The 72,089-nt window shown below is 35.6% G+C and overlaps 1 protein-coding gene across 2 annotated transcripts; it reads right to left on the reverse strand.

Moving 5' to 3' along the window:
- Positions 1 to 33,624: 33,624 nt before the first annotated feature.
- On the reverse strand, positions 33,625 to 58,640 carry LOC150097165 (techylectin-5A-like). 2 transcript variants are annotated; one of them, XM_090407205.1, is made up of 6 exons: positions 58,495 to 58,640; positions 56,237 to 56,397; positions 54,592 to 54,761; positions 49,141 to 49,246; positions 44,282 to 44,446; positions 33,625 to 34,339 (listed from the first exon to the last, which is right to left on the reverse strand). In XM_090407205.1, exons 2-6 carry the CDS (start codon positions 56,385 to 56,387, stop codon positions 34,053 to 34,055), a joined length of 879 nt encoding a protein of 292 aa, XP_090263331.1. In that variant the 5' UTR covers positions 56,388 to 56,397; positions 58,495 to 58,640; the 3' UTR covers positions 33,625 to 34,052. The 2 variants fall into 2 exon arrangements, with proteins under 2 accessions (XP_090263331.1, XP_090263330.1); XM_090407204.1 differs by having other exon boundaries at positions 56,237 to 56,433; positions 58,495 to 58,629.
- Between the last annotated feature and the right edge of the window lie 13,449 nt (positions 58,641 to 72,089).

Genomic DNA, 72,089 nt, shown 5'->3' on the forward strand with positions numbered 1-72,089 from the left:
GAAATAAAACAGATCTACTCCAAAAATTGAAAGTGCTCTATTTTCATCAGGCATTTCATAAAATGCCTGATGAAATACACAAAAAATGCTTCCACAACCACATCAGTTTTCATAACGTAATATACTATACCAGGCAGCTGGCGGACTCATCAGCTGTTCTCCATGTCAACCAGTTGAACTATACTCTTCCTGATCCACTTCAACCATAGTACGTGTATATCTTCCAAGATCTGATATCTTGTCTCAGAGAACGCAATAATGAATTCTTTTTGACCTGGTATAGCTCGAATTTTCCTTGTCGCACTGCATAACATTGATTTTCCTTTATTCTTTTGCCAAATTCTTTTAATCACTCTTATATCTGATTATTTATCTTTGAATCTTTGATTTTCTAATCAGAATAATACTTAACAGTATGGTTAACAGTACTTAACATCTTCCTTCATGGTCATGATTCGTTCATTGTGACACACATATCCTAAGTCGTGTGTTTTTCATGAGTAATATCCGGCAGTGAGCGGTAACTTCAAATCGCGGTATGACCTTTTTCATAACTCATATTCTCTCTTTGATATTTTGCGCGGTTTTATCAGTTTGGAGTGTATAACTGTTTTTCTAGTGTAAAATTCTTATGACACATATCCCAAAATTATTCATTTCTGATTAAGGATTTTATACAGTTATTGTTTTCAAGTAGATGACTTGTTTGTTTGATTATATTTTGTGTAGCTAGGAAACTGGAATTTATTTCAAATGAATATTAGCTCTGTAATCTCTCTTATCCAGTCGCCAATTTTGTTGGACGTAGGTGAGAAATCGTGTGTTTAGGTTGGAACTCTTCATTCCCATGGGATTTTATTGCTGTAATAAATTAATGTTTACATTTAATTTTATAAAACCAATATTGACTATTAATATTACTGCGATTCCTTGTGCTCTTAACCCATTTCTGTAACTTAAATTTATTTATTTTATTACTTTTTTCTTTGGCATTAGCAATTTTAATTGGACAAACAAGGTTTTGAACTTGCCGTTGCATTTTCTTTTAGAAATTTCTTTTGCCAGCAAAAATAAATAGTTATTTCTTATTATTTAAAATGAATATTAGCCCTGTAATATATACTTTGTTAATTTCTATGTTACCTTTTATTTGACTGTAATATTATTAACAAATTGTATTTACTGTATCTAACATACAAAAATTAAATAAAGCGAAAAAGACAATATTTTTTTTCTTATTCTTCTCATTTCATATTTGCACTGATGAATATAGTGTATGGTTTGCCACTGGTGCTTACGTGTAATTCATGTGATTTTTCTCCACGTGACATTTCAAACCAAGTTGAACTATGGTTTTTACATAGTTCAAATATGTAAAACACATATCTGTTAGTCAAGGGTCTGGCTATTAAGTTCGTTAATGTTTTTGATTTTTCTCTTCCAAAGGTGAGCATTTTTTGATATTTTCCTTTTGCTTCCAAGAGTTGACACGGTTTCATTGAGTGGATTTAAAAAAAATTGAAAGAAAGTCTCTGGTTAGTTTGTGTCATGAAATTTTACAAGGAGAAAAAAATGTTATGGTCTTACTTAAATTTGCATAACACATCAACGACACCCAATTTGTTCATTTATATTTACACATTTTATTTGAATGAAATATTATTTACAAATTGTATTTACTGAATCTACCATACAGAAAATAAATAAAGTGAAAAATACAATCTGTTTGTTTGTTCCTTAATTTTCCTATTGTTAAATTTGCAGTGTTGTTCAAAGTTTCCATGTTGTTCATGTTGTTTCCATGTTGTTCAAAGTTTCTTCCCATGCTTGTGGAATTGTCACCATGTGGTTTTTGACAATGTGACTGTCATCTGAAAGTTAATTTTCATCTGGTGATAGTTGGGGATTTATTACTGTAGTAAATTTAAGGGTTGCATATTTATTTTTTTTGAAACCAGTACACATACTTCTGAGAATTATTAAAAGCACAGAATCTTTCATTATATTTTCAAAAGCATTTAAAAGTACACGTTTTCACCTTTTGGGCATCCAATTTCATTTAAATCAAGAACAGCCCTCCCTATTACCCTCATTAATGTTTTTGATTTTTCTCTTCCTTTGGTGAGGAATATTTGATATAAGCATGTTGATTCTATCATCCAATTTCTTAGTTTGTCCAGAGATAGTGAACCAATTTACCACTTCAGCTGATAGCTATACTTTTATTAACCAAGAATTCTGTTTTTTAACTCTTTCAAGTAATTCTTTCCAGCTACAAGGTGATTTTGTCAATGCATATCTTACAATAATTCCATCAGAAATACAAATTTCTTTAGGAAATAAATTTGAACTCTTCTTGAAAAGTTATTGATAATCAATTATTATTATTATTATTATTATTATTATTATTATTATTATTATTATTATTATTATCATCATCATCACAGGTATCTCCATAGAGTCAGTAGACTCATTGCAGGAAACCCAAACTAGCAAAACAATATCTGTCATATCTCTTCTTGAATTCATTTACAGACGAAGAGCTCACAACTAAGTCACGCAATGAATTCCACTCATTCACCACCCTCCAGGCAAAAACCTTGTTCTGACACCTTTGTTAACCACACTCTTCTTTAATTTCCAAAGATGACTTCTTGTTCTTCCATCACTATCACACAGCTTAAACATTTCCCCTGCATCAATCCTATAAAAATCTTTCAGTAATTTGAATGTTTCTATCATATCCCCTCTTCTTCGCCTATCAACCAATCTCTGCAATCCACAACTTCTCAATCTATCAATGTAGGGATCATGTTTTATATCACTCACCAACTTGGTCACTCTTCTCTGAACCCTATCCACAGCCTCCTCATGTCCAAGGAATCCAGGTGACCAGACCTGAGCACAGTAATCCAAATGTGGAAGTACCAATGCTTTATAAAGGGGAATAATAACCTCTTTATCTCTGGATGTCAGTGTGTTCCTCAACAACCAAGTAATCCTATGTGCAATCTTGGACACCTTAGCAATGTGTCCTCTGAACTTCATCTCCCTATCTACCAATACCCCTAAGTCCCTAGCCTTATCAATCTCTTGGAGTACTTTTCCATCGATGTAGTACACAGCTGGTAATCTTTTAATCCCAAAATGCATGACTTTACACTTTTCCACATTGAACTGACATCCATTTTCGTTTTCCCATTTTACCAGCTTTTTTAAATCCTCCTGCAAACTTTCAACATCAGCTTGATTTTTTTATTGCGCTACACAACTTTGCATCATCAGCAAACAAGTGAATACCTCCATTTAAGCCATTTCCTATATCATTTATATACAAATTAAACAACATTGGCCAAAGCACAGAGCCCTGACGCACACCACTGGTCACCTGCCTCATTCTGGACTCAGCTCCTCCATACACCACCTTATGGTATCCCTCCCTGAGCCATTCTCCTATCCATATCACCAATTTAATATTCATTCCCATCTGCTCCAATTTGCGTAACAGTGTTCTATGGGGTATCATGTCAAAAGCCTTAGCTTATGACAGGATTGTAGCAGTGATAACCGAAAATTCGTATTTTTCACACACTGTCGATTTTTCATAATCGTTCTCATTCATTCGTCTTCTTAGATTAATTCATATGGCACCACAAATAAATAGTTATTTATTATTATTATTATTATTATTATTATTATTATTATTATTATTATTATTATTATTATTATTATTATTATTATTATTATTATTATTTCACTGATTATTAGCTCTGATCTTATATTTTATGTTAACTTTCTGTTACAAAATTCTAAACAATTAGAACTTTTCACAAAGAAACTTGCAAAGAATTTTGTGGCTCACCCATTATTTTTTAAATTATCAAACACCAAACACCACAACACTAAACATCAGCTGCAGTGGATGAACGATTACCTTAGGTCAATAGTCACTGAACTCAATAGTTTTTTGTTATAGTACCTTTCCATCAAAAATGAACCTTTTGTGCAGATGATTCAACGAATGCTTTCACATACTGTTGGATATACTGTTGGTGTGTACTTATCTTACTTTGTGTGGGAAAAGGTAAAATTTGTATATGTGTTATCTGGAGAGTACAAACATTTTTTCTATACCAAACTTTAAGAGTTAAAGTCATATTTTGAGTTAATTATCTGGTATGTCTGTGTAAAACAACCAAATTCTAAAAGTTCGGATTGTCGATTATGTGAACGAATTGTTTTCAGATAACTCAAATAATGTTAATATATAGCATTAGACAATTTCTAAAATAATCAATACATGGATATCAGTTTTCAACACTTTTTTCACCATTCCTGGCATTAATTTTACAGTTGTGATTTTTTAAAAATAATTAAACAGAATTGCATTAAGATATAAAGTTGTGGATTTAAATATCAAGTTCTAATCAGAATAACTGAGTAAAAATTTCACTGTGGAAAAACACAACAAGAAAAGCACATATCTTTGTTCATTTAAGTTTACAAATGCACATTTTATTTTGCTGAAATACTATTTACAAGTATATTCCTTCTGAGAAAAATTCGAAACATATAATTACCTAAAAAAATATTTCACAATATTTAGTTTAGACTCTTAACATTTATCAAAGAGTTCAATGAATAAAATTTTTGTTACTCACTGTTTCTTGGTTACATTACATCAAAATAGTTGGTCATGCAAAAGAGTTTTTAAATTGGATACCATGGTAACCACACTTCCATACATTTGAAATTGTGTCAGTCTGGAAATGACACCATGCCTCCCTAAACATTCTTTTGTATTCTTTTGTCACCAAATATACACAAACAGTTTTTGTAAAATATTCATAAATCTCCCAAAATAAAGAATCTTTATCGAATTGGATAAAATCTTGAAAGTCTAATTTTACCATTGATGAATTTAAATGATTAGCGATAATTTTCCCTAAGACACGAATAGCTGGTAATTCAGGTTCCAAAAATAGTAAATGGTTATCAATGTCATACATTTTTGGTGAAAATCTCTCAGCTTCTTCACAACTATTAGAAAAAAAATACTTCCATCAGCTCCTGTATCATCAGGTATTAGTTCCCCATCTTGGCATTTCAGAATATGACACTCACTGAGGTCCATTTCGTAGTCAACTCTTCTTTGCAAGTAGCCGAGGATATCAGACCACTTCCTGCATAACTTTTCCCAAGTGGTCCTGGATAAATACATCACAATGTACATGTCTTCTAAAATTATAATCGGTTTTCATCCTTTTAGAGCTGTTGAAGAGTTTTGTCTCGTGCTATTTTTATGAAGAAAGAAAATTTCAATGACTTTTGTTGCTCAACCATTATTTTACTTTACTTTCCTGGATACCAAACACCATGACACAATACGATACCTGCATGGATGAACGAAATGCCATAACTGCAAAGACACTTGACTCGTTTGTTTTTCCTTATAGTACTGTTTACCTGACCCTTAACCCTGACCGTTCCTTCCAAAATGAAACTTTCATGCAGATGATTCACGGACATGTTTCTACATGCTGTTGGATATGATGTTGATGTGAGATTATCTTACTTTGAGACATTGGTGGAAGTGAAAAGGTGATCAAAAGAGTGACAGAGGTCTTCCCTGCAATGCTCCTCCACCCATCCCTAACCCCTATCATCTCCCTAATCTCCCCCCTCTCTTCCAGATGTCTGCTCAGCCTAGTGGAGATGAGCGAGCTCATGTTTTGCAGATATCTTTTAGTGATGTCACCTCCAACTGATACTGATAACTTTGAAGGAAAAGCAATAGCATTAGGTGGTGGAAATGAAAGGGTAGTCAAGAGGGTGACAGAGGTCTTCCCTGCAATTCCCCCCTCTTCTCCTCCTCTCCTCCGGAAGATGTCTGCTCAGGCTAGTGGAGATGAGTGAACTCATCATTTGCGGATATCTTTTAGTGATGTCACCTCCAACTGATACTAATAAGTTTGGAAGAAAAAAATAAAAAACGCTTTTTTTTTAATTTTTTTTTAGTGACGCTTATGACTAGTGACTATTATTTTTACTAGTGACACCCATACTACTTGCCCATCTATCTACCAAAATAACAGATAATCCACCTCAACATCCTGCCAGCATATGAAACCTGTTTTTCCGGTTATTTCTAAAAGTGCTGTAGATATCAGTTCTCCGTTTTGTAACCAAGATACCAGCAACCACCCTTAAACAGATTCAGATTTCTTTCTATGGAACATCCTTCAGCAAGTCGGCTCTCCATCCGCGTCGAGCCCTTCGGTAGTACAACAGCGTCGGATGAGATGTCCCTGTAATTTCTACTCTTTTCTCGTGGGCAGATTACTCTTTCTCTTTCTACGTTTATCAACAATTTCGATTATAACGAGCATCGAAATTTACTATGAGAGTACCACGTGATTAAGTGTAGATTATTACTAATCTCCTAACGATGTGCCTTCATATTTTCATATCTAACATTTCGTGCTTCTAAGTCACTTCTAACTGAATCAATCCACCTTGACCTTGGTCTTCTTCTGAGTCTCTTTCCTGCCATCTTGGCATCAAACATCTGCTTTGCTAGCCTTTCATCTTCCATTATGTTTAAGTGACCATAACACCTTAGATTAGCCCTGCTCACACATTCTTGAATGCTAACAATATCAAGCCACTTCCTAATGTTTTCATGTTTATCATGATTCTGTCCTTGATGTCATCGATTCAGGTCCGTAATTTTTCTCAGAACTCCCATATCCGTGGTCTCTGACATTTCCTCCTCATCTGTTATCTATCTTACATCAAAGAAGCAAACCTGTATGCAGCAAATTCTGAAAAATGGAGTAAACGTCAGCTACCATGCAACTGATTTTAAAGATAACTGATGTGAAGGCATTCCACTGCCTTCGCATCAGTTGTCTTAAAAGTAATGGAACAGAGAACCCAACCTACCACCAAACGGCCATCAATTAATAGTACTAGCAAGGGAGCTGCCAAACTCACCAGAGAAACATTACTCGATTCCCAAGTCCGGAATCGGACAGTACAGGATATTGTAGGACTGAGACGTTTTAGGTGCTACATGTGGGAATAAAGCACTTCGCTATGACAGAGAAATAAAATACCAGCATTTGGGGTTAAGAAAAAAAAAAGAAATATACTCCTGCGCTATCAAATGGCTTTTGACTCTGATGCCTTGCATTGATTTGTAACTTATGATTTGCAATTTTTCATATTGAAAGCAACTTTAATTTATTTTCAGTATCTCAAAATTACATTAAGTATCGAGGTAAATAATTTATAACTGACAAACTGATTTAATTGTTTTCCAAGTGGGCAATGTACTATGAGAAAACATTAAATGACAAAGGCGAATATGAACTGTCCAGTGGTATGGATTCAATTCTCATGCAGATGTTTGCCAAGTTTATGAAATTCAAGTAAGGCTTTAATCATGAATTTTATATATCTAGTCAATAACAGTTTGATAGGCAATATTTTGTCTCATAGAAAACTTAAGAAAGCGACTCATTTTTTCTTTATTTCTGCTTATTTAATGCTATTGCGATGATAGATATTCAACTGCAAAACTGAAAGCAAAAGTCATGAGAACAATAGTACAGTTTAAATCAACAAAAGCTAATTCAGTGCAATAGTTAGGATTTCCATTTATTCTTAGTTGAAGATTGCGACGGTGGTTATCTTGCCCAAAGAGGGCGCGGTTTCATATTGATGTTTACATTCTGTTAATATTTTGAGGAGTAAAAGGTGTTTAAATATTATGACAAAGAGAGAGGAGTTAAGTGTATTTTAATCCTCAACTCCAGTAAATTAAGAAGTAGATTTTAATAGTTTTATTATGCTTTTTATGGTTCTTTAACTATAATTAATATTACTTTTGATATGAGTTGACAATGTGCGCAATCTTTTCCAGGTATGAAATTATTGAGTCAAAAGACGGAAAATACGTCAAGTTTGAAAACAACACTTTTACAGGAATACTGGATATGATATTCACCCAGGTGAGAATAATGTAACGTAGAGCTTAGTAAAAAAAAAAAAAAAAACAGTTTCAATCCAAATTATACAGTGAATTATTTTTACAGAAAGCTGACATCAACGTATTATCATTCGATTTGCACTACAACACCAGCTTAGCTTCTGAACTAATCTTCCCTCTGTGGATAATTCCAACAACCTTCATGACAAGAGCTCCACGGCCAGTACTAAAGCCAACAGCACTTATCTCTCCGTTCCCTTTCAAGGCGAGTATTTAATTGTGAAGTGGCTAAAGAATTTTGTTTACATAATATTAAGGAAGTTCGTTTTAGTTATACAACAGTAATGTCATGATGTAGTTCAATAAAGACAGTTAAAACAAGCTGCAGTCTAGTGAAGAATATTAGATATGATATTCACCCAGGTGAGAATAACGTGTGTGTGGGGGGGGGGGAATTTTTTAATCGTCATATACCATTCCACTCCCTTTTATCTTGTTTTATAATAAAAAAAAAGCGGCTATATCTGTTTTTCTTATACTGTGTACATTTATATAATTTCGTGTTTGGTTTTTATAACGTGTAACTGTAGCTCAGTTTCCTGCTATTTTAATTATTTTTTCCCTGGGTGTCAAAGCTATTTGCAAAATTCGAATAACGATATTGTCTTTGGTTAGAAAGACCTGGATTCAAATCCCGTTTCAGATTTGCAGAATCTTTATAACGGCTGTTGAAATGAGAGTGAGTTAGCTGATCTCATATCAAAGCGGTAGTTTTTTCCCACAGGAATTTGACATTTTATACTGCAGACCAGACGAATACATTCACAAAAAAATGCGAATTGAACACAGCTAGCATCAGTCCCTCAAAGTAACTCCTAACATGATCGTGCTTATTTTTACGATATCACTCCCCAATTTCCTTGTACGCTACTACTGTAACTCTTACATTCTACCCACTAATTCACCAAAATGTTTAAATCAATGATAATTTTTTCACAATAATCTGTAGTCATTTTTATTTCCTTCTAAATTGTGATGATAAAATGTTTATGATCAAATTTGTAATGAAACTTCAGAATTAATTTAAGCGAAAAAAACCTAATTACCGATAAAGTTCGATAACAATTAATTGAAAAAATAACACAGTTTTGCTAATCAGTCTTACGGTATTCAGATAAACAAAATGAACAGTTAGCTCACAACTCTCTACTTAACTATTTTAACGGAAAAGTCTGGAACGGAGTTTGTCTCACTTCGAATTGCTGCCCTACTTTTTGTTAGACAAAAAGCTGCAGTTAACTATTGAATGCCTCAAACCTTATCATCAGTAGTATACTACTAGACGTAGTTGTCAGATGCTTTGAAAAATATTAATAATTGCATTTATCATCTGTGCATGTGCCATCTTTTTTCTTTCTTTTGCCGTTATGGATAATGCTAATCTCAATGCTGTTATTCTCAAGCGTATTTGCATATTTTCTTGTGTCCAAGTTTAGTTGCATTGCTTACGGTAGAAGAACCACTTTTTCTGATATCATGTGGATATTCTTCAGAACGATAGTCTTCAAAGGTAAATAATTTTTGTCAACCTTCTCTTAGACACACTCTCATATTTAGATCCATAATCATTAACTTCTGTAAATATACAGAGTGGTACAAAAAATTGATGAACTTACATTACAGCAAAGTTTATAAACGATGGTTAGGAATGTTGCCTATTATACCTTACGACACAATTCGAATATAACAAATAACAAAAGTGTTGGGAGGTCTTCGAGGAATGATACCAATCATTCCTCGAAGATCTCCCACCTTTACTAGCGTGGATATGGCGAAATGACCGGGAGATACAGGTGAAAGGTTAGACATTTTAAAATATTCAACATCAGTAAAGCATTAACATCACACACAAATTCCTACACTTGCAAACAACCTTCTTACCACGCAGATTTCTGAGTATTTTCTGTGCTTTTCCAGATATTCCATCTTCACCATTTCGAAATGAAGCACTCCGAGTATTCTCTGCGTTTTGGTTGCTGTTTGTCTTCGTTATTGAATTAGCATATAGCGTCTGCCTGCTCTCATTCTTTACAGTTAACCACAAAGAGAAACCTTTAGAAACAATGGATGATCTTCTGAAGGCTGTAGAAGAGAGAAGATTTTCCTGTGGTTTTGCAGATGACGTTTCAGATTACTTTGCAATCATGGCAAGTATTTCACTACGCTTCACCTAAACAGACATCCTTTATTTCTTACCAGAATATGATTCCTGTGTTGTTGACAAGCGACACTACCAACTCACCATTTTTAAGGCATTTAACAAACAGTTTATATAGAGAATGGCTGAATCAATGTTAGTCATAGAAGTGTTAATTTATATATTCGTGCGAATATTACATGTAGGTATTTGGCTCCGTACCTTACAGTTACTCTTTGAAAGCTGTCTTGTAAAGAGAGAAATTATGATTCTCCAACTATTTTAAATTCTTATTTGATGAACTGCACGGCACAGAGATGCATGTCGTTTTTACAGAATATAATGTTCTTTTTCATTACAGCATTCCACAGATTCTCGATTTGACGCTCTCAAAAAAGCATTTGAATCTGATAAATCGCTATTACCGCCTGCTGGGACAAGTCTTCAAGTAATCATTCCTAAAATTCTGAACGAAAATTTCGCCTTCCTGTTTGATATTATGTCCTTGCAAATGGCCTCCAGTTTAAGTAGTCAAGAGAAGTTCTTCATATCGAGAGACTCATTTCAACTGGGAATGTACACCTATCTCCTTCCTAAAGGCCATCAGTGTAGGGAAGCCTTCGACATCATGTTATTAAGCCCCCCCCCCCCCCAAAAAAAAACGACAAATATAAATTTGTCAATGAAAATGAGACAATAATCATGGAGGCGTCGGTAAAAATTATAAACCCCTCCGATTGTCTAAAATGTCTAGAACATAGGAAACGTTCATTCGTATTAGTTGATTATATTTAACTCATCCGGAATTTTTAATTTTTAATTAAAAATAATAAATGAATTAAAAATTAATCTACCACTAACTAGGTCCGCACACAATGCAATTCATTCACACCTACAATAACAGGGGTTTCGATCTTGATTGCAGTTTCTAGGCTTGTATAGCAGATTAACTTCGTGATGGCAAGTCATCTTTGAATATTTCTCAGATGGCGGGCAGTTAGACGACTTGAAGCCTGGTAGCAGTAGGTGCAAGTGACAGGTTGGCTTAATGTGTCACGAATAGCCTCTAAACACCAGGGACCCAGTTTCTGGAGAAAGGTATCCATTATAAGAAAAGATTGCCAAGGTCACTTGTAAGTCTTCTTCACTTCTCTGATGAGTCCAGTTTTAGCTCTACAATCGGATCCTGGATATTGTCTGATCTGGAGAGTACGAAAAAATTCAGAACCATTTATTCAACATCACAGAAAGGGACACTTGCATAAGAACCCTATGTGCGATTGGCCCAGGATTTACTTTACATAAGAATTCCACTTCCCATTGAGGTCAGGTGATGAAGGACTATCTTGAAATTGAAGATATCCAAACACTGTTATTATCAGACAACTCCAACGGAACATTTGTGAGGATCTCTTGGATGTCACATTGTGTCGACAGCTACTGACTCCGTCCCTTGGTGAGCTAAATCCTGTCTGGTGGAAAAATAGGATTTGGTTTCCATAAAATATTAATGACACCCTTATATCGTGCATGGTCCACCCATGTCAGGCCTCTTTATCCGTTAAAGGGGATCATACATGTGATATTTTCAAGCGTATTGTGCTAACTTCTGTGATGTGATGTTCGGTAATGTAATGTTTCTTTTGCTAATCCGAAGTTTCTGGCTGTCATTTATTGTTATTGTTGTACACCACCATACCAAATTTTGTCCGCCTCTTCGCAAACTATACAAGTTACACCACATTTTCTGAATGTTTCGTTAATTTTGTCGAATAGTGTATATTACGTCTTTTGGTGTCAGAAAATCCAATGTCAGGAAAGAAACTTTACTCTGAGACAGTCCATCTGAGGATTATTTGTCTCTTCTATCCATTTTTTGGAAAGATGGAATATGAATAAGTGATCAATAGTGACGTAGATCAGTAGAGTCTAAGAAGTGGACTGATAAGCATGATTTTGTGTGTGTGTGTGTGTGTGTGTGTGTGTGTGTGTGTGTGTGTGTGTGTGTGTGTGTGTGTGTGTGTGTGTGTGTGTGTGTGTGTGTGTGTGTGTGTGTGTGTGTGTGTGTGTGTGTGTGTGTGTGTGTGTGTGTGTGTCATCCCTCTCTGTCGACTCATCACTATCAATCACGATCTTTATTAGACTGTGTGGGTTGCTGCATATTTAGATGGCAGTCTTCTTAAATCGGGAGGGCCATGTAGCATTTCACATTCATTATTAGTATTAAAAATAGCATTAAATGTATAAATCAATATTGTTTAGATTAGGTGCTGATTTATACCGCATTTGCAACAATATTTTGCTTATTATCGTAGTTAACTCTCTGGTAGACTACTGTTACTTCCAAATCATTAATATTAAATTTAGGCAGTTTGAAAGAATCAAAACAGTCAGTGGTATCGTTTGCTTTAATAGCGCAATAGTTATTAAGGTGTTTTTATTTAAATTGTAATCAATCTAAATTACTAAGTTATGTCTTATATACATAAATACACAGCGTAGGTGATTTTAACCGTTTATTTATTTATTAATAATAGGACGATGAAGATTCTTGAAGCTGGACTGTTAGATAAGACAATAAATAATTACCGCCTTCAAGAAGAAATCAAAGGAATGAAACAAAGCGATGGCCAACTATTTCTACAGGTGAAACACATCCGGATGGCGCTGTTTCTCCTTCTAACTGGCCACTTCTGCAAGCAGAGTAAATATTCTGCAATGTTTACTCTGCTTGCAGAAGTTTTAACTCAGAAGTACACTTCTCGGCGTATGACATTTGCAATCGCTAAGCGAACACGGCCTTCCAGAACTAACTAATCCATCACCAATTCTGCAGACGAGAAAAGAAGAATGGTCACATAAATGACATCCTCTTTAAAGATGAATGTCCAGTCTCGGATAATACGTTATGTGGACAAATGTGGGATTGCGATGAATGTGTCGATAATTCTTAAATGTATTTAATGTAAATAAATGATATCATAATGCTTAAAATCAGTTTATATCTAAATGGCGCAACAATCAATATGAGTAGAAGAAAGCGGATGTACCTCAAGTACCATCATCAAGGATGACTGCATGCATTGTGCGGCATATTGCAAATCATTGAACAATTAAACAATTCTTCACTAAGAATTACAGCAGTGTAATTAGATGAATACTGAGATTTATTAAAAGTACTTTAAATATAGAGAGGCATTACATAACATGAAAAAATTAGTTTTATTTCTTGACAAGAAGCCCGTTCCATATCGGGATGCAAAGGTGCGATGAACCCGGCAGGCACAATTTAGGGGCGGTATAATCGATGTTATTAGGGGCGGTATAAACTGGTCACATATACACTAAGTCGAGAGGAATCTAGAAAAGTGCTTTGTAACTAAACTTGAGTTTGTCCGTTCCAAAGAGACAATAATTTATTTATTTTTATTTTATTTTTTATTTTTCAAGAAACTGGTTCATTCTCCTCCCGCATACAGATGGAACAGACACAATTTCGAAGGTATGCAGAAAGTAAAACGAAAATTGATCAGTAGGTGTACCCGTGGGGAACTGGTAAAACTATCATGAATGAAAACGAAATACGAAAACGAAAGGCTTTTATAGGTTCGATTCTACTTACAGAGTAGACGATTTTTTTTTCCGGTCCACGCGTTAGTCAAGCTTTTCCAGCAGATAAGTTTTTTTTGTGTGTTGAAAACTCAAAACTCGAAAATTCGTAATCAATACAAACCCGTTATGTTTAGAAACACGATATTGAGGCAATTGTCTGCCATACCCTCGTCACCTGTAAACCTACAAACTGTCAGTAGATGTGAACTCAACTACTGGTGATAAGAATAAATACAAAGGTCTACTGATTTCCAAAACATTAGAAAAAATTGTGACTATTCCTTTTGGGGAATAAAACTCATTGGTGGATTTATTTACTTATTATTAATGCTCGACAAGATACTTGCAATTTCAAGAAAAACAAACAAAATAACATATTTTAAAGAATCGATCTAGTTACAAAACTGTATCGATCTGTCTGAGAAGCTTAGAAGAGTAGGGCAAAAATAAAATAGCAAAAAAGTGTGACTTGTTACTCAGATTATGGCATTAGGGAAAGATATCTTGTATTTCTCTAGACAGATTTCTACTCTGAGAAAAATTTTAGACGTAAAAGGAAAATACAGAATAATCAACTGGCTTTCTTTTCCCGATTGCACAGATTGGGAAACCATTCTGTAGAGATGCTGAGATTTTACTTTCACTGCTGATTTTACGCAAACTGCTCATGTGCTTACCAGAATACCAAATAATTCTCAACGCTCTCCAAAAACGCTTGATTTCATTCTCATTAGTGACCCTTGTAAGTATATTTTAGATGTTTTATTCTTCTAGGCACAGACCACAAACTAGGTTATTTATCCTGTGAGTTGTCTTGTATTAAAATAATGACGAGTGAGATGGTCTTCCTGACTTCTCATTTCCCTTATTGGATTATTGCTTTAGGATTCAGATACAAATATTTGCACTGGCCGTATCACCAAGCAATTCTTAACAGTATGAAAACCCTTAATTACCATTCCACTTTAAATTATCGTCTCTTACCTAAGCCTTTGCTTTCCCAAGATGTGCCAAGGCTATCCAGTAAAAGAACTGGACATATCGTAAATAGATTTTATTGAAATTGCTAATTTTCTTTTCTGTTTATACCAAATATAAATAGAATATTGAGATATCGAGAACTTATTTTGAAACAAGTTATTTTGATTAAAACTCTCGGAGCTTTGTTATCAGGACTCCACAAAGTACTTTACAGCAGAGGGCGTGTTATCGGCCTCATACAGAAGTGATGTGGTTATTTTCTACCTGCCGAAAAATATACATAAACCAGCTACTATCTGTAATAACTATTTGTATATAAAAATTATAATAGCGTGGCAATGTATTCTAAGTAAACTATATACAATGTATATTTGTAGAAAGAAATCGAAAGAATTTTTAAAGAATAACTTTGAAATAAAAGCAAATGGGATTCTCATAATAAAATAAGTGTCGAAACGTCAGTTACAGCAATAGCTTTAAAAAAGGTGAAATGCATCAAGGACCATTTTAGATTGAAATTATGCCCTTGAAGCATTTTGAGTGTTACGGCCGAAAACAGCACAAATGCAAAGCTAATAATCAAATGGCATTTGAAGTATTTCTGATACAGTGCCGGCCAGTGAAAATTTTAAGTGGGTGTGCTGTATATGTATTAAAAAAAAATGAAATAAATAAAAAATTAAAAAAAATTTTTTTTTTCCTAATCAGTAACGAATTTATTAATAAATAAATTTACATATTAAAAATATTTCATCCTCACTACAAACAAACACCAATAATAAAAGTTTCGTAACAATAGCAATGACAAGCGCAAACGAATATCGGCGTTAGATCGCAGTGCATTTGTTTCGTGTAACGATAATTTAAAAAATATAATTATTTTCATATTTTCAACGTTGACACTCATCATCATTCAGCCTTGTATCTATAATAAATAAATAATTATATGTTATTTTAACAAAATAAAATAAGATTAACAAAAAATAGTTCACCACGCACAAGCACCAATAATAAACGTTTCATATCTCACAGAAATAACGCGCGGAAGCATACTAAAGATACACTGTCGTTTGGGCAGTGTGGGAATGACGTAACGTGCAATGACAAGCGCAAACGAATATCGGCGTTAGATCGCAGTGCATTTGTGACGTAATCTAAAGCGTTAATCGAACAATCCAATTATTAACTATTCAATCAATGCCAAAACATAAGCAGTAACCTTTAACATGTTGCATTGCATTTATATAATGTTGTAAGCATTGTTATTATTTATAAACACAAGCAAAATTTAATTTTTTTCATTTTTTCCTTGGGGGTGCTGCAGTGTCGCAGTGCTTATGTAAGGGCCGCCACTGGTATTGCATATGTAAATTTCTGGATCTATAAATGATCCAAGAAACGATAAGTGAGACAGCTGAACAAAATTTTGTGTAAACACCTTCCAAAGAACTTCGATAAAATACGATAAGCAAGAGCTCGAGCATACTGAGATTGGATATTTAACGAATACAATATGTGCGAACATTTATCGAGTAACATGCGTAATCCCGTCATAATATATTTCATGTGAAAGATTTGCACGTAATATTCATAACGCGATCTTCTCCTGCTTAATGTTAAGTCCCCTTCTTCCTTGGTTTCCTCCTAATACAGTACTTAGTATAAGAGGTGGTCTGATTAGCTGAACTACCAAAGGTTTGCTCACGAATGTATCTTATCTCCGAAGAAATTTAATTTTTCCATCAATGAGTAGTTCTCATGCCAAACGATTTGCTTTAACAAGTTTCTCTTTCTGCTCAATTGAATTAGGTTTAGCAGATTAAGTGCTTCAAAGGAATATTATTATTATTAGACACTTAAAGGGAGTCCAAAGACTCATCGAGGGAGGGCACCTACTCTACAACTCTGTCTCCAACTACAATCATTATCTACACCAACGCCATCTACCACCCATCATCACTAATATTTTCACAGACAATCATCCATGCCCATGGTGGGATTCGAACCCACAGCCTTTTGGCTGGAGAGCGGATACGCTAACCACTCGACCAACCAGGGCGGCAAAGGTTTTTTAATTCATATTTACGAAAGGTTTGGGAAAGGAAGATTTCTTGCTACATGCATTTACTAGTCAGGTTCTATTTACTTAGTTGTCCGCGTATTAGGTATATTTTTCACTAATAAAAATCTTCAACTCATTTATTATGGAACACTTACTTTTATTATTTCTTATTTATATTTAATGGGTGGGTGGATCAAAATCAGACGTTCTTAAAACAATTTTCGTTTTTTTTTTTTTGAAACCTTTTTTGATTTATTTAAGAAAAAAGATTTATTCAGAAAGATATACCTAATTAGTAATTTTTAATATTTTTACAAATACGTTTACTATACACTAATCCACTCCCCAGATTCTGTTGGCATTTGTCAAGTTTTTAATCCTTTTAAGTCGTCTTTTGAAATGCGTTGTGACTGTGTGTAACCTGGAAAAAATGTTTAATTTTGTAATGAACACATTTTAGTTTTATTAAAAAAAATATTTCGGATGTGTCTCTAGGTTATGGATTTATTAATTTATAATTTACTATTTTAATGTATTTTCTTTTTATTATTTTGTTTATTTTTATTTTTTGGAAAACAATCACAGTTTTAAAACATTTATGTGGCGGTATTATGACTTGGAACGAATTCATTTTATTTTCATATGCACTGACGATTTATGGCTGAGTATGCATTCATCAAGTATCTACAAGAGTCTATCTGTCTTATTTTTAATTCTTATACAAAAATCACTTTTTCTCTTCCCAGTTAACAAGAATTTTTACACTCAAGCAGAAGTAGAACTAAGCTTCCAGCTCAGTCCTGCTTCACAGAGAATGGTTGCATGTACTGTCGAAGCCTGTAGAGCCAACGAAACTGAAGCTAGGAGATAACCAGCACTTTATCTTTCTTTGTTGTGATGTGATGAATAGGATGGCTTATAAGAGAACGAATTTTAGGAAGAGTAGTGAAATACGTCCTGATGTTGTATTTTTTAAGGACTTTAGCCAATTTATTCGAGACCAAACTAATGTATGGGATGGAGATGCTACCTTTAAAATCAGTAGTTTCCTTAGTACACTGCCTAGGAGGATCCAGAGAAAATTTCTTAATAGTTTTTTCAGAATATCCGTTTTGTTTCAAATAAGAGAAGTTGTTCAATTTCTTTTGAAGTTCATCTGGTTCATTTAAAAGAGATCGTGCTCTGTGTCCTAAGGTAGAAATAGTTCCGAGCTTTTGTGGTGGAAAGTGGTAAGATTGACAGTGCAGATATCTGTTAGTATGAGTGGGTTTTCTGAAGATAGACATTTTAAATCTATCAGAGCATCGTGTAAGAATTACATTCAGGAAAGGAAGGCAGATATTTCGTTCTAGTTCGGCAGTGAATTTTATATTAGAATGCTGGTTGTTAAGATGATGAAGAAAATCCATGAAAGATGTGTGCCCGTGACTCCATATAATAAAAATGTCGTCAACATAACGCCTCCAAAGTTTCGGCTTAAGTGAGAAGGACGATATGGCTTTCGTTTCAAAATCTTCTAGGAAAATATTTGCTAGAACCGGGGATAAAGGGTTGCCCATTGCTAGGCCTTGGTTCTGTTTGTAAATGGAGTCCGCATATCTGAAGTAGCCAGATTGAATACAATGCTTTAATAAAGCAAATATCTTTTTAGACAATTTGTCCTTTAGTGATGTTAATATCTCCTCAGTAGGCACGTTAGTAAATAATGAGATAATGTCAAAACTTGCTATGATATCATTTTCGCTGATGGAAATATTTTTGATATGAGAAACGAAATCTGTAGTGTTTTTGATGAACAATGAAGATTTAAGTAGGACCATATAAGTAGGACCATCAATTCCTTCCACAATTGATGGAAGAGGGGTGTTTTCCTTGTGGCTCTTCGGAACTCCATAAATGCGTGGTATAAGAGGGTGTAGAGAGCGTAAAGAAAGGCGAATATTGTAAGGAAGTTCACTTGTAGTCTTTAACAGATTGATCGTGAGGTTATGTAGTTCCCTTGTTGGATCATCCTGAAGAATTTAATATGTAATGTTGTCTTCAAGCAATTGAAGCATTTTATTTTGGTAATCTTCAGAGTTGAGGACGACTGTGGCATTGCCTTTATCTGCAGGTAAAATAATGATACCTTGTTCTTTTTAAGATTCTTTAAGGCCTGTCTTTCAGAAGGAGAAAGATTATCTGTTGGAGGTTTAGCATTATTGATAATGAAGATGGATTTAATACGGAGAAGTTTTGCCAAATGATTAGGAATAAGTGAACTGGCTTTTTCTATTTTAGTAAGTAGAGATTCTTTAGGAATAAACTTTGGTGAGGGAATGAAATTTAGACCATTGCTTAGAATATCTTTTTCTGCAGCTGTTAAAACATGTGACGAATTGTTTACTACAACTTTATCAGGATTAACACGGGTTTTAGTAGGAACAGATGTGTTTTGTACTCTCTTAAGAATCTCAAATTTCTTGATAAGATTAAGCTTATTATTATTATTTTGTATTCATGTTGCTTGGGCTTCACTGTTAAATATAAAATCATGAAAATTATCATTATCCATAACCTCTCCAAGTTTCTGAGTTTAAGATCTTTTTACGTTGAACAAAAAAGCAAGACAGCGTTTTGTATCTGAGATTCTTTCGCTGAGATCTAACTTGGTTTTACGATAAATTCTTTTAGCGCGTTCTGTTGTTATCTTTTCTTGAAACGATATGAAATTAGGAAAAACTTGATTGAATTTACAACGTTTGAGGAAAACTAACCTGTTGAATCTCAGTCCTATTTTCTTCAATGCTTTTTTATAATTTCTTTCGATGTCAGTTAGAGATGCCTCGCCATTTAGGTTATAGATGTATTCCTGATCTTCTACTCGGTTATTATGGTACATTTTTAAAAGTAGATATTTAATGACTTTAAACCGAGATAAAATATTACATTTTAATGAAAATGATACAACTAGTTTCAGCCTTTTACAGCCTTCATCAGGTATCCACTAAAGGTAGAACACAATAATAAAAATTGAAGTTACAAAACACTGAGAACTAGGTTCAAGGTAAAGAGATAAGCAGAATTAAATACCCTTGGAGGGTAATGGAGGGTAATGCTGTAGACAAGGAAGTCCTAACCGAGGCTCGGCTATTGCTGTTACCCTCCTGCCATGATCCGAGCTTTAATAGCTCAATAACACCTTATCCCTACACTGTCCTCTACAAATAACGGGGAAGATGAAAAGCATTCTTGCCTTCGCCCCTTTAAGCCAGTCCTTATAAGGACTGAGAATTACTGGCAAAAATGCACTTCATAATTGACATAAAAAACGTTGTATTTTTTAAGTTGTTCTATCCAACCCGCCATTGTCTGTTGCGTGTGTGCGTGTAAGTTCTCGTGAACGCCAGTATTGAACAACTGCAGCATGGCTATCAGGGATGTTGTAACTTAAATTGCTGTTCAAATGTTCAGGTTAAGCAGGATTTCCCTGGATTCCACGATTTTCCTTTCAAACTCATCACTGCAGCGAAAAATGTTTTCGGATTTATGCCAGCCTATTCATCACAACCTAAAATATCCAGGTGTGTACAAATTATGGTGCGACTGTAATATTCCTTATTTTGGACAGACTAACAAATCTATTCAACTACGTATAGAAGAACATAAGAGAGACATTTCCTATAAAAGATCATATGCATCTGCGCTATCCAGTCATGTTCTTTTCTCAAACAATCCTCATGATGATCTACAAAGTCACTCAGTTTGCTGGGATAATTCCGAAAACATTCCAGAGAAATTCTCCTTAATAAATATTTTGACCCTAGCCTGGCTAACTCACCCTTTGATATAGCATCACATACCGCATATATTGTATGATGAAAAATCGTATAAAATTCCATTTTTTCTGAAACGTTCTACAAATGAGTGTAGTTCGATAAAATCCTAGAAATGGATCTTGCCTAATACGAACCAACTGTTCAGATTTCATCAGAGTGTGATATTGATCATCGGTGTTTATCGATGATCACTACTGGGTTTCTGCAAAAGCTGATGATGAGGATGTGATATGATTAAGAAAATTCTGAAGAAAAAAAAGCGAAGAAGGACAATTGAGTGAAGATAAAAGGATGAAATAGGATCATAAGTCCATGTAGGAAGACGTACGAGCAGGACGACTAAAACTTTCTTTTCATGGCTAGTAAGGAAGATGTGTTGCCCGGATGAGTCAATGGGTACGTAGATACTGAGTTAGTTTAAAGGAGGGTAGATGAGAAATAGTGCGAGTTTTCCGTTTCCGTTTCGCAGATGCTAGAAAAACAATTGAAAGGGTTTCCTCTTGCAAACACGATGTTTTATTTCATGCAGAACAGGCAAACCAGCCAAGGAACACACATACTTTCGCGGATTTTCCTCTTCTATTCAGTTCAGCAGAAAATGGTTTAGGTCAACCATGTGGACTGTGGAGGAACAGCAGAGGAATGTTCACTACAACAGAGTCCTTGGAATTAGCTATAGAAAAGACATAATGCAACAAAAAAGTGCGTATGGGAAGGTAATTGAGAGAAGGAAGCATCTGTTAAATGCTTATAGACGCATTAACGACTATTTTTAAAATATATAATCAATTAATTACTCAAACCCATGTTACTTAACTACATTGCACGCACCTTAGGTAACGTCAGATAATTTTAATAAAAATATTTTGTAAAATATTAAAATATTTTTGAAACCTTTGAGATATTTCAAAAAAAACTCTTTTATACGATACTTATGTTCCAGTACTGGTTTCAGAGAACACTAATTGATTGCTCTGAAATGGTTGTTTAAGTCTTACATAAGTTTCTGTATGATGTGACAATCGTGTCCATTCTCTTTCTAGATTCTGCGACTTGGGAATAAAAAAAAAAAAACCCGATATTCTAGGGTGGAAAATTCCTCCAACTCCTATGATAACAGCATAATTCGTTTAAGTTAAAACATATTACAATACTAGGCTGGATTCGAACCAGTTTCCTAGAAAATCACATCATTAATTACTTTCATTAGATTACTAGAAACTATTACTATGCATTACAAAACATCCTAGACGGTTTGCATTATCTTGATTTTTCCCCCAGTTGAGAACAAAAATGGACATAATTTAAGACATCGCAGAACTGTTAGCAATAAAACTATCAATAGAATATTATTTCTATAATGTTTGTCTTTATACGGTGTACTTGAAAATATGTTAGATCACAACAGGACAAATAAGTGTGAAAGATATTTATTTAATAAATATTTAAGTCAAATAGGAATATCCCACCCACCATCCCGATCATCATTATGCAAGCGGCTTCCGCGTACTTTCATTCCTTCCATCGACTAAGCACCGCAGCTACCACGATCCCCCTCTCCACCTACGGCACGGCATTTTCAGAAACCTCCACCAACCGCTGTTACACGCTGTCGTTGTGAATTGAGTGCTGCTCAGACTCACTGCCCGAGCAAACATCCTTGGCAAGCACTACCAGGAATTCTCAACCTCAACAACAAACGCTCCCAGTATACCCGAGATTGCCCCGTGACAGAAGTTCATCCAGCACTTCACTTGCACCCCCAAGCGTAATCACCAAGGCGTAGCCAAGTGAATTCGCAAGGAGAGACTGACGATGCTCATATTGCCATTAGACTATTTATAGGCGTTACTGTCATTATGACGTCATAGGATTCATTTAAAAGTATGCATTTGTTTTCATTTTCCTCTCACTGTCTGCATGAACAATGTGATATATTGTTCATTCTTAGGAATTACCATTGTCGTTGTTTGTATTTCTTTTTTAAGTGGATTTTTTCGAATGATCTCAAATTGGAATTGAAATTTATTAATAATATGTTCTTCATTTTCGTGAAGAATAAATTAATTTATTTATTAATCAATCAATCCTACATATTAGTGGATATGTTATTCTGTTCACGAAGGGGCGTCAATTCAGTTAGTTATCTTGCCAGAGGAATTGGACACTCAGTTGAAGTATTCACCGCTTAATTTTGCTGGTAAATTGAGATATCATATATATAGTTAAAAATTAAATAGGCATACGAATTTAGAGGCTTAGTTAACTTGAAAAAGAAAAAAAAAACTAAATTTATGGACTCAGCTACCAAATCTGGAGAACATGTGTTTTCTCTTATGTTGCTGATGTAATCCGTTTCCACATTGCTTCAATGAAAATATAAAACTTTCGTTGGATTTTCATTGGAGTTTTCCTGCATCACAGGTCTGTACTAGTACCCCTATTATAAAGAAGAGTGCTCACTAAAATCTCCTTTGGGTCCAGATTCCATCCAATCGCACCACCATCTTGAGCCATACTTTAACTCAGTGTAACTACGTTGTCGAAACAGTTTTCCTCCCATTGTTTTTACACAATTAAACAGTAATCCCTGGATTAATGCGGCTAAAACAGGCGCGTTAATAATCGCAGGTGCATTAATGGAGGGATTGCTGTACAATCCTTCTTGATCACTTGCGACCACAAAGCGTATAATACGTATAAGTTTAGAAAAATGTGGAATTTGCGATTAATATATTTATGTGTGTAAAAATGGTCACCAGCAATTTGCTTTTAACAAGTACTGTTACTGTGTGTGAGAATGGACTTGGCTTTTCTCTCTTACATGGATTTTTCTAGTAGATACATGTGTCTTAAGTAAAAAGCGTTGGGTAACTCATTAACAAATCATTTATATCTTCATTTCTTTCTGTTTTACGCTTGACTGTACACGATGCAGACTTATGTCTTGTCCATAACATAAAAGTTATGGACAAGACATAATTCTAAAACTGTTTCTACTGATATCCATCATAAATGTTCTTCTCTTACAAGAAGGTTTCGAAACCAAGTCTATGTAACCAAACAGCATCGTTGCAAAAAGTAGAAAACCTATTTTTGGAGAAGCATTGCAGTTGGTGCTGATGATATCCTTTCGTTGCATAAACTTGTTTGAATTACGTCTATTCTGCAAGTACTTTAAGGACCTGTTAACAAAAGGTGAATTGAAATTTCTCATATACTGCTGAAGCTTCATTAATCCAAACCGATTGTAAGAGAAGCATTAATCAAAGTGAGATAAAAACAAGATCGAAGGATCATTGGTTAGAACCTTAAATTTAGTAGTGTGTGTGTGTGTGTGCGTGCGTGCGTGCGTGTGCACGCGCTAAAATGTAAGAACAAAGGAAAGTTAGGCTCTGTAAGACTGCCTCCTATTCCGATTGTGGATAAGAAGACCGAAGGATTATTTTATTTTTAATTATCTAGCTAAAATATCCGGAAACAAACACATTCCTTTCCCACTCGACCTAGATTTGGTTACGATCAAAGAACTTATCACGATATGTGAACTCTCCCCCCCCCCCCTCAGATGTTAACTTTTCTTTCAGTTCTTTTTATACAGTGACTTTTGAAAATCAACTTTTAGTCACTGAATAGGAACATGGACAAGTTGTTGATCATCCTGAAACGCAAGCACAGCATAACAACAATATTCCTCACCTACTACATCAGAGTATCGACTGAACATTTGCCAGGTCATCCACTATCAATATGTAATCTTTTCCAACTTTTTTTACTTCAACCATACTCTGTACGGACATAGATCATGTATGGTTTGTTTTAAATACACGTCACACTTCCACTGAGCAAAGTGATGTCATCTACCACCTAACGATATTCACAAACATCCACGTCCAAAGTCGGATTTGAACCCGTTTGTCGGTTGAAGAATGGTCACACTGACTACTTGGAGAACTGCAATACGAGTAAAAAATAGAGAGCAGTTGGTAAGTATATTATTCATTTAAGAATAAGATATGAGTAGCTGAATCTCAATGCTATAAATAAATAAACAACAAAAAAAAGAAAGATGCCTTAAATGAAGATCAATCAATTTACAGGCCACTGAATCCTTAAATCATCTTCAACTTCAACTTTACTGACTCCAAGGATGAAGCAAGATGACATCGCCTTTCACATTAGTGGGATGTTAAAGGCGATGAGCTTGTGGAGCAGACCATAATGCCACACCTTATCGAAGGCCTTGGCCACATTCAGAAAGACAGCTCCAGTAAGTTGTAGCCTGTGGTAATATATTCAGTTAGTCTATGGATCTGTTGTGTGGTGCTATGATGTTGACGGAATCCAAATAGTTCATTTGGGAGGATATTCAGCTTATTTACTGTGGATTGGAGTCTGATGAGGATTACGCTTTCAGCAATCTTTCCCAGATTTGAAATCAGGCTAATGGGACGATAATTTTTTTACGGTAAATGTGGGTCTTTGCCTGGTCTATGAATGGGGGTTATATAAGCAGTTTTCCACAGGGAAGGGTAAATTATGGAATCTAATGATCGCGTTGATTATGTTGGTAAGGTGCACAATGGCTCTGTGGGGTACTAGTGTAATGATTTTATTGATGATGCCATCTAGATCAGGAGCTTTTTTGTTGTTAACGTTCTTAATGATCTCGTAGATTTCTGCTGGTGAAATATGGACGATTTGACTAGTACGGGTGTCAGGAAGTTTTAGTTTGTGTCTCACACATGACGATGAATTTTATACAAGCGTTTGAAATTTAAGTTTTCATAAGCAGGTCGATACTGCCATTCTAAATGTTTTGCTATGGTTTCTGCCTTCTCTGCATCTGTGTGCACAAGGCCCACGTCCGATTGTAGAAGGGGAAGAGATGTGTTTTTGTTTCTGAGATTCCTCAAGAGTCCCAAATAGAGCGATCCACAGGTGAGAAAGAAGCCAAGTTATTCTCCCACAGCCGATCCCTGTGGGCTTTGAGGGCGTCTCTCACAGCTCCATTTAATCTGTTAAGGATTCTCTTGTCTTGAGGTGCGCGAGTATTGTGAAATCTTTTTCTAGCTTTATTTTTATCTCTGATCAAGTTCATAATATTCTCCGATAACCGATTGGTTGTGGAGTGAGTTGTGTAAGAGGTAACCGTCGTTATGGCTGCATTAATTTGCTGAGTAAACTTTTTGACTGCTGTTTCAATTTCTTGCTTTGACCTTATAGGAGGAACAGGGCCAATGAACTCTGGCAGTGCTTCTGGTAATTTTTCTCAGGATATGAATGAATGTGAGGGGTGGAGACAGGTTGTGTTGCGTTCCCAGCTGTAATAGCACTGGATCATGATCTGATGACAGCTCGTTTAATGTTCTTAAATTATATTGAAATTTAATATTTTGTAGGATGGCTATATCCAAGATGTCATCAGTGCCATTCGGGCTGTGATGAGTGGATTCAGTGGGGCCTGCGACAGCGTAATTGAATCCTGTAGTTGGCGAGGATCCGTCCGTTGTTATTTGCGGTTCTACAATTCCATGCCAGTGTTTGGAGTTTAAGTCCTCAGCAAGAATGATCTAGCATCTAGGATGGCATCCAGATCCGTTTGCAGTAGAGTTTTTTTGCGGTGGGTTGTATGCTGCATCTGCATAACTTTTTAGTCTGTCAGCTGAGCTAGTAAGAACCTCCACACCAGTAACCTCAAGGTTAGTGGTTGGAGGGTTTTTCAGTGTATAGTGTTGGATATAATTTTTAATGAAGACTGCAATGCCACCACCTCTGTAATTTGGAATGTCAGTTCTGTAGAAGTGATATCCCCTTATTTTGGGACTGTCCGATTGCCTCAGATGTGTTTCACTTATCAATACAACGTCCGACCGAAGTCTCTGAGTGAACTATTGGAGCTCCATCATCTTGTGTTTGAGGCCATTGGCATTCCACACCACAATCTGTAAAGAATGTGGAGTTAGTTTGTTCCTGTTCATCAATAAGTGCTGAAAGGATTGATCGTGTTTCATATAGAAATTTTTTTTAGCAGCTGGTGAAGGATTGGATCTGCTGAAATCCTGTAGCACATTTGTCAGCAAGGCAGTAATGACAGTTGTTAGGTTTGACTGCGCTGCTGATTGATTCTGATTCTATTCCTTCGTTGTCATTTTGGCACGGGCCACGTCCGCATAGGTTCTTGCCAGCCTTTCGCAGTTTGTTCTCTTAGGGGCCTCAAACTGTGGTGGTGGGACTTCTGTCACATATTGTTGAACACTGTGAGACTATGGTGCCAGAGGAGGTGTAGGTGTTCGTGAGCTGATAGAGGTGGGGAATTGTCTGTTTGTTTCGGACCGTCTGTTATTCCGGTGTAGAATACATCCTTTACAGTTAGCTGGGTGAGGCCCACCACAGTTTACACAACTAGCCGGGGTGGTTTTTGGTTTTGTGTAGGTATTAGTGGGATGGCCTGGCACATTTCAGGCATTTATTCTCTGCCTTGCATAGTCACTGAGCATGGTCAATCTTTGACACCTGTGGCACTGTCCAGTTGAAGCTTTCTTCCTCAGAGGCTCTGGGGTGATCCGGAGCCCACAGACTGAACTTAGGTCATAAATAGTTTTGTTAGCTTTGTGGATCTCCACTAAAATTAGAGGCGTAGGTCTTTTGCCCGCTCTAGTCATCCTACTGACCTTAATAGGTGACAGGTCCTGGTGGCGGAGGTCGGCCTCAATTTCATCTGTAGTTATGTCCTCTGTAACACCCCAGAGGAGCACTTTCAGATTCCTCTCCGAGCCGAGAGAGAAAGTGTGGTATCGAGTATTACTTGAACCTAACTCTTTGGTCAGTTTTCTATAGTCCATCACGGTAGCAAGCTAGATTTTGATGCCATCATGCATGTTCTTAGCTGAGATGTATTGTACTTGTAGGTTTGTCATAAAAAAAAAATTCAGCTAACGCCTTTTTATTCTCGTATACGGGAGTAGGCGAGGCCATTTAGCCCTATCTAACTTTTGGAGACTGAGTGGGCAGTTCAATCTCCACTGGTACCAATCAGAGATAGATGGCCCAAGGCTATCACTAATTAAGCGGTATACAGTGAAGAGAGACGGCTGAAATGTGCCGCCATCTCGTGGTGCCTAACCCTAACACAATATATTTAATGTCTGAAAATAATGTGGGTTCTACGATCGATTTTCTTGAGTTTACGGGACGAAAAACCCGAGTTTCCGGGAAGAAAAACCCGCTTGCCCGTGTCAGAGATCGACTAACTCGGGAACCGGTCGAAAAAAGGCTTAGAAAAATATCCTCTAGTCGCCGACTAGACTCGAAACCAAGTCTTCCTTCGTGCGGCCAAGCGTCGTGGTGTGCAAACGCCACAACCACTGAGTAGGCTGGATTTTGTTCTTAGCTGAGATGTATTGTATTTATAGGTTTGTCATGGTGGACCTTAAGGGTGTCCATTTTTTCTTTTCCCGAAGGACGATCGGCGGCACCCTCTGTTTGGGGGAGGCCGAGGAATCATCTCTGGGAGTGTCATCTTCAATACCGGAATCCATCGGAGGTTCTGCATCGGTGGTTTCGCGCTTCTTGCGAGCACGGACCTTTTCAAAGTCTTGGGGAGTGAAAATCACGAAATCCAGCTTCTCCTCCATCTGTGCAGTGTCTTTGCCCTCCTCAACGTCTCCTTCCAAGGAGTAGAAATTAAGGTTGCTGGCCACTCGCGTTCGAATTTTCTTACAATCTTTGTTGAGAATGCTGAGTGCCTACAATTTGTTGAGCGACTCAATATAAGCTTCATCTTCCTCCTCGCTCATGGTGATGACGACACTAAAATAGTCAATAATCTGTTGTTTATATAAGCCAGCAATTGCGATTCTAACGACGGTATGTAACGGAAGCAAAAATTACGCCTAGCAAATCACCCTCGTTGCAACTACAGTTTTCTGAAGTAAAGTACCTGCCTAGAGTAACCAGAACTACATATCAGATAACAACAACACCTCAATCATTCTATGCGCCACACAAATTCCAAAAAAACTGATTCGTGATCAACAAACTGTAATCATAATCACTCACACCGTGGATTGCTTCGTTTAATATCTTTCAATCAACTTATAACGTATAACGTTAATGTCAAGATGGGTGAAGCAAAAATGCTTTTCATATTCGCCTTTGTCTGTAAAGGAAGTTCCTTGGGAAAGGGAGTTTTGTGAGCTTTAAGCTCGCCCTCTGGGGACAGTTGCATTGGTTATGATCAGCTGGGAGTAGAATCTCCTTTGGTCTTTTGTATTTGTTGTACTCTGTTTCGTTATAATTGACAGCTTGTACGATCAGCGGGTTTGAATGTGAACTTGACTTGACGAAGAATTTTTCTGCCAGATCACGAAGAAGGGAGGAAATGTATGGAATGCCGGTTTCTCGATGAATCTGTGAATTTCTGATAAACCATGGGGCATCTAGAATCATACTTAGGCACTTATTTTGGATTCGTTATAGTTTTGAAATTTTTCGTAGTGAAGTGTGACGCCATGCTGGTGAGGTGTAGGTATTAACTGGACGTATAACCATCCGGTAAAGTAGTAATTTATTTTGTAAGTTCAGTTTAATCTTGCGGTTGACCATTGGGTAGAGTTGATCTATTATTTTGGATGTCTTGGAGCCAATGAGATTGATGTGCTTGTTAAAAAGGAGTTTCTTATCCAGTAGTACCGCAAGATATTTGATCTCTGATTGCCATGGGATCTTTTGACCAGAGAGCAAGATGTCTTCTTTAATGGGCTACAAACACAATGCCAGGACCAATATTAGATTAAACGTACAATCAACTTTCATAAACATAATGTTTTTGAGCCTTTTTTCTCTCAATGCAAGAGGATGTGCCTCTGCTTTACGCAACAAAATAGTCCTTGACCTTGTACAAAAATATCATATAGATTTAATACTTCTGCAAGAAACAAACGTTAACTCCTCATCCAATTTATTTAGAAGACAGGAAGAGTGGCCTTATGACCTACATCACTCTGCAACTCAACAACATCATGGAGCAGGAGTTAGCTTAGGTGTACATCATCGATCTTCCTACAAACTGAAAATGATGTTCAAAAATCGCAAACTTAATATCTCAAGAAAATAAAATTAAAAATATTAATAACATTGTCTATAGATAAATGTATTTATTTATGTATTCATCTATCTCTAATGCTGATATACTTATCAGCATTAGAGATAGACTACCAACAGCTTGTCCTCAGGAATTGAAACAAGCAACCTTGATGCCTACATATCCCTCGGAAACACTAGAAAAGAAAGACAAACCGTAATACAGAATCCGAGACTCCCACTACAACTACTGAAGCTGCAGCCAAAGAACTGGCAATACCATCACCGACTTTGCAAGAAGGACGGCAGTGGAGGAAATGTAAGAAATATCCTGAGAGACTAAATACCAAACGGACCCAGGAGAAGAAAGAAATATCTACCTGCGAGGATGGGCCTCCCTTCTCCTACCTAGTTACATTGTCAGCTGAAACGTGAGAATTCACACAGCCCGTCCACCTCCTCTGAAACATCAAAGGAAAGCAACACCCCATTCAGTTCCGAGTATGTATCATCATAGTTGCAGGGACGGACTATCACAATTTATTTCTTCACGGAACCAGCAGGAGCGATGGGAAGGTTTGTCTCCGCAATAGATAGGTTCAGAGAACCCTAACTCTCAGCTTAGCAGAGAGTTAAGCCGATTCCTGTGTCAACATCGAATGGTCTAATTTCTCCATAACTGACATGCAAATAGTTTCATTAGCAGCATTTAAGAACACTTAAGCTATAGATATGAATCTTAACGAAGATACTCTAACAGCTCTACACGATGCATCAACAGAAATTGTGAAAGAAGGGCTTTAGCTTAATGCAGTACCAGTGGCGGTCGGTGAAAATTTTAAGTGGGGACGCTGCATATACAAACTAAAAAAAAGTCTTTTTTTCCTAATCAGTAACCAATTTATTAATAAATAAATTTACATATTACAAAATTGCTTTGTTAAAAATATTTCACCCTCATCATGAACAAACACCAGTAATAAAAGTTTTGTATCTCACAGAAATGACGCGCGCATGCACACGATTTATCTGTAAGTGACACTGCCCAAATGAGCAGTGTCGGAATCCCTTGTAACATGCAGTGGCAAGCGCAAACGAATATCGACGAGTCTAGCTGTAATTGGTCGAACGCGATAATTCTGACACTGCATTAGATCGCAGTGCATTTGTTTCGTGTAACGATAATTGAGAAAATATAATTCTTTTCATATTTTCAACAGTGACACTCGTCATAATTCAGCCTTGTATCTATAATAAATAAATAATTATATTATTTTAACAAAATAAAATAAGATTTACAAAAAATAGTTCATCCTCATCACGAACACGCACCAATAATAAAAGTTTCATATCTCGCAGAAATAACGCGCGAAAGCATACGCTTTATCTGTAATCGACACTGCCCAAACGAGCAGTGTCGGATTCACTTGTAACGTGCAATCATAAGCGCAAACGAATATCGGCAAGGCTAGCTGCAATTGGCCTAACGTGAAAATTCTGACACTGCATTAGATCGCAGTGCACTTGTTTCGTAATCTAAAGCGTTAATCGAACAATTCCAATTATTAACTATTCAATCAATGTCAAGACATAAGCTGTAACCTTTAATATGTTGTATTGCATTTATATAATGTTGTAAGCATTGTTACTATTTATAAACACAAACAAGGTTTCATTTTTTCATTTTTTCCTTGGGGGCGCTGCAGTGTCGCAGTGCTTATGTACGAGCCGCCACTGTTCTGATATTAGCTGAACTCTTGATATGGTTAAAACAACATCTCTTTTACTTGTGGAACTAACTGTGAACAGTTATCAATTTGAAAGGTATTTTAAGCACTGTAATGCAGAAGCCTCTTACGTTTTTCCTAATGTGGAAAGATGGGAAGTATTTTTAAGTACATCGTGTGTAATTCAGTCACTAAAAGTAGATTTATGCACGTTGCATATTAAATATTATGCTAGTCTACATAACCATAATGTGTACATTAGAACGACTGTGTTTGATGTCATTGTAGAGCAATCAGGAGAAGGTTAAATGCTCTTGATGTGAGAATCGCAGAAAAATTGTTCTGGCCAGAGATTCATTATTCATTCACCGTAGATTCTCTATGTATTCATCCATCAAAACAGGCAAACTGGCTTAAACAAGATACGCAGTTAATAATTGGTATAGATTGATTTCATAGTCTTAGTTGCATCGACTCCATACTAAACAAACTGTCCACCCAGAGGATTACTGTTCATTAAGATAGCTCTAATAAACGATAGACTATACATTGAATACATTGAGCGGCCACGTTCTTAGGAACACATCCCTATTTAGGAAAATACACCATTTCTGAAGACTCTGAGTCACGTAGCTGCAGTTTGCTATATAAATCAGCAGACAGGCATCCGAGTTCTGTTTTTGTTTGTTATATCAAAATGTAAAAGGCGTGACTTAAGTGGCTTTGAGCTTAGCATGATTGTTGGTGCCGACGTGCTACCACCAGTATCTTACAAACGTTTAATTTTCTGAACTTTTCACGCACCTCAGTGTTTGGGGTGTACCAGGAGTGATGTAATAACAGGACAACTCCCAGCCAACGGTAGTCCTGTGAACGGAAAGAGCTCACCGATGCACAAGGTCAGAGAAGAATGGCAAGGATTACGAAATGTGACAAGACGACCACAGTTATAAAATCACAGCTCCATACAACAGTTGAGGTTAGAACATCCTCTCAGATGTGCACAGTTTGTTGCACGCTGTCGTGGATGAGGTACAGGAGCAGACAACAACCCCTGGGTCTCAATGCTGTCAGTGAAGAACAGGAAAATGGGATTTCTGTGGACGCATGATCGCCAACACCGAACAGATGATGACGAGTGGGAAAATATCACCAGGTCTGAGGAGTTCCGGTTTATACTGTATCGTGCTGATACCAGAACCAGAATATGACTGCAATAACATGGGGCCATGGATCTTTCCTGCCAAGTAGCAACAACGTAGGCTGGTGGCGCGGATGTAATGGTGTGGGGGAATGTTTCTTGACACAAGTCAGGTTCCCCTGAAACCAGTTGAACACCACCTGAACGCCATAGCCTATCTTAACATTGTCACTGATCATGTTCACCGATTAATGGCTACAATTTATCCATTGCCATGCCAAAAAGCGAGCGGCGTGTTGAAGTGGTTCGAGGAACATGACAGCGACTTTCCTATGCTTCAGTGGCCAGCTTAGTTCGCAGATTTCAACACATAAGAATATCTCTGGAATGAGGTTAAAGGAGCAGTTCGGAGCAGCAACGTTCGACCATTCAATCTGCGACAGTTTGGTGATGCCATCGCGACAGCGTTGACAAACTACTCAGAGGAACCTTTTAGACAATTAATTGAATCAATTCCACAGAGAATACAGCCAAAAGGGGGGTCGCATTCATTAATGAGTGCCGTTCGTAACGACGTGTTTACTTCTAATAATTTACTTCTAAAACTGAATTTCCTATTGTTGTATGAAACGTTTACTTTCGATTTAAGTTAATCACCAATTAGAGTCATAGCAATCCTTGTTTACACAACAATCAGCATAAAATTTCTTGTGAAATATTATATACAATTAAAAATTAATAAACTTTTGTTCATTGTAATAAATAATGAATAATATCTTTCCCTATAATTATACACCATTTTATTTTTTTTATGTAAGAATCTGTTCAATAGATGGAAAAGTAAGAACATTTCAGAATTTATTTTCTTGGTTCCGTGTAAACCTTAGATGCTCAATTTTGCGTTGCTAGCGTTATACACAAATGCACGCCCGTAAATATTCAAGAAGTCTTGTAAAATTTTGTTTTTGTGCTGATATTGAAAAAATAAGTATAAACTAATCAGTGGAACTAACTGCTCACCATGAGAAAAACGTTGTTCTCTTGAATCTATACTGAGATTCGTTAATCCCGCTAAAGCATAAAATTACAGTAAGTTACATTCCTGGACATCAATAGAACGATAGTAAGTTCCTAGTTTATATAAGAAATAATTTAGTTAGCAAAGTTGGAACTTCAGTTAAACATACTGAGCTAAACACAAATTAACTTTCAGCAGATTATTAAAATTGAGAATGAAGAAAATAAATTCTCATTTATTGGAGGTAAATTGCTTTGATTTTCGGCCATAACCTGGACTTTATATCATTGCACAATTTCGAAATCCACTGAAGAAATCCCAACTGGTTGTAAAGATTAGTATGAATCCATTCAGCGTTATTTAGAATTAGAATTTGGTCATTATGGAAGATTTAGACCATTGGGGATCATCACTTGCTTTCAATAGGGAACGACAATATTATCTGAATGTCTGAAGAAAGATTTCGATCGGATCTTCATATCGGCGAAAGGAATGGAATAATAGAATCCCTTCCATTCATACCATTCAATTCCATCTGCAAACGATGTGTGGGACCCATTTAGATACAATCCATTCGGGTTACACTCGTGGCATTTATTGTACCACCATCCTCCTTTATAATCCACGGCACAGTTGGTACTATTTTTGTCGTTGTCTCTGTCTTTAGTGGAAAAGGCTATCTGATTATGCACCGAAAAGGAATCTCCTGAAAAAAAAGGAAAGATCAGATATATTCATAACAGAAATACATTTTTAGAATTGTTATGCTGCAGTTTCCTGATTTATTTATTTATTTTACAGTAAACATTACTTGAGAGTTTAGATGTTAGTTTAGTGACATACTTCAGACTTCGGTTTAAAGTTCGGGTCTATCCACGAACTTCTCGCAGATGAATGTATCATATTCGTATGAAAGCTTCCTGGCCAACTTCATCGGCCATTTGGAGAAGCTCCCTGCCTTCCGACATTATATATCACATTATTATATAAAAGGAAAATAAAATATACACAAAGATTTGATAAGTGTAGAATAATAACTATGAGAAATGCTGTTTGCTAAGCCTGTAATTTGTTTTCTATAGGTAACTTAGAACCTGCTGATTTTTTCATAAAACTTACACTTGGATTTTTAATGTCATCATATCCGCTGTATTTAAGTAAATAAGGGTTAAATATTCTTCTTCTTCTTCTTCTTCTTCTTCTTCTTCTTCTTCTTCTTCTTCTTCTTCTTCTTCTTATTATTATTATTATTATTATTATTATTATTATTATTATTATTATACGGGCACCTCCATGGAGTCCGAAGCCTCATCTTGGGAGACCCAATCTATCCACACAATCTATCATACCTCTCTTTGAACCCATTAACAGACAAAGCACTCACAACTGACTGTGGCAACCCATTCCACCCATTCACCATTCTTCAAGCAAAAAATTTACTCCTCACACCCCTACTAACTACACCTTTATTCAACTTCCAGGGATTTCCCCTAGTTCTGGTCCCTCTAGCCAAGTGCTAAAATATTTCCCCCGCATCTATCCTATAAAATCCTTTAAGCAACTTAAATCTTTCTATCATACCCCTCTTTTTTCTCCAATCAACTAACTTCTGCAATCTACATACCCATATATCATCATAGGGAACATTCCACAGGACACTCGCCATCTTGGTCACTCGCCTTTGAATCCTCTCCACCGCTTCCTTATCCCCAAGAAAAGGGATGAGGAAACGGTGGAAAAGACAAGACTTGTGCACAATAATCCAGATATGGGCGTATCAAGGCTTATAATATATATATATATATATATATATATATATATATATATATACACACACACAACATGGATTTACTAAGGGAAAGTCATGTTTTAGCAACTTGCTCACATTCTATAACAATGTTACCATTGAACTAGACAAGGGGAATGGATACACCATCATGCGTTTGGATTTTGCTAAGGCTTTTAACAGAATACACCATGGTAGACTATTGCATAAATTGGAGAAAATGGGTTTGGGTTATAAAATATTAGCATGGATAAGAGGATGGCTGACTGACAGATATCGAAAAGGGTATACGGGAGATGTGAGTCTGCAAGATTTAAGATAATAAATAGTGTACCAGAAGGATCAGTGTTTGGTACACTGTTATTCAATCAGTACATTAATGATATTGGGAGGATTTGACAAGCGATATACAGCTATTTGCAGATGATGCAAAGATAGGTAGGGTTATCAGGAATGCTGCTGATATGCAGTATTTGCAGAATGATTTCAATAGGCTGGAACTGTGGACATGGGAAAATGGGTTTTAGTTCAATGTCAGTAAATGTAAAGTCATTCACTTTGGCGTGATTCTATATCCAATGTCGTTTTATATTGGTAGGATTAGGCTAGAAGAAATTGATGAGGCTAGGGATCTTGGGGTATTAATAGATAGGAAGACTAAGTTCGGGAGCCATGTGGCAAAGATTACAAATACAACTCAAAAGATAATTGCTATGGTGGAACGAACGTTCACATATAAAGATAAGGATGTCATTTTGCCTCTTTTCAAGGCTTTGATAAGACCTCACTTGGACTATTGTGCGTAGCTTTGGTTTTCGTTGTGATTCTGATATATTGGAGAGAGTACTAAGGAGAGTGTTGAAAATGATATCAGGATTGTGGAACGCTGATTATAAAGACAGATTGAGAATTTGTAGATTGCAGACACTAGCAAACAGGAGAAAGAGAGGTGATATGATTGAGACTTACAAACTTCTGAAAAGGTCATACAGAATTTCAATTGATTGAATTTTTCAATTTATGGAAAGGATGAGCTGGCATCCTTGGAAGCTGAGAATGAATGCCGCTAAGAAAGGGGTGAGGGCTAGATATTTCTCTGAGAGGGTGGTGCGTGATTGGAATGGAGTCCCTTTAGATGTTGTGAGTGTAAGTAGTGTGAATGAATTCAAGAATAAGTATGAAAGCGTGTGTGTGTGTGGGGGGGGTAGGTGGCCTCCCTCGATGAGTCTCTGACTCCCTGGAGGTCTCTCTTAATAATAATAATAATAATATAATTTTTTTACAAATATTTACATATGTACAATGATCATCTATTCAGTATATTATTTTACAAGGTTCAGCACTTTGTGCTACGTATAATAAGATTTAAATAGTAATGCTGATAACAGTTTTTTTAAATAACAATCATAATAATGATTGTTATTTAAAATATAATTTACAATTATATTGTTCAGAGTTGCATAAGTTGTATAATATTACATGTTGTAGTTTACTATTTTTTTTTCCAAGTTTGAAAAGGTGTGATTATAGAACAGTGTTTACACATATGCAATCTAAATATTATATTTCCTAATTCTCACAAACATACAGTGTAAACTCATGATTTACATTTAAAAGAATTTTTTTTATTACATTGCATACATTTGTTACAGTTATTATATACATTACATACATTTGATTACATATGATACATTACTTACATTTGTTTACATGTGTTACTTACATTACGTACATTGGTTTACATATAATACATACATTACATACATTGGTTTTCATGTGATACGTACATTACATGCATTTGGTTACATATGATACATCTTGGATAAGAACTAATTTCTTTGCTTTCATCCTCGAAGCTTATATATAAGCTTAGTTGAGGATGACACCAGTTGGTTATTATGAATTGTTTTTTTTTTTTTTTTTTGCTGTGTTGGGAAGCTGCGAAATCTGTGATTGAGAAATTCGCACGCGCGCGCGCACTCACACATACACACACGCATGCACGCACAACTTGGAATGCATTGATGCATCGCTGAACTGGAAGCCTGAACGAATATATTGTGTTTCGTTAAATTTGTAGGGTATTTTGGGTGCGTGTTTCTTGTTCATAGTATGTCCTTAGAGCTCTTTTCAGGCTATTGTAGTTTGTAAGGTTTCTGTATTCAAAAGGTAATTTGTTTATCATGTCTGGGATGTAGAAGTTTCGCGTGGCCTTTCCGTAGTGATTATTGTATTTATATGTGATATAATTAGTAGTCTGAGGTCTTGTTACACAGTATGTATTTCTAACTGTCCTGTAGTTGGCATCGAAATAATGTTTTAGCAAAGCTGCATAGTGACATAAATGTTTTGCTGTCAGTATTTTTTCTTCTGACATTGCAATGTTTATAAGGTCGTGATTTTCTCTTTGTTCCCAAAAGATCAGTTTTGTCATTTTGTATTGTAGCGACATTAATCTATTTAATTTGTTGGGTGCACAGAAAGCATACGTTGTTATAGCGTATCTTAGTATATTTTGGCATATAGCTTTGTATATTAGTGTTTTTAGGCGTATGGGAACTATGGCTTTTAACCTGTAGAGTTTGCCACTCATTGTTCGGAGTTTGTTGTGTAGATGGTTTATGTGGCTGTTCCAGTTCATATCTGCATCGAAGTAAATTCCGAGGTATCGTATTGTTTCGACCTGAGTGGTTGTAGTAGTTTTGCTGTTCTGTGTGTTTTGTATGTTGGAAAGTGGATGTTGGATGGTTATATATTTGTTATCAACTGGTCGCGTCAATGGATTTCTGAATATCATTAATTTTGTCTTTTCTGAGTTTAGGTGTATGGAGTTTTTCGTGAGCCAGTCTATGATCAGATTTATGTCATGTTGCATATTTGTTTGGGCTATGCTTGCGTTATTATGAATGGATATTATTGCTGTATCGTCTGGGTATTGGAATATCTTACCTTTGAGTGGTAGCTGATTAGCGTGTAAATGTTGAATGGTGTTAGGGAGAGTACAGCTCCCTGTGGTACTCCACAGGTTACTGGTAGCTCTCTGCTTCGGTTTGACCCGATACGTGTGATATGCTTTCTATTGTGAAGGTAGTTTGTAAACCGCCTGTGAAGAGGCCCGTCTATTCCAACATGCCTCAGCTTTTCTAACACGGTTTGATGTGTAAGTGTATCGAATGCTTTAGTTAGATCTATAAAGACTACCATGGCAATTCTGTTTTTGTCTAAGGCGGTATGCTCAGTGTATGCTGTGAGTTTCTTCAGTATGATCCGCTCCATAATTTGATTGATAATTGGTAATGTTTCTATGGGTCTGTAATTGTTGGTTAAATTTCTTTTTCCATGTTTGTATATGGGTGTGATTATGGCTGTCTTTAGCATACTTGGTATCTGTCCTGTTTTAAATATTTTATTTATTAGTTTTAGTAGGATAGGACTTAAACTAGTTGCACGTTGCTTTATATCTTTAGGTCTGATACCATCTATTCCTGGGCCTTTGTTTGGTTTGATTTGATTTATTGCAGAGAGAAGTTCTGCTTCTTTTATGGTTGGGAACCATAATACCTGTTTTGATTGTGGTCCAAGAGGAGGATCTCGTTTTGTGATTGGGGGAATATTTCTGCGTAGTTCTTGGATGGAGTCTGCAAAGTATTGGTCATTTGCTAGTTGTTGGATAGGTTTTGCGTCTTTCACGAAGCTGTGTTTTATGGTTTCGGAGGCGGTGGTGTTGGGAACAAAATCTAGCATCTCATTGATCAGATGCCAGGTTTGTTTCGTGTTGTTTTGTGCAGAGGTTAGTTTGTCTCTGTAGTAGCTTCTTTTTGCATTTCTGATTTGTGTTGTAAGGCGATTCCTTGTTATCTTATATTCAATTTTTAAAGCTGTGTTATTTGGATATCGCTTTAATTCTTTCCATAAAGCGTCTTTTCTGTGTATTTCTAGAATTAAGTTTTGTGTTATCCAAGGATTTTGTGTTGTTTTTGAACGAATTCGGATTTTCTTTGTAGTTTTCTTATATATTTCCTCCAGTGTGAGTTTAATGTTGTTGTATAAGATATCTGCTGAATCTGATGTCAGGTGTTCCCAGTTTGTTTTTCTTATTTCATGGTTGACTATTTCTTCGTCTATTATTGTTTTCTGTCGCTTTTCTTCTGTGAGACATTGCAGGGATATTGTCTTGGTGTGCAGGTTTAGAGCGGTGAAGTAATGGTCTGCTACTTTGCACTTTATGACTGATGCAGTGTAACTATTTGGTGGTGCTCAGACGTTTATATGATCTAAAAAGGAGGCAGTGATAGTATTTCCGAATATTTCTTCTCTAGTACATGATGTTATTGTTGGTATTAGATTATACATTTGTAGTGTGTCTAGGTATTGTACAGTGTTGTTCTGGTTTTCGTTTGCAATATTTATGTTTATGTCGCCAATTATCATTAGGTGTTCGGTTGAGCATATTTCTTGGCTTGAAAGCCAGCAATTGAGTTCGTTCAAGAATTTTATCATGTTTTGGTTTGATGGCCTGTAAATAGCATTTAGTATTATGGGATGCTGTGTGTTAGTGGTATTAGTGATTTCGAGGCAAAGGGTTTCAGCATGCTCAAACTGATTGGCCGTTTCTTTTGCTATTAATTTTTGTTTGATAAATATTAATATTCCACCCTCTCTTTTTGTTTGGCGGCATGAGCTATGTTGTTGGAAGCCTGGAATTTCGAAAGCAGTCGCTTCGTCATTAGTTATGGATACTTCTGTAAGAACCAGTATATCAGTGTAATTCCTCAGATAAGCCTGTAACAATAACCAATGTTTTCGGATGCTTCTGATGTTAATATGCAAGATTGAGAGACCTCTCGCTTGTACTGTGTTTTGTTTCCATGCATCAAGCGATTCGAAAGTACAATTACTGATGTATTCTGGTGTAATTACATCTATCTGATGGTTCACATTCATTTTTGTTGTGTTGAGATCTTCTTATTGAACTAAGTTGGAGTCTTTTGTTTCACTCTGACAACCTGTCTATATCTTCCGAGCTTTTTATTTGTATAGACTTTGAAGTCTGTGACTTTCTCAGGAATATTTTGCCGTCTTTGATCCATAAAAATTGATAATTTGTTTGTTTTTTCTTTTCTTGCTTGGTTCAAAAGATTCTGATTGAAAGGTGTTAAATACTCAGATAGAAAGATTGGCGTATTGTCTTGCGATGCATTTAAATCCTTGACTAGTGGTTTTTTCAGTCTGCTGGCTTTCATGAGATTGTCTCTTGTAGCCTTGCTTGTCAGACGAACAATGACTGGTGTAGGTCGTGGCGAGCCTTGTTTTCTGTTCTTCCTGGGAAACCGATTTATGGTTTGAATATCATTATGCTCTAGGGGGAACGTCAATTGCATGGTCTAACTTTAAAACTACGTCTCTGAGATTTTCTGTGGATTCGGTTTCTGGAAGACCATTTATGACAAGGTCTTCTTTATGTTGTTGTTGGTTTAAAACTTCGTATTGTAGTTTCAGGGAATTAAATTCTTGACGGAGTTCCGATGTGTCTTTTATCAATTTGTGCTGCCTGTCAGTTAATGCGTTAATGTAGGTTTTAATGTCTTTTACCGTTTGTAAGACTTCTTCGACTTTTGAATTATTAAATTTAACAAACTCTTCATATTCGCTAATTTTTTTTGTTATTTCTTTATTCTGTTTATCAAATAGTTCTTGGACAAGATCTACCAAGCTGGCTTTTATATTTTCTAAACCTTTTTCTAGCAATAAAGTTACGGAATTCAAATTATAAGACTCACCGGTATTTTGTTGTCTGTTCAGTTCGTCGTCCGATTCTGCCTCCGGTGTAATCAGTTGTGCCATGGGTGGCGGCATTTCTTTGTTCTCTCTACAGTTTAGGCACTTCCATTCTTCTCGTTTGTCATTGGATTTACGTTGCCAAGTTGTTTCTGAAAGTCCGGAACATGTAAAGTGAAGATTCCTATGGCATTCCTATGGCAGATCCTCGAAGTGGAGACAGGGGATCCCCATCCCTCTGAGCTTCCTCACTCTTCACATGACAACGCCAGTGAGCCAACAATAAAACCTGAAGGCACCTCTCTTTCAAACTCCAGTGGCTTTCAGGAAATTAAACGGAAGAAGAGAAAGAAAAAATCCCCTGCAACAGATCCTGAAATAATACCTCAGACGTTGGAAACTACAGCTCCAATGGATACATCAGCACTAGCTGATGAAAGAACAGGGACATTGACACAGCCCAAAGAGAGGATTCCACCAGTAATCTTGAGAGCTAAAGAAAACTGGTCGTCACTTGCAGAGACGATGAAGAACAATAACATCAAGTTCTCATCAGCTAAAAACACCGATGATGGAGTCCGCGTACAGCCCGAATGAGCAACGGACTACCGCCAGCTCACCAGACTTACGGATGAACAGAAAGTCCCATATCACACATACCAACTGAAAAGTGAAAAAAACCTTAAGGTAGTCATCAGAGGTCTGGCAGAAACCATAACAACTGATGATATAGCTACTGACCTCAGATAACAAGGTCTTGAACCAATTAAGATCTCGCGCATGTACCGCGCAGACAAGCGCCCCATGCCTCTGGTCTTAGTGGAGATCAGTAAAGACCACAGAGCAATTTACGACCTTACTATAGTCTGCAACTTAGTCATCAAGACCGAACCACTCAGAAGAAAGGCATCCGCCGGTCAATGCCACCGCTGCCAAAAATTTGGGCATGCACAAAAGTTATGTAAAGCAGATTACAAGTGTGTAAAGTGTGGTGACAACCATCCCTCGCACACCTGCACAAAATCATCGTCTACACCTGCTAAATGTGCGAATTGTGGCGGCCCCCATCCAGCAAATTTTAAAGGCTGCTCAATTCACCCATCTAACATACGGAAGACAAGAGCGGCGTTGGCTCTTCCCACTCAGATTCAAGCCACGAAACCTTCGCCGGAAGTCACAGTGCGGAGTGTTCCCGCCGATAAAACATACGCTTCTGCGGTCTCTCCGCGGATTTTACCCGTAGCCTCGACAGCTAACAGTGAAAATTCTGCACTGATTCTTGCTGCCTCACTAGGGGAGATGCTAATAGCCTTTAGCAAGATGAACCCCAGCCAAGCCGACACTAAGAAATTCCTCAGGAATACTCAAGTCATCTTCTCCATGATCACCCAATGACATGCTCTCCTGCATCTTGATGCTGATATCCCAGATATTTCCACATTGCTTCGTAACACTACCGCTACTTTTTCACCTAAGCAGCTTTTCATTCCAAGCAACTCATTCAGGAGTTTTCTAAGCGCCCGAAAGCTGCACTACCTTTCGGTTCAGGCGCTTCCGCATTGCCCTAATCAGGGTGAGCCGAGTGCTCGCTAACCTCTAATATAAATCTTTTTCATACCGATGAAGGGATCAGAATCCACAAAATTGATATCCATCAAGCCACAGAAGTTATCAGTTATCATATCTGAAAATACTAAACCCTTCACATTCAATCCCTGTAACTAATCATTAGCCGTTAGCCATGTCTCACTACTGCCTATAACATTTGGCGTGCTTGCACTAATCAATGCCAAAAACTCCTCCCACTTGTTCCTGATACTTCTGGCATTAGTATTGCCATTAATTTAGTATTACTTTACTTTCTGAATTGACTATCCTATTCAAAATTTTTGCTTTAGATACAGATTCTTCATTTGGTCATTCTCACACTCACTCGTTTCATGGGTGCCTTCACACAAACTCACGTCAACATGCTCGGTGAACAAAGCGCTCTCAATACACCTAACACCAAAAAACTATTCAGATGTAGTCCATCCGCATTGTACAAATCCTTTCCGTCAAACAGAGACCACAGATCCACAAATTCTACATATTCTTTTTGCACAATCTACGTCGTCAATGCCCTCCTCCTGAGTTCGTCTCTATCATAGCGTGGTAGAGGGCTTACAATCTTCACTTTCTTGCTCTTCAGTTTTCCCTCTTCTAACACCTCCTGTGCATCCTCCCTCATAGAATACTTGTCGCCTCTCAAATCATTGGTACCAACCAAGACAATCATTCCCTCCGACTTACCTTTTTGCATGCGGATGACGTGGTTCCTATCCTATCCTTCTAGGACAGGTTGATTCCCCTCCTAATGAGGGGCTTCTGGCGTATTAATGCAGCCGGTTCGCCACTCCTCTGCTGCATCCCTTAAGGGCGATATTCATGACTGTAATCCGCGTGAGTTCATGGGGCCGGTTTGCCTGCTTGCGGGATGAAAAATCCCAGATAAACTGGAGAAAAAACCCTGCTGTCCACTCCCAAGACCTGCTAACTTGGCTATGGCTGAAGAAGATCCTTGAGCTCCTCACGTCGTCGATGGAAATCGAACCTAGGACACTCCTTCCCCAGGCATATGGTTGCGAAGCGCATAGCCACTAGGCTAATCGAGTGGACTTGATGGGGTGGTTAATATCGTGGATTTTTGCTGTCGGGAAACACGATTTTGTCATACTTTATTTTCTCCTTAACTTGTTTTTCTTGTTTGTTCGGTCGGTCTTTATTATTCTTTCGGATCACCTGCTTCTTTCTTTTTTTTTCAGCGCTGTTTAATTCATGTGTATGTGTGTAGGGGGGGTGCGTGCTTACTGTAATGCAGGGAAAAAGTTGATAAAGCAGTACGATGAATGAAATTTATAAAGATAAAAAACAAAAAAGTAAAGGAAGAAATAAAAGGAAAAAAATTAACACTCTGCGAGATACATTTCTTTTGTAATGAAAATGAAACATTCTTAGTAGTTAGTTAAAGGAAAACAGAAGCATGCTTCGCATAGAACACGTGGTCATTTGACTGTTTTAAGAATTAAGAACTTTTTTTTTTACCTGCAGTTCCTTTATAGCTGTAAACGTTCAGCCGGTAATTTTGGGTCTCGCTTTCTATCCAAAAATTATCGTACACAGCGTAGCGAGAATTTCCTTCCAAGTCCTTCATGTCGAATCGTAGAGAATACGCCTTCTGATTGGTCAGAGCGAAAATGTTATCGTTGCCTAAAAATAAAATATTTCAATTTTAAGTGACATGCTAATGCCATGATTGCATTTAAGTTTTGAGAGAGCATAAAATATTTAGACTGAATATTCTCAAGCAATTTCATCTGTACCGATTTATTTTTCTTAAGAAAAATTATTATTTTCCTTGATACAATATATTGTAATACATTTACTTAAAAATTTAATTAACTTTTAAATAAAATACTTTTAATTTTAATTAAATTTTTGTAGGTGGGTAATGAATTTATATAAAAATGACTTAAAATATTTTAAAAAATAAATAATAATAAATTTTAAATCGCTTAGCCTATTCACTGTACTAATGTACTGTAGGTTGGAAATTTTTCGTCGATCAGAGTCTCCTTAAAAATAAATAAAATGAAACATTTAATTTTTATTTTTATTTATGAGGCAATACAAATATTAAACCTCTACTACCGAAATTGGCCTTCTACAAACTAATTTCGTATTACTTTCATATTTTATCTTCGTTTCTCGCGAATATTTTTATTCTGATAATGAACAAACGTTACAATAGATTACAAAATAAGTCTATCACGAATTTGAATTTCGACAATCAAACAAGTAGTGGCACCGTTCAATGAACAGTTCAGTAACTGAGCCCAAAGCCGCTATGAGTACTGCATAGAATTGCACATAATTTTATGTTGTTGCTATTAAAATGATACAATTAAAACAATAAAACCATATAAAGGTTTTTCATCTGGAGATGAATCAGCCGACCCCATACAGAGGATGCAGAGCTTTCCCTCCCAGAAACTCGGGTTGTTTTTCCTTTCGCAAAATAGGAAAACAGACTGGAAGAACGAACACAATTAACAGGCATAATACACAGCCTTCATAGTCTGAGTTGCTTCGGATAATTCCAGATAATAACAACAATAAATAGTCTGATTGAAACAAAACTGGGAGGATACAAATCTCAAATATTTTAATAAAATCCATCCGGCCAGAGTATCGGAGAATTACATGTTTTGCGAATGCACCTAAAAAAGAATTGGATAAGAAAGAAATTTATTGACATAAATCTGCTATTTACTGTAAACGTTTGATATTAAGAGATAAATTATGTTTTCAAGTTGCAATGCCAAGATAAATACTTAGTAATGAATTCTGCAAATATCGTCTTGCAAATAATTAGAGCTTTCATCGATGAAATATTCCAAAACCTCAGATTCTTCAAACAGTGCTCATCTGCCTTAGTTTGTTCAAATTGCAAGCTTTTTATGTGAAAGTTGATATTACCATCAGAATACTAGATGATCTTAACCACTCTCCAAACACTCTTTATGTCATCCTCAGTAGTGTCATCTAAGCATACTATGGATGTTGTTTGGCTTCTGGTTAATATAGCAAATAATCAGCTGTTGATTATTTCTTTCTTGGAGTAATACATGTGTCATCTAGCATTACAGGAAAGTCAAGTAAGGTGATCATTTTGACGTCTTTGCGTCATTTCCTTGGTGGGATTACTAAGTCTTCCGATCCGAATCTTTACACTGTATGCGTCATTGAAGTAATGCTTACTGGTATGAAAATATTATACGAAATATTCATATTCATTTTCTGCCTATACTAAAACTCAGAATAAATGCGAACAAATTATCAACATATCCAAAACCGATTTCGATCCAAAAACAGGAAACTTGCATAATGCCTAAACAATATTCATACTTCCTGGTCTCTTACCGAAGCAACTGAGTGTAACGATTCTCCAGTCTTGTTACTAGATCTTCGTATTCGAATATTTCTATTGCATATTTTCCCATAGAAAATGCTAGTCAAGTAGTTTTGCAATAATGACGTCACTGTCTCCTGCCTTAGTTAGAGGGACTTTACTGGTTCTTTAATTTTTCTCTAAAAAAGATCGGAAAAATCTTGTTCCAAATGGATAACAAAATGTTCCTTGTAATAAAGGTATTTAATCTGATTGTTCGGATGATTTGTGCTGTTGAGTTGATTCTGGATTACAAACCTTCACTCTTCTTTTGGGTATTCTTTTATAGTTTCCTGTTCCATTAGTATTGGAGACCAAAAGTGGAAAGCTCGGAACAGGAGTGCTCCTGCATTTTATAAATTAGACCATATCCCATTTATTCTATTGGTTCGCAGCATTTCGTGGATTAGATTAATTTCCAGTCAGTATTCTTTAAGGAAGTCAAAGAGATCAAAAACTGGAAACCAGTCAATTAATGAATGATCAAGAGTATGGATTCCACTAATACAGATCAACAGGAAGCCCTCTTGATCATACCATTCATCTTTTCAAATGCAATAGAAAGACTTCGATGAATCTCAAGTCCGTGCTTCTGATATCTACAAGGTCTGATCCGGTTTAGGACAAATTCTAATTAAGTAAACTCCCATTGACCTAACTTCTGTAACTGGGTTTCTAGGTTTCTCTCTTGTCACACATTAAGTGCGGCTGTGCTTGTTGGATCTACAGACTCAAACTAGTTATTAAGGTTTCGAGCACCAGACGATTTTTTGTTTCACATATAAAAATTTCAATGCAATTTTCCTTCTTTATATCAACTATCTTCTGGAGTCGAAAGCCAGTCGAATCCGCGGTTTTGTTGGTGATATAAACATTACTTTCTCATTTGACAAACCGTTCACTATAAAAATCACCAGAATTTTTAAAATATCATTTATCCAGAATTCTTATTTCACTGCTACTATAACTCAATCCAGTCTCATTTCCCACAAAAAAGGAACCCTTTACTTCCATTTTTTGCGTCTGACAACACTAGACTACTGCATCAGAGAAACGTTTTTTTTCTTTAGATAACTGTGGCATTCGGCGAAAAAAAAATCTTTTAATGCAGTTTATCTTATAAAGAGTAGGCGAGACCGTTTGAGTCGTATCTCACTTTTGAAGCCTGAGGGGTAGTCAGATTCCAGCTTCAGTCATTATTGACGTTAATATATTACAAGTATCGAATCCCAATATCCAGTTAACATGTTCATTGCCAATCACGCGATATCGCGCGATGCGAGTTCTCACCAAACGACCGATCACGCGTTATCGCGTGGACTTCGCTAACTAAATAAAAAAATAAAAGAAATTTGGCCACCACACGAAATTCCAATTTTCAGCTTGGCAATGAAAGTGTTAATTGCGTTTAAGTTACTTTACCTCACAATTATTAAACTCTATATAGATCACAAATGCTCCCAACTGTTGACATCCATTACATTTGAAATGGATTCCCTAAGAGCTTCCCTAAGAATTGGATGTAATGACATCCATTACATTTGAAATGGATTCCCTAAGAATGGGTGGATTAACGATCCAACTCTCATAGTTCTTCTCCCACAATTCTTTCGCGCCTTCGACTGTTGCTTCCCATTGCATTTTCTACAAGTATTTGCATGCTCACTGTTCATCCGAATTGCTATTGGAATAGCCATCCCTCTCGTATATTTATCATCATCATCAAATTCCTGCCATGTACCCTCAAGGGGTGTACAGAATATGATAGTACCACATGAGAAATTACATTATTACTAACTTCCTATTTACAATTTTCCTCAAAATAGGTCTGTTACCTATCATCTGTCATCTCATTTCTATTATCTACGGCACTTTTTACCCTATCAATCCACCTATATATTGGTCTTCCTCTGGGGCTTTTTCATGCCAACCTGGCAGAAAGCCCTTGTTTTGCTAATCTTTTCTCATCCATTCTGTTTAATCTGTATTTATCAAAATGTACAATATTGAGATTCCGATATCCGATGTAATGAGAGCATTGTACTTCTTCAAATTTCCGTCCATCCATAGTACCGATATCAGTGGACTGAACAACCTTTCATGAGCAAAAAAATATAAATAAATAAAATATCGTTTCCGGATTAGCTCTCCTTATTTCAAACTAACATTAGCCTCTTACTGAAATCTATACCGTATTTAGGTGCAGGTGATACAGACGTTAAAATATTTATTTTGTTTTAAATAGTATACAAATAAATGAAATATTACAGAAATTTTGAATGACAGCTCATCTGCCTAAACTATAATCCAACAGCATTTTGGGTCGTATTTGTATAAACTGTATGCGAAAAACAATTAAGATTCAAAAAGACTTCCAGTGAACTTAAACTATAGCAGTGCCATTTTATATAATAGCAATGAATAAATTGTTTTAATAGTTATTTGGAACATTAACATCTTATTAAAATATGTATTATTGTATTCTGTAATTCTTTTAAATTAATTATAAATATGTTTTTAAAAAAATTTCGAATAAAATTGGATTACTAACAAAATATGTTTTACGGTACCATAGAGTAAAATTATATAAGATTAATATAAAACTTTTTATCCAGAAATTACGTCAATGGCCATCATTTTATTCCTCTACAGCTTTCATGTTTCAATGAACTGATTTGGTGATTTAGTTAATAATTATATTCCTTGAAATAATAATAATAATGAAGAATAAAATAAAATTTCTTTGTGTGCATGTATTTAAATTTTATGAAATGTTGTTAATTGTGTTTGAATGACGAATTTCGTTTGGACACAATTATCATATTTGTAAAATGAAAAAAAAGGCTTAGAAATTATTTGAGTTATGAATGTCCAAAAGATTAAATACCAACCTCGTTAAACCTTGATCTCTCATCACAAAAAGAAAATAACTAAAAAGGAAAGTTTGTTATACCTAGCCAAAAATCTTCTGTAACTGAACCAAATCCTTCTTTATAGCTCTTCCAATCTCTATAGAAACTGTCTTTAGGCCTACCGTAGTTACCTCGTCTTTGAATCACCTGAAAACAAATACTCATAAAAAATCACATAACTTATGCGTACCTTTAATTGGTACCAATTAAAATAATAATTCATTCTAATGAATGGAATAATCGGAAGAGATTGATTAGAAAAAGCTCCAAAGTCTTAATAATTTACTAAGCAAACTATGGACGAGGGTTGCGGAGGAAAACAGTAGTAGTAACAATAATTTTATCTTCAGTATTCCTTCTGGAATTCAGCGCCATCTGGATGATCCACGCGTGTATTAACCATTAAACTCCTTCTACAGGGTAATGCTTTTGATTATTTGCAAAGAAATATCTCTGACGGAGATAAAAGAACCCTTTTATGAAAATGAAAGGTTCAAAGTCAATAAGACTCATGTCTGATAGAGAGAATGCTCCATTAACTAATCTTCATCAATACGGACGTCACTCGACTGGTATTGAAGTATGTCTAAGAGATAGACTGTGCGAAGAAAACTTTGTTCTAAAGGAAAGTGCAATGGTAATCTGGCAATGTGGGTTCGAATCCCGCCGTGGGCATGGATGTTTGTGATTGTCTGTGAAAATAATAGTAGTGATGGTGGACAGTAGATGGCGTTGGTGTAGACGAGGCGGTTTGTGAATGAGGTTGAGTGGGGGAGACTGAGAGTTGTAAAGTAGGTGCCCTCCCTCGATGAGTCTTAGGACTCCCTGGAGGTGTCAAATAATAATAATAATAATAATAATAATAATAATAATAATAATCTGTGCTCATCTCTTGCGCAAGTAACCTGTAGAATAGCATACAAGAAGATGTTGACAGTATTCTCAATCATCTCTTAGCATACTTCAGGTTGCCTAGTGCAGTGCTTCCCAAACTTCTGGATGTCAGGGCCCCCTTTACAAAAATTAAAATATTTCACGGCCCCCCCCTCGAAAAAAAATCGTAATAGAGAGATATATTATTATAATATTTATTGTATTTATATTCGATACAAAACATACACAGTGAATATTGCAAAAATCAAATGCAAATATTACATTTTTTGCCTCTTACCATTTGGTTCTGAAGACGACGCAGGTTGTTCTGGTAAAATATGAAATACTGTCCTTTTTTTTTTTTAAATCTGTTTCTGCTTCTTCTGATTGTTTCCGGGATTTTTTTTATATTTTTTTATCAGCCACTTATCCATCTCAGGATTAAATTTTTTAACGTAGAATAGATCAAATAGTAACTCGCTTGCAGTGGTAAACAACACCCCTCCCTAACAGCCACTATACTGCAGAGGCAATAAAAACAAGTACTTTTATTATGCCAGTGAATAAGGTATGAGGAGTCTGTGTAATATATTTCTCAACAAATAGTGCAATTAGAGACCACTGGGATAAAAACACACTAATTAATGAATCACATGTCCCCTCATACAGAAACTATGCTGTATAGACTGAAACAAAACCATATGTTGCATGGGCAAACACAGTATCTAACTAGAAAATATTGTTATTAATTAGATGTGTGTAAGTTCGATAATATATATTATATATATATATATATTATATATATATTATATATAATATATATATATATATAATATATAATATATATATATTACTTAGTTTAAACACTTTTACGAATTTTAACACTTTCGGTTGAATTTTATTGCTGCCTTGGGAAATCGAACTTACACACATCTAATTAATAACAATATTTTCTAGTTAGATACTGTGTTTGCCCATGCAACATATGGTTTTGTTTCTGTGTAATATATTTCTCAACAAATAGTGCAATTAGAGACCACTGGGATAAAAACACACTAATTAATGAATCACATGTCCCCTCATACAGAAACTATGCTGTATAGACTGAAACAAAACCATATGTTGCATGGGCAAACACAGTATCTAACTAGAAAATATTGTTATTAATTAGATGTGTGTAAGTTCGATAATATATATTATATATATATATATATTATATATATATTATATATAATATATATATATATATAATATATAATATATATATATTACTTAGTTTAAACACTTTTACGAATTTTAACACTTTCGGTTGAATTTTATTGCTGCCTTGGGAAATCGAACTTACACACATCTAATTAATAACAATATTTTCTAGTTAGATACTGTGTTTGCCCATGCAACATATGGTTTTGTTTCAGTCTATACAGCATAGTTTCTGTATGAGGGGACATGTGATTCATTAATTAGTGTGTTTTTATCCCAGTGGTCTCTAATTGCACTATTTGTTGAGAAATATATTACACAGACTCCTCATACCTTATTCACTGGCATAATAAAAGTACTTGTTTTTATTGCCTCTGCAGTATAGTGGCTGTTAGGGAGGGGTGTTGTTTACCACTGCAAGCGAGTTACTATCTCCCCACATGAACTTGTTTAAGCTTTTTTTTCATGTGAGAAGTATATGCGAAACTTTTATTGGTAACAGAAAACTAGCTCGGATTACAGCGATAATATAAAACCAGTTTTGACATGTATATAGAATCAATATCAAAAGTCCCTGATTACGAACGCATGATGAAAGGGACAGGAAGATTTGGAGCTTCCCTGGAGAGCATTCGAAGTAAATACAATTAAGCACCGCTTTGAAATTAAACATATGAATAAGCAATATTTACTAATATTCATTAAGCGCCGAAATACGCAGGAAGCAAAGTTTGTGAACCAACACCAATGTGTGAATTTTTCCATTAAAATATAAAAAATAACAAAAAAGAAATAATAAATAATAAAAGTTAAATACGTTTCTTTTAAAATAAAAAAAATCTACTTGTCTTAAAACATTTTAAATTGTTTTCATTATTTCACGGCTCCTCTCAACAAAACCTACGGCCCCCAAGGGGGCCGCGGCCCACTTTTTGGGAAGCGCTGGCCTAGTGTATATAGAATTTGTTTCAATTGCATTTCCAAACGCAAATCACCGTTCAACATTTTAGTTCCAGTTTTCGCTGTAGCTTCACTTGTATATTCCATCAGTTTCGATCTATAAACATTATTTACATTAATTAAGTTCATTGCCATTTTGTACCTTCTTCGAAATCAGTAGTTTTTAATTTTTTAAAAAAAATCCTAATACCAACCTCCACCTTCACATATAAATTACGATTTCTTGACCAACTGCAACGCCACATATACAGTAATACATCAACTGTACATTATACTCTATATACACCTATATACAACGAAGTATAAAAAATTATTGTAGTACAGTTTGTTGCACTTATGTGACAATAATCATAATTTTAAAAAATGTTATAGATTTTGTTTTCGTTGTAAAGAATTAACTGCTTATAATATAAGTACGGGAAAATAAATTGGAAAAACTATTCTGTTCAAACATATGATACCACTGGTAAGATTTAAAATGAAAAAAAATAATAATAAAATAAAATGTGCATATTTTAATTTTTTTAATGAAAACGTAAAAAATTAAATGGTAAAATTGACAAAATAGATAAAAGAAGGAGAATTGGGCTTTTCTTTTTCTTGAAAAAAAAATCTCACAATCTCATTTCGCCTTTCCCTTGATAATGCACAAATTACCAGAATTACCAGATGGGCTTAAATCCCTCATCCTTAACTGACATTTACTTCAGGCCTTTCTAGATAGAAGCAAATCACATGAATAGCTTCCTCGTCCTCTAAAAAAATTGGAATCCTTCTTCTCCTAAGACGCTTTTTTTTATCCATCCGACCAGTAACATTGTACATAATAAGCCATAACCTTAGAATGTCGTTTTTTATGTTTCGGTAGCGTACCTATCACTATCTCTCTCTCTCTCTCTCTCTCTCTCTCTCTCTCTCTCTCTCTCTCTCTCTCACACACACACACACACACACACAGTCACACACACTCACACTGCCTCTCCTCAACTGCTATCTCAGAGATGAACTTGTCTATCCTATAAATACTTCCACTGGCACTGTTATTCCGCTGAATTAGCATCCACCATTCCTCCTCTTTTCACTAAGTTTATGAAAACCTGGACATCAGCTGTTCAACAACCTTTGATAGTCCGTCTGAGCCTGATTCTCTTCGTTCTCTATTATGCTATTAGCTTCTGTTTCCTGGAATAGCATTATACAGGAAGTAATCTGTACTCTTTTTTTTTTCTAGATACACTTGTCACACGTCTTCCTTAAGACATACTGGCTAATATATACACATAAATTACTACCACCACCCAACACAAAAACTAGGTGTCATTAATACTCTAAAAAAACAGGGCTTTGAAGATTTGTTCCACCGAACAAGCGCTTAAAACGAATTTAAATTTATCAGCAATACTATCCTTAAAAAAATGGTTACAGCCAAAATACTATCAACAACATTCTCTACAAGACCTCACTAAAAACAAAGATAAACTGGACTACAATAAAACTATAACCATTTCTTACATTAAAGGGACATCAGATAAAATAAACAGAATACAACAGAAATACAACCTTAAAGCCACCTTTAAACCTCCTGCAAAATTAAAGAGCTTACTCAACTCATCTAAAGATCCACTCCCTCCGCTGGCCCACCCTGGAGTATGCCGTATTTATTGCACCTGTAATCTACCCTATATAGGGGAAACAGGACGCACAATTCCTATCAGACAAAAGTAACATAAACGACACATTAAATATAATAACTATGGTGAAGCTATAAACTCAAAGGGAAAAGAAATCAAATATCCTTAAAGTGTTAGATGACATCGAGCAGGCCACAAGGCCTAAATACCACGGAAGAAAGAAGACCACAACGAACTTTTATGCAGTATTTATCCAGCAAGGGTTGATTTGTGCAGAGGTTCTTAATACAGAAGAATATCTCGACCTCCATTTAAACATTTTGTTTATTTTTCTGATGTATGTACCAAATATGTACTAACCATTGTTACAGGACTTTATAATTCAAAAGCTATTAAGGCTTATAACCTCATCACTAATGGTGGTGATGATATCCACTACGTCTGACGATGTACAGAGTCTGACTAGCACATCTAATCATATCGCCATCACTAATCCATTTGGCATTAAATCAAAAAGACTGCTATGTTTTGTAGCCACTTCACATCCTATCATTTTTTTTAGTAAAAGTGTATACACGTCCTTCCCTCCTCTCTTCTCAGTAATTGATAAGTTTCAATGATAGTTTGAATGTACATTTAGACATTGATGAAAAGAGAGAGAATCAGATAACAAATGTAACTGATGGAGGTCGTAGCTAAGTATATATGCATCTATCACATGTTTCAAGAGGCTTATCTTTGAAATATCTAGTCACAGGTACAAAAAGTCAATAATGTTGAAACGGGGAGAAAAAGCGGATTTAGAATTATTCAAACTGAGCTTACCGTCCATCCTCCACCATCGGTGTTCATATCACAGAAAACATTTATTCCTCCGTAGGTTAAAACTCTGCTTCTAGGCCAGATTCGATACATTCCACTTTTGTTGTGACTATTATGCAAAACCTCCTCGCAATCTGCTGGTTTTGGTATAGTTTTAGCAGTGCAGCTTCTCCCTGTAATAACGAAAATTAGAAATTTGAAAATTTCTTTGTAGTATTATCAAACGTTTAATAAAAAAATAAATAAATAAACAAGCACGATGGTCCTGGTGGTTTTTTATATCTTACTTCCATCAGTGAATGTTTATTAAAACTATAATATATTAACACCTTAGATGGGCTGAGTTTTAATTTATTTTTTATTTATTATTTTACATAATTGGGAACCATACTCTTCAGATCAAACATGGAAAAATATGATTTAAGAACAGATCTGTTTTGTGTGGGAAATATTCGGTATTGAGACCACATTATGGTGTAAATAAAGAGTTTAATAAAAATAAAAAAAAATAAGCGATTAAAACCCAACAAGTTTCGTAAGTCTTACGACTTACGAAATAAAAAAAAATGTAAATTTTTCCTTTGAATAAATTATATTTGTAATCAATAATGGTTTCAGTGGTGATTAAGATTTGCTTCAAACATTTCATATTAAATATTATTTTATTCGCGAAATTCAATGATTTTTTTTTTTAAATTTCTAGAACGTAAAGTGAACACCAAATGAAGTGAAAACAAATCGGATGTTTGTAATAGCGAACTGACCCTTTAAATGAAAATATGGCACCAGTTGTATGCCTTAATCAGTGGCGAATTCTCGATGCTTGCTATGCTTGCTGCGCAAGCTCATTAATTCAGAAAGAAGTAATATTTATTTGTTAATAAATGCATGCATTTATAAGCATTCCATTTAGGCTTTTATTTTTGTAGACAGAAGATGTTTTAAGTTTGCGCGGCAATAATTGAGCTTTGCGTTGTGTATCGAAAGCCGATGCTTGCTCGTCTAGTCAAAATTACCTTGGCTTGCTCGGTTGTAGGAGCTTCCAGGTACTCGCTACAGCACTGTGATTTCATGCGCGCGCATAGCCATTTCCGCTCCCTTCACGTCGTCTTAAACACAGGCCATACGCAGTCAACGTAGCTCTAGCCGGTGAGCTTCAGCCAGCCTTTACAGGTGTGCGTGTTGCTTGTGAAAATTAAGTTACAACCAACTTTTTATGACGATGTTATTGACCAGTTCATAAAGAAGAACCGTAGGGTAGAATTTGTATTCAAGTAGCTAAATTGAACCATTTGTAAAATAAATGTTGTATTTGTATGATTAAATATACATAAATTTCTAAATACAGTACATAGTTTTAAATGGTCAGTAATTCATTATTCTGCTAATCAGACTTCAATCACACCTCTCATTCCCTGAATGATAACAAGAGTAAGCGTGAATTTCAAGACCGGCATTCGCCCCTGGCCGTAATACTCTATCCCCTGGTGCATTTGAAATTATTAATACACTCAGTATCGGCATGTCGTTGATGGTTAAGCTGTTCACCGATCATCTAAAAGTTAATTAAGATTTAAAAGAGCTCCGTCTACTTAGAGATTATTTATGTTATTTATGTTTTTTTTTTTTTATAATTTAAACAACCTACCTTTCGATAGTTCTCGTATTTGTCCAAGCATATCCACTGTTGATTGAAGCAAAACTTCGATTTTGGCTTGCTGGCAGGATGAGTTGAAATCATCATAGCCCGCTAATATGGATCTGACACAAACCGAATAGAGGAACAACGCTTCCAGCATTATTGGAGTACTAAAGAATGGAGATTTACGTATGGTCATAGTAAAACTGAAGGAAAAATAAAAGATTATTTATAATTAAATTATTATTTACATTGTTCGCAACTTTTGAAAATTTGTTCAAAAATAACTGTATGCGTCATAGCTTTTATTACTAAAGACTTGATTGCATCATAAAAATTAACTGCGCTAATTACGAGCATAAATAGAATGGTTTGGAATGCTATTATATTTATTTCCACATAACTAATTTTAAATTCTCACCTTCTGTTGACTATGTAGTTAGAGAGAGAGAGAGAGAATAATTTATCATTGAGCTAAAGATCCGGTTATTATTAAAGAAGAATTAATAAATATCCTTTGTTATATTACAGGAACTAAACAGAAACTACAGCTTCTACTGGACCATCATTTAAAAGACCAGACTCTTTGAGATTCCATATATTTGACTTTTGGTGAAGAATTCACTGACCTCCACAGCTACAACTGTTTTGAACAGTTTGATTCTCATCAGTACGTTTCACTTTCAAATGCGCTACATTTCGAAGTGGATTTGAATTCAAAGAGAATGCATATATTCTCTTTGAGCACTTTAGTAGTAGCTGAGAAGGAAAAAATACTGTAACAGGAGTAGAGAAAGCGGTCTGGATTCTGGATAACTCCTTGATCCTAACCTGACAGTTCAAAGAGGAAAAATTGAAATTCTCTATGTAAGAGAAGTTAACATTTCTTTTCTTTCTTCATTCTTTTCTGTTCATTCTTGTGAAAGTTCAAAACCAGTAACCTAACAAGAAATATGTGTTTTTTTATCGTTTTATCATATAAATTTTCCATCCATCTTTTCATCTTTTAATTATTCTACGTTTCTCGTCAATCAGTACTATTCCTTGTAGGAAATGTCATCTCAATTATTTTTCCATACTTTGATCTATAAATATTTCTATAAATTTTCTGGGGTATGACGTTGCCTAGTAGAGCTGACCCTTTCGAAACGTGATTAGTCTCTTTACATATCGAAAAATACTGCCAAAACTGTAGAAGTTTTGTTTTCTTCTGTTGAATTTCTCTTTCATCTGTTACCACCGTCCTATCAATTTTTTCTTATTGATCCGTCAATCTGTTGTAAATCTTTCTCTTTATTTATATAGTCTTCCATAATCTTTTTATTTCGTAAAAAAATACTTTTAACTTATTGAAGTTAAAAATTATTTCAAAGTATTTTTGTTCGCATGTCCATTTCCTATTTTTTTTCACTTCCCCTTTTAGTATTTTTAGCTATTTTTCAATTGTATTGTTTCTTATTTGTTTTCTCCTATAATATCCCTTATAGTATATTTTTACCAGCTAGTATATTTGCCGTTTTATTATACTACTTCTAATTAAAGATTTCAAAGGTCCAACAGCTCTTTAGAATTGTTGATATTTATCAGAGGCAAGGTAGTTAGAAGGACATTGCGACCTTTGCCTTTAGGGTGGAAAGACGTGGAAAATCACTTCTAAGATGCGAGAAAACTTCATAAGGGCTTCGACCAAAGTTGAAATACGATCTTAGTTCACTTACGAAATATGTATTTGAAACATGCGTTAGTACATTATTCATGGGTTTTCTGACTGTTCTTTGAAGAAAAAAAATAAACATTTAGAGAAAAGTCAACAACCTTGATTGTTAATCAAAAGTATATTTAAAAAAAATCGTGATCTCTAAGGAGGATCTGTACGTTTTAACTACTATACTGCGGTACACAAAACTAATATGAAATTGTAGTCTGGTACTATTCTTCGCGTTGGAAAGATTTCAAGTTTCAAAAGTCTATAAACTCACAATGGGGATTTATTATCTTTTTTTTATAATTTTCAATGGTTGTAACTACTTTTTTACACTTTTCTTCAACTCTTTGCAATGAGTAACCAATAACCAAACCTTCAACTTACATTGCTTATTCCAAATTCCCTTTAATCTAATTAATTTAATTATAACTTAAATATATTTAAAATTTGTAATAGATATTACAACATTCAAAAATGTATTTTCATAAGCATATATATCTAAAATAAAATTATAAAACTAAAATTTAGAGGTCTGAAAGCATGATATCAGAAACCTACCTACCTGGAGCTATATGAAGGGCTTACTATGTTTTTACCAAAGTTTGGTCTACGTTTATTGTTACTCTAAATGGACAAATTTTGGCTTCTGCATTAACTCTATATAGCTTGGATATTTGTTTCGAGGAGACAACGTTATCATCCACAAAACAGGAACTATGTTATCTCCCGAGCAGTCTGTCTCCAACAAACCGTATATTTAAGGGTTGACTATTAATAACCTAGGAACTTAAACTCTATCAGCATCTCACAATATCGTGTAGTTTCTTCTCGGACATCCGTTGATTTGATGCCAGACTATTTGTTTTCAACAAATTACTTGTCAGTTATTTGTTGTAAATACAGGCTGAATTCCAAGAAAAAAAATGAAAGATAAAAGGGAGATGTAGTTAGTGTTATACATATTATACAACATCCACTGCTTCCGAGAAAAGTCTGAAATGTAACATCACTGCTTCCGAAAGAATAATCCACTTTGAAAGGGCTTATGTGATTTTACTCTGTCCCAAAATTCACGAAATTTTCAGTTGGGTTACTAGGCTTTTTTTTATCGATTAATCACTTTACTCTCAAATAATCATATTCAGCCACAAGCTAAATTTCAATACTGATGTGTATTCGAATAAATTAGCCGAAACCTTCTCCACGCTTTTCCTCCTATCTATACATCTAATGACCATCTCTCACTAAATGCAAATGACCATCTCTCACTAAATCCTATCTGTTATTTAGATGATGAGAGTACCCTACACTTTTCTTCTTTCTTCGAAAAACTTTGTAGTGTTGGGCTCAAATTATTGAAGTTCCAAGACTTTCCATAACCAACTCTATAAACAGTAATCTACCTGCAATTCTTTAACCTTCCCTCAGATCTCTAAGCAATAACAAATGTTTCTTCTTCGTACAACTGACACATATAGGCCTTCTCTGCACAAACACATCACAGTCATAGCCATTCCAACCCACAAAAAATTGTTCCCTTCCCTTTATGATATTAATTTTCATCGGCAACTGTATAATACTGTTTTCACATTTGTAACGGTGTGTCAAAGCCTTTCCCAAAATATTTGATGTTATCACATATTTTTAAGAAAGACAATGAAGCATTTTTGGAAAGAAAATAAAAGCTCTTGTGTCACAGATTCAGTCCCATCATTTTCTCATACACATTCCGTTTCTGCCTTTTGCCTCTTCTATAGAGATTTTCATGTGCTACTCTACTAGTCGTAGTTTAATTAGATGTGTGAATGTAGTTCTGATTTTGTAGCTCTTGAGAACTTGGTTGTAATGGAGCCAACGCAGTTGTAATACAGCTGATGTATGAGAGAGAAAGAGAGGAAGAGAGATTTTTATTTCACTATCATCAGCTTCGTGGTATATTTGTGGATAGAATATAGCTTGCCAATAGTTCTATATCAAAGTCATTATTCTGGAATGTAGCATCAAGAAATGTGTTCTTTGCTTAAATATACCACGTCATAAAGAAAATAGTGGCCTCCAATGTTAGTAAGATCTTTGCCATTTATGGACCATAATGATGAGACTGAACATGAAAATAGCTGTTGATGTTTCAGTTTCTCTATAGTGTAATTTTTATCAACTTTTGTGATGGTGTTATACACAGGAGTGTCTTGATCATAACACCATATCAAGAAACCATTATCAATACGAGTATATCACTTCCAGGGAACTTGGTTATAAGGGGTAGTAACTTATAGCCAATTCTTCTTATGGTTCCACATAAATATTGGCGAGTACCGGATATAAAGGGTTCCTCATAGCTAGGCCTGAATATATTCTGTATATTTCTTTCTGTTTTTGTTCCCTCTGCACCAATATAAGATCAATTAACTTTGTATGTGTGTGTGTGTGTGTGTGTGTGTGTGTGTGTGTGTGTGTGTGTGTGTGTGTGTGTGTGTGTAAATGCATGCATTTATTAACAAATAAATAGTACTTCTTTCTCAAGTAATGAGCTTGCGCAGAAAGCATGGAGAATTCGCCAATGAGGTTGAGTCATTTGTAATTTGCCCTGTGCATGACAGCTATATTCTCTGTTGTATACCCTGTATTATAGGCGCACCAATTATATATATACATGTATAACTAAACTTTCAATTAAAGAATAGAAATCAAAACTTGAATTATAACACTCACTAGAAATGCTAAAATAAAAAATTCGAAAAGCTTTTATAGTTATGTCAAAAGAGGTAAAAAAAATTGAAACAAATTAAGAATATTCAGTTCATCTGTAATAATCTCGAATGATCTTGCTGTAGTTGCAAGAGAATTTAATAAGTATTTTGCAAGAGTGTTTTTTTTTTTTTTTTTTTTTTACATTGGTCAGTTCGAAATTGTACGTGAAAGGCACATTTTATTTATTAAATAGCATAGTACATGAGTAAAAAAAATGATATCATAAATCACTTGGCAACAGATGCATGTCAAGGTTAATTAATCCACTTTTGATAAACTTCAATGAGTCACTGGGATTGAGAATGGTTCTTTCTGAATGGAGGATTGCAGGAGTCATTAAACTTCATTAGAGTGGTTCATCACATGAAGCGGTTTTGGTAAATTCAGGAAGGTGCGGCTCGTGCATAGGCACTGTGGAACTGCAGCACTCTCGATTTTTCTCGATATATCAATATATTTATTAATTTATTTATAGTTGCTTGTAATATTTAATTTTGTCATCAACAGCTATACAATTCTCTTATTTTGTATAAAAAATAATTAAAATCCGTCTTGTAGCACTTAGGAGGGCGCTAGCAGCACTGTGTTTACCACAGTGTCATATTGCTACGCGCGCAAGCATATGTACGTCATAGTGAGATGCGAGCTATTATCGTAATGCGGCACTGTCCGTCGCGCAGTTCCACTGTTGTTTATATGCAGTTTACGCCAGTAGTAGAGTGTTTGTAGTGCTTATCGTGTTTACTCCGTCTCTTTAAATATTTGGACATTACAATTAAAGACATAGCATTTGTTATAGTTTTTATTTTAGAACATTATTGGGGTTATGATAATGGATTTTATTTTTAAGTAATTTCGAATTATACTAAACTGTATATTTTTTATCGATAATAAACAATATTTTTTCATGAAACAAAACAAGAAGAATATATTTTATTTTTAAGAAATTTTGAATTATACCAAACTATAATTTTATCGATAATAAACAATATTTTTTCATGTTTAATTTTTTTTTATTTTAATTTTTAACCATAATTTTGATATTTTATCCAAACACGTATACACTGTTACTTACAGTGTGTATGTATATTTCGAAAGTTGCTGCACCCCCACATTTTCAAGCCACGATCCGCCACTGTTCAGGAATAATATTGATAAGACAACTAGTGAAGTTTAAGCAGATTGTGGGATTAATTAAAAGAAGTTGTATTCGTCGGAGAAAGGATGTAATGATTGTATTATGGCTCTCCGCTTTACTCGCCAAGATTTTTAATGGATATCAAGAACATCAAGAGTATCCAGAGAAGATTGGCTAAATGTAGAACGATTGTATCGTGACAGTCATGAGAATCAGCTGGATAGGAATTCTGGTCATATGTAAGATGCCAGGAGATGATGAACTGGCCGAACCAAGCTCTACCAGAAAGCATAATCAAAAGATAGTGAAGAATAAATATAAGTTTATGTTTTTACTGTTAAGGTACAAGATATGTGGAATGGTTTTCCTCAAATAATTTCATTGTGTTCTGCTTGACCACAGTGGTAATCAGTATATGATTCATCTGCTATTTTTTATTTTATTTTATTTTTCCAGCATTGGATTACACGATCGCTAGGTGTCGTTGATGAATTGTTTTTTCTACCGAGTGCGCTGATTTTACTCTCATAAATACGAAATCCACCGTCAACATATTTGGTAGTAGTTACATTTATATGATAATCGTCAACATCAACTGTTTATCAGTTTACTTCAGGACAAATGCTTTTCCATGTTCCTTACATGCCAGCCGAATATCCATAATATTTGCTATCTCGTCCGCCCATTTTATCCCTGGCTTGCCTGGTCTTCAATGTTCTTTTCTGGGTATCTGTCCACACTGTTGATGTCTTTGCCCATCTGTTGCTGACATTTTCATCGCATGCCCTACCCAGTGCCATTTATTGCATTTTATTATTGTTGCAATATCCATTACCTTCGTTTGTATCCTTATCCACTATTATTATTATTATTCTTTTTATTTAAATGCGTGTTTCACTGAATAACTCTTTCCACGTTATGTTGTTTTTAGTCTTTCCAAATGAGTTTCCTTTAGACTCCAAGTTTCACTACCATAGGTCATTGCTGGAAGTACACAGTGGTTACAAATCTTTCTTTTTAAATGTTTGATCTATAACTGCAAAAGAAAATTTCCATCCTGTTGTTATTCTAACTGATATTTCATTATAAAATTTATGATCCCATGTAATGATTAGTATTAGATATTTATATGCACTCACGATCTATTTTAATCAGTTTTTTATTTTTTATTTCTATTTGTTTTCTTTTTAGTGTTTCCACTGCATATAATTTTTGAATTATCCATAATTATTTGTAGGCTTATCTCTAGCCTTACCTCATTGAATTCTATAATCATGCATTCTAATTCTTTTAGCGGTGTTACCATTAATATAACATCATCAGCGAATCGTATATTACTCAAGTAATCCCCATCTATATTTAATCCTGAGCAAGGAATTTGATGAGGGAAGATAGACAGTCCTTTTTAGGACTTTGAAGGTAACGGATGGCAATTCTGTAGCCAATGAAGTTGTAACTGAGGCTCGGTTATTGCCGTTACTTAGCCATGACTAGAGCTTTTAGCTCAATAACACCCCCGTCCACACAGAGTTTCTTCATTCAGATGAAGGGATAAAGAGTCAAGGACTCAGTCCATCTCCCAGTCCTTTTTAGGACTTTTAGCTGTATATTTAATTGAATAGCTTTGATGAAAGGGGGTCTCCTTGTCGATCCCACATTTGTTTTCTATTTCGAATCCTTTTCCGCCTAAATTTATTACTAGTGATCCTTTCTTAAATATGAATTAATGTATTAATGTAAATATAACCTATTCCTATATGATTTAAAGCTTCTAGAATTTCACCAAACGCTTTTCGTAGCCATGAAAGCAAAGGACATACGAAATTAATATATTATATTCTTTCGTTTTATCTTCCGCTTTTGATTAAAGGCTTAGAAATTATACAGTTGAGAAAGATATTTTGAAACCTGTCTGGTTTATTGGTTGATGGAAATTTAATATATTGTTTATTCTGATATTTATAATTTTGTAAAACAAAAGTTTATAGACGACCGGGAGAACAGCTATAGGTCAATAATTTTTTATGTCAGTTTGATCACATTTCTTGTATAAAAAGGATGATTTTCCAATATTCCAACTTTTAGAGTTTATATTTTTTAAAACTACATAAACTTCTACTAGACTTATATTTATTCAAGAGATCCCAGGTATTTTTCTACATTTTTATGAGTATTTCATCGAGTGCAGGTGTCTGTCCTTCCATATATCTTTTTGTTTTTCTGATAATATTTATAAGTGCATTATGACTTCATTATCTTTAGTTGTACATTCATTGTAATTTTCAACATCTCTTTCTTCTTATTCATATATACGAGAGTGATCTGAAAGGTTCTCGGCCTAACAATGAAAAACGAATTTATAATTTCAAATTATTTTTATTTTTTAACATAATCTCCATTAAGACTAATGTATTTATTTCAGCGATGGTCCAGCCCCATTATCCCGTCCTTGTAGTGGTTCTCAGTGAGATCTGCAAAATACCCTCTACATCTGCAATCACCTCTTGATTCAAAGAAGAACGCTGACCAGCGAGGAAGAGTTTCAGTTTTGGAAAGAGATAGAAGTCAGAGAGAGCCAAATCTGGGGAATAAGGTGGATTTCCGACAATTCATAGTGCAGATCCCTTGATTTTATCATTGCCAAAACACTTATGTGGGCAAGTGCATTGTCCTGATGAAAGATGATGTTTTTCTTTGGCAAACTGGGTCTTTTCTCACTAATGTTTTCGTCTAATCTGGTTAAAAGATCGAAATAATATTCCCCGGTTATTGTTTTACCCTTTTCAAGATAATTAATAAACAAAATGCTTTTAGCATCCCAAAACACTGATTCCATGAGCTTTCATACTGATGGAATCGACTTTGTCTTCTTTGGCGCTGAACAACCGGCTTCTGTTCACTGTTTTGACTGCTGTTTGGATTTTGGTATGTAATGGTGAATCCAAATCTCATCCATAATAATAAATCGACGCGAAAGATTTTCAGACGAGTGCGTTTTTGATCCGCTGTGAGGAAGCGCGACACCCATCTTGCGCAGAGATTTTTCATGTGCAATTCTTCATGCAAAATATATCCTACACGTTCTTTTGAAATGCCTATAGTCTCAGCAATTTCACGCACTTTGACTCACCGGTCATCCAATACCATAACAGAAACTATTAACCAATAGTTTCTGGTGTTTTTACACTTTTTGGACGTCCTTCACATGGATCATCTTAAAAGCTGGTGGGGCCACGTTTAAACTCGGCAGCAGAATTCTTAATTGTAGAAAACGAAGGAGAAGTGTGTCCATAAACTTTTATGAACTTCGAATGAATTTCTTTTGTCTTTAAATCTTCCTTTACAAAGAATTTTATAACCGCAAGATACTCAATTTTATCCATTTCAAGGGATACAGACAACACTTTTGCTTAAGGCAGCTGTATAAAATAACCTACTTGATAGAATGACTTGCAATTTCACATGGATGCTTATGACAGATGTACCAACTTGGAAAAAAAAATCTTGCCGATAATGTTGCCATCTATGGTTGAGGCCGAGAACTTTTCAGACTGCCCTCGTAATAATGATGATAATAATAATAAGCTAACGCCTATTATTCCCTTATAGAGAGTACGCAAAGGCCTTTAAACTCTATCTAGCTTTTGGAAACTGAGTGGGCAGTTCTATCTCCAACGATAGCCAATCAGAGATAGCTGGACCATGTCTATCACTATTTACTAGCAGCCGCCGATGATGAGACCTCCAAACAAGTGCTGCCATCTCTTGCTACCTAACCCTAACAGCATATGTCAGAGACTGAAATATGGGTTCTACGGTCGATTTTCCTCAGTTTACGGGATGAAAAACCCGACTTTCTGGGGAAAAAAAACCCGCTTGCCTGTGACAGAGATCGACTAACTTGAAACCGGTCGAAGAAAGGCTTAGGAAAAGTTAACCCATTTGGTGGCTAGACTGTGTGGCCTAGCGCAGAGGATTCAAGTGCCACTTCCACTGAGGTACACAGACCTCTCTTATTCATATATGATTCTTGATAAAATCACTTCATTGGGTTTCGAATTCTCCCTTTTTGTAATCGGTATTCAATTTTGATCTTTTGTAACTGTTGCATGAAGATTACTTGTGTTGTTATTATTATTATTATTATTATTATTATTTAAAAAAAATCAGCTAACACCTTTTTATTCCCGTATACGGGGAGTAGGCGAGGCCATTTAGCCCTATCCAACTTTTTGGAGACTGAGTGGGCAGTTCGATCTCCACTGATACCAATCAGAGATAGATGGCCCAAGGCTATCACTAATTAAGCGGTACGTAGTGAAGAGAGACGGCTAAAATGTGCCGCCATCTCGTGGTCCCTAACCCTAACACAATATATTTAATGTCTGAAATAATGTGGGTTCTACGGTCGATTTTCTTGAGTTTACAGGACGGAAAACCCGAGTTTCCGGGAGGGAAAAAACCCGCTTGCCCGTGCCAGAGATCGACTAACTCGGAAACCGGTCGAAAAAAGGCTTAGAAAAGTTTCCTCTAATTATTATTATTATTATTATTATTATTATTATTATTATTATTATTATTATTATTATTATTATTATTACGAGCTAAGAGACACTGTAATACAACTAAGCCAAAAAATCGGCTCTCCCATCAAGAGACATCCAGTCAGTGCATCGGTTACCACAAAAAAGGAAAAGAGAAAATAATACCCGTCCTTCTCCCGTCGTAGTGCGACTCACCAACAGCCTAACAAAAACTACACTTACAAAAGCTAGCAGGATTAAAAATCCAGTAGTAAAGGATCTGAAAGGAGACCACGACAATACCCCAATATACTTGTCTGAATACCTTACACCATATTATCAGAAAATATTCTACCAAGCAAGGAAAGTAAAAACAGAAAACAATTACCAGTTTATATGGATAAGAGACAGCAAAATATTCCTTAGAAAGACACCAGACGCAAAACCAATCGAAATAAAATCCGTAGATGACCTCAACAGGCTATCACATTGAAAGGAATATTGACAACTCGTAAAGAAGGAACAGCACACCAACCAACATGAATGCAGACAATCAAGCAGACGTAATCACCCCGGAACATGATAATTGCCACATTCTGAAATCAATAACAGAATGGAAACAACTAACAATCCCCAAAAAAGGACTCTCTATATAGACGAAATAGACATTTTAATACTGACTGAAGTATCTACGACAAACGAAGAGGCATCCTCCTACCAAATGCCACACTTCCAACAACACAAACACTGCAGACAAACAAAACGAGGCGGTGGTATAATAATATTTACCAAACATAAACTAGAAGTAACAGAAATAAACTATAAATTAGAATACGCAGAAAACATATGCATCGAAATTAAAAACATCAAACAAGAAAACTCCCTGATATTAAACGCAATATACAGACCACCCAACTTAAACACCACAAAATTCCTAGAAGAACTAAACAAATGGCTTTCAGCCACGAAAGTAGGCACCTCAAAATACTTGATAATAACAGGAGACATTAATACAGGGTGTTCGGGATAAATTTGACATATTTATAATTAATTATATTTTTCCGTAAGTTACATGTATTAACAAACACTTCTCTTCATTTAAAAGTTTGGACCCTTCTTCATTCATATACAAGATGTCAGAAAGGATGGATAGCTGGAACCCACCTGAATCATGGAAGAGAATAACTTGTATCATGATGATTCGTGCCCGCCATCAAAATAAGGATATTACGACTGCTGCCCAATGCTCCCTGAATACAGTAAAAACAATCAGGCATGAACTAGAGACTTGCAATGGTGACTACGAGGATGTAGCAAGAAGAAAGATCCCTAGCAGACGATCTGATTGCGTTCGTACAGCAGAATTCCTCGCAAATCTGCAGGAACAGGTGTTGAAGAACCCTGGCATTGGAATTCGGGCTTTGTTCGTGGAGTTGCTAACTGTAGTCAAGCACTGGATAACAAGGGTAGGCAATGGTAGGCCGTATGTATGGCAGCAGGATTCGGCCCCTTGCCACACCTCTGGGAAAAGTCAAAAATGGTTGTCTGAAAATTTCTACGACTTCACCAGTCCAAATGTTTGGCCTCCAAACTCCCCAGACCTTAACCCCATGGATTATTTTGTATGGGGCGCAGTTGAAAAAGACACCAATCGCACTTCCAGTAATACAAAAGCCCAGTTAATGGATAAAATTAAAACAGTTTTTGCGGCCCTTCCCAGGGAGACTGTAGCATCAGCTTGTTCGAGGTTCCGAAGCAGAATTGAAGCTGTGATCGATGCTAATGGTGGTTATTTTGAGTAAATCTTGTTGATAGTATTGTAATTAACTCTGCCTGTAATGTTTTTTTGTCAATTCATTAAATTTAATAGATACAAAGAAGATTTTCTTTTTCCTTACGAAACTGTCAAATTTATCCCGAACACCCTGTATAAACATTCGGAACATAAATAACAACACAGAACAATACCTAGACCTATTATCGGCATATGACATAACCCCATCCATACAGACATATACACGAGAAGAGATAGTCGGAAACACAACAACCTCAACCTGCATTGATCATATAAATATAAGGGCCCCTCCAAACAGCCCCACAGCAGCCGTCATAACATGCAAACTGGCAGACCATTATTTCACAGCATTGCAGTTACACACTGAACCAGAACCCGTAAAAATCACTGAGACTACAAAACAGTATCATAGCATTGTAAACGAAGCAATAGTGAACGATGAAATCAGAAAAACAGACTGGACGCAGATAGCATCTTTAGACTCTGCTGAAGCTGTATATAATAATCTTAAACTTGCATTTAACAAAATATATAACAAAGCATTAACAAAAATAAAAATACGCCCCCAAACGAAACAAAATCCATGGATAACAGACAACATACTAACAGACATACAAAGAAAAGATGCCCTATGGAAACAACTTAAGAAGTCGCCGAACAATATCGCTTTAAAAGCTGAATACAAAAGAAAATGGAATCTCCTAACAACCCAGATTAGAACGGCAAAAAGAAACTATTACAGCAACAAATTAACAACAGCTCAGAATGACATAAATGAAACCTGGCACCTGATTAATGAAATGCTGGACAATATACACAGAACCACTGCCTCAGAAACAATAAAACACAGCTTTACCTGCGATCCCAAATCCCTCAAACAGTTGGCAAACAACTTTAATCAGCACTTCGTGAACTCTGTCCAAAAGCTACAAGAAACAACCTTTCCTCACACAAACGAACATTCTCCACTAGGTCCAGGAGCAACCCAGTCGATGTGGTTCCCCACAGTAACAAAAGAAGAACTATCACTGGCAATTCAACAAATTAATCCTAACAAAGGACCGGCGATAGACGGAATCGGACCAAAAGACATCAAGAAACACTCAACCGACCAACTTCCAGTTATACAAAAACTGTTAAATAAAATCTTCGAAACGGGACACATACCTGAAACACTGAAGACTGCATTAATCACACCCATACACAAACAGGGAAAAAGAAACATAATAAGTAATTACAGACCCATCGCTACGCTGCCTGTAATAAACCAAATCATGGAGCGCATTGTACATCAGAAACTCTCCACATACGTTGAAAAATTTCAAATCATACCCAAAACACAATATGGCTTTCAAAAAAATAAAGGAACAGCAACACTCTTGGAAGATTTCACAGATCTAATAAACGCTTCATTGGATAAAAACAGAATAACATTAGTGGTATTCATTGACCTAACAAATGCATTTGACACACTAACACATAAAACCTTGTTTACGAAATTTACCCCTATCGGAATTGGAGGTCTTCTACTCCATTGGTTTAAAGCATACACGAAAAACAGAAAGCACATCACATGTATAGGATCAGCATACAGCAAAGAGGTACATGTAACCTGTGGAGTACCGCAAGGAGCTGTCCTATCTCCCATTCTGTTTAACATATACACACACGACATAAGCTAACTCCCCCTAAAAAGTAAAATCTTCCAGTATGCAGACGACACGGCCATAGTGTCCATTCACAACAATGCAAATATCGCTTACAAAAATATGCAACACGACATCAGTCAAATCACTAACTGGTTAACCAAAAACGGCACATATATAAATCCTGGAAAAACAAAGCTAATGATATTCAAAAACCCCCAAACCCTGCCCATAGAAACTAAATATCTCACTATCAAATATTCATCCTCCTATACACAAAGTGCAGAACCTAAAATCACAACCATCACACAGGTGAAAACAACACGCTATCTTGGACTTCACTTCGATGCTGATCAAAGATGGAATAGCCATACAAACTACCTACATACCAAGCTTAGGATAATAGCAAGCAAACTATACAGATTAAAAGACATTGCCCCAACCCACATAAAAATACTAATCTATAAAGCATTATGTGAAAACATTTTAAGATATGCAATCACATCATATGCATTCTGCGCAGACTACAGACTTAACAGGTTACAATGGTTGCAAGATAAAATGATAAAACTGATATTCTGGGAACAACCCACTCTTATGCAGGAAGCACGGACAAAACACAAAATATTTAAGGTGAAACACTTTGCCACTACACAGTCATGTTAAAACACTATTACAGCCCAACATATAGAGTAACCAGAACAACATATCAAATAACAAGACCACATTCAACAAACTACGTAACATATAAGTACAACAATCACAACGGCCAAGCCACCTGAAACTTCTACGTACCTGACATGATAAACAAACTGCTGTTCGACAAAAGACACCTAGGAACATACAGAGAGCTGAAACAGGCACTATATAAATATTATAGCGAGAATGAAAATTAGAGCAATTCCTGTTTCTCTCTCCCCTACCACACATGCACACACACACAAACCTATGATAATCCCCCCCTCTCAAAAACTATCACTACAAGAACACAAAGAAACAAACACACCATGTCTAAATCCAACCCTATTTGCACAAAAAAAAAAGTTAAACTGTAATAGCAGTCGAAGTCTTCAAAGCACATACCAACAAACAGTAAAATCAACACCTGGCTTGTGACCACTATAGGAACACAACCATGAAACCACCACCCTCTGTCATCTGTTATCTTCCTCAGATAACCTCAGCTAAGCTTCGAGGAAGAAAATTACTAACTTGCAAGTATCTGTTGTACACACTTGTAATGCGTTATAAATATTATATATATATAATTACTACAGCAACTATGTATGCAATTCATCTGAGACAAAAAAAATAAAATAAATAAATAAATAAAATAAATAAATTATTATTTTTATTATAATTATGAAAAAAAAATCAGCTAACGCCTTTTTATTCCCGTATACGGGGAGTAGGCGAGGCCATTTAGCCCTATCCAACTTTTTGGAGACTGAGTGGGCAGTTCGATCTCCACTGATACCAATCAGAGATAGATGGCCCAAGGCTATCACTAATTAAGCGGTACGTAGTGAAGAGAGATGGCTAAAATGTGCTGCCATCTCGTGGTCCCTAACCCTAACACAATATATTTAATGTCTGAAATAATGTGGGTTCTACGGTCGATTTTCTTGAGTTTACAGGACGGAAAACCCGAGTTTCCGGGAGGAAAAACCTGCTTGCCCATGCCAGAGATCGACTAACTCGGGAACCAGTCGAAAAAATGCTTAGAAAAATTTCCTCTAGTCGCTGACTAGACTCGAAACCAAGTCTTCCTTCATGCAGCCAAGCGCCGTGGTGTGCAAACGCCACATTATGTATATTCTAAATTCAAAAATTCTGTATAATCCTTATTGCAAATATTGTAAATATTATTATTGTATGTAATTTATACTGAGACATAATAAAATGTCTTAAAAAATATTATTATTATTATTATTATTATTATTATTGTAAGGAATTTTAGACTTATTATTTTATATTGTTTTTCTTATAATTTTTGTATTGAAAGCGGTCTACAAATTGTAGTAACCCTTGTTGAAAGCAGTATTTATACAACGCGGTTTCGATATAACGCGGTCTAAAAACTCTAGTAACCCTTTATCTTTTCATATATTTTTCAACGAGCGACTTAAAAATCAAATTTTATCTTCGTTAAATTTACGTCCGCCCGTATCGCGCATGTAGGTATAAGTAGCGAATTTATATTAGGGGAAATATATACCCTTTAGTACGTATGCACGTCAATTGTTTACCGTATAAATTATTTATTGTTGAAAATTGTCTTCGTTTTCTGCCAGGAAAACGCAT

Source organism: Typopeltis vanoorti, chromosome 17, assembly GCF_054136105.1.
Source record: "Typopeltis vanoorti isolate ZY-2024b chromosome 17, IOZ_Tvanoo_1.0, whole genome shotgun sequence".
In the NCBI taxonomy this organism is placed as follows: Eukaryota; Metazoa; Arthropoda; class Arachnida; order Uropygi; family Thelyphonidae; genus Typopeltis; species Typopeltis vanoorti.

Excerpts from the sequence above, each read along its gene's own strand:
- LOC150097165 (XM_090407204.1), bottom strand. The coding sequence starts at position 56,426 with ATGACCATACGTAAATCTCCATTCTTTAGTACTCCAATAATGCTGGAA. Across the intron at positions 54,762-56,236 it reads AATACGAGAACTATCGAAAG|GGAGAAGCTGCACTGCTAAA; the intron begins GTAGGTTGTTTA and ends TCGTTATTACAG. Across the intron at positions 44,447-49,140 it reads TACAGAAGATTTTTGGCTAG|GCAACGATAACATTTTCGCT; the intron begins GTATAACAAACT and ends TTTTATTTTTAG.